The 65,571-nt window shown below is 51.0% G+C and overlaps 1 protein-coding gene across 2 annotated transcripts; it reads left to right on the top strand.

Annotated features, from left to right (window-relative positions):
* The first annotated feature begins 4,961 nt into the window (after positions 1-4,961).
* On the top strand, positions 4,962-30,100 carry psenen (presenilin enhancer, gamma-secretase subunit). 2 transcript variants are annotated; one of them, XM_072494721.1, is made up of 4 exons: positions 4,962-5,184; positions 6,859-6,939; positions 26,889-26,993; positions 28,227-30,100. In XM_072494721.1, the coding sequence occupies exons 2-4, from the start codon at positions 6,879-6,881 to the stop codon at positions 28,364-28,366; spliced, it is 306 nt and encodes a 101-aa protein (XP_072350822.1). In that variant the 5' UTR covers positions 4,962-5,184; positions 6,859-6,878; the 3' UTR covers positions 28,367-30,100. The 2 variants fall into 2 exon arrangements, with proteins under 2 accessions (XP_072350822.1, XP_072350821.1); XM_072494720.1 differs by having other exon boundaries at positions 4,964-5,220.
* Positions 30,101-65,571: the final 35,471 nt, after the last annotated feature.

Below are 65,571 nucleotides of genomic sequence, written 5' to 3'. Positions count from 1 at the left end.
CCCATTCCCTCCCCCCCCCCAGGCTATCCCCATCCCCTCCCTCAGGATATCCCCATCCCTCCCCCCCTCCCTCAGGATATCCCCATCCCCTCCCCCCCCCCTCCCTCCAGGATATCCCCATTCCCTCACCCCCAGGATAACCCCCCCCACTCCGCCCCCCCCCCCCCAGGATATCCCCATCCCCTCCTCCTTCCCCCCCTCCCAGGATATCCCTATCCCCGCCCGCCAGGATATCCCCACGATATCCCCATCCACTCCCCCCCCCCCCAGGATATCCCCATCCCCCCCCCCCCCGAGGATAACCTCATCCCCTCCTCCCCCAGGATATCCCCATCCCCCCCTCCCCCAGGATATCCCTATCCCCTCCCCGCCCAGGATATCCACATCCCCTCCCCAGGACATCCCCATTTCCTCCCCACCCAGGATATCCCCATCCCCTCCCCCCCCTCTAGGATATCCCCATCCCCACCCCACCCCACCCCAGAATATCCCCATCCACTCCCCCCCCCCCCAGGATATCCCCATCCCCACCCCACAATATCCCCATCCCCCCCCCCCAGGATATCCCTATGGCCTCCCCCCCCCCAGGATTTCGCCCCCCCACCCCAGGATATCCCCATCCCCCCCGCCCCCAGGATATCCGCTCCCCCCCAGGATATCCCCATCCCCACCCCCCCCCATGGATATCCCCATCCCCCCCCCGCCAGGATATCCCATCACCCCCCCCCAGGATCTCCGCATCCCCTCCCCCGAGGATATCCCCATCCCCATCCCTCCCCCCCTGGATATCCCCATCCCCTCCCCCCCCCCCACCAGGATATCCCCATCTCCTCTCCCCCCCCCCCCGATATCCCCATCCCCTCCCCCAGGATATCCCATTCCTATCCCCCTCCCCCCAGGATATCCCATTCCCCATCCCCCTCCCCCCAGGATATCCCCATCCGCCCCCCGCCCCAGGATATCCCCACCCCATCCCCCCCAGGATATCCCCATCCACCCCCCCCCCAGGATATCCCCATCCATCCCCCCCCCCCCAGGATATCCCCATCCCCCCCTCAGGATATTCCCATCCCCTCCCCCCCAGGATATCCCCATCCCCTCCCCCCCAGGATATCCCCATCCCCCCCTCAGGATATTCCCATCCCCTCCCCCCCCCAGGATATCCCCATCCCCTCCCCCCCCAGGATTTCCCCATCCCCCCACAGGATGTCCCCATCCCCCTCACCCCCCCCCCAGGATATCCCCCTCCCCACCCCCAGGATATCCCCCCCCCCAGGATATCCCAATCCCCCCCCCCCCCAGGATATCCAATCCCTCTCCCCCCCCCGAGGATGTCCCCATCCACCCCCCCCCCCAGGATATCCCCCCCCCAAGGATATCCCCATCCCCTCCCACCCCCCCAAGGATATCCCCATCCCCTCCACCACCCCCCCCGAGGATATCCCGTTCCCCTCCCCCCCCCCAGGATATACCCCCCCCCCCACACATCCCCATCCCCTCCAGAATATCCCCCCCCCCCCAGGATATCCACATCCCAGGATATCCCCATCCTCTACCCCCCCCCCAGGTTATCCCCATTCCCCCCACCCAGGATATCCCCATCACCTCCCCCCCCCAGGCTCTCCCCATCCCCTGCCCCGCGCAGGATATTCCCTTTCCCCCCCCGCCAGGATATCCCCATCCCCTCCCTCCCCAGGATATCCCCATCCCCTCCCCCAGGATATCCCCATCACGTCCCCCCCCCCCAGGATATCCCCCATCCCCTCCACCCCCCCAGGATATCCCTATCCCCTCCCCCGCAGGGATATCTCCATCCCACCCCCCGATATCCCCATCCCATCCCCCCCCCCCCAATGTCCCCATCCCCTCCCCCCCAGGATATCCGCAACACCTCACCCCCCCCCCCAGCATATCCCCATCCCCTCCCCCCCCCCAGGACAACCCCCATCCCCATTCCAGGATATCCCCCCCCCCCCCCAAGGACATCCCCATCCCCTCCCAGCCCCCAAGGATATCCCCATCCCCTCCACCCCCCGAGGATATCCCGTTCCCCTCCCCCACCCCCAGGATATTCCCATCCCCACCCCCCCCCCAGGATATCCCCTCCCAGGATATCCCTCCCCCCCAGGATATCCACATCCCAGTATATCCCCATCCCCTACCCCCCCCCCCCCAGGTTACCCCATTCCCCCCCAGGATATCCCCATCACCTCCCCCCCCCCAGGCTCCCCATCCCCAGCCCCACGCAGGATATTCCCTCCCCCCCCCCGGCCAGGATATCACCATCCCCTCCCTCCCCAGGATATCCCCATCCCCTCCCCCAGGATATCCCCATCCCCTCACCCCCCCAGGATATCCCCATCCCCTCCACCCCGCCCCCAGGATAACCCCATCCCCTCCCCCGCAGGATATCCCCATCCCCCTCCCCCCCAGGATATCCCCATCCCCCTCCCCCCCAGGATATCCCCACCCCTCCCCCCCCAGGCTATCCCCATCCCATCCCCTCCCTCCCCCAGGATATCCCCATCCCCTCCCCCAGGATATCCCCATCCCCTCCCCACCCCCCCCCCCAGGATATCCCCATCCACTCTGCCCCCCCCCCACCAGGATATCCACATCTCCTCTCCTCCCCCCCCCTCCCCCAAGATATCCACATCTCCTCCTCCTTCCCCCCCCCTCCCCCTAAGATATCCCCATCCCCTCCCCCAGGATATCCCCATCCCCTCCCCACCCCCCCCCAGGATATCCCCATTCCCTCCACCCCCCCAGGATATCCCCATCCCCTCCCCCCGCAGGATATCCCCATCCCCCTCCCCCCCAGGATATCCCCATCCCCCCCCCCCCAGGATATCCCCATCCCATCCCCACCCCCCCTCCAAGATATCCCTATCCCCTCCCCAGGATATCCCCATCCCCTCCCCACCCTCCCAGGATATCCCCATTCCCCCCCCCCAGGATATCCCCATCCATCCCCTCCCCCCCAGGATATCCCCCCCCCCAGGATATCCCCATCCAGGATATCCCCATCCCCTTGCCCCCCCCACAAGGATATCCCCATTCCCTCCCCCCCCCCCCAGGCTATCCCCATCCCCTCCCTCAGGATATCCCCATCCCCTCCCCCCCCTCCCTCAGGATATCCCCATCCCCTCCTCCCCCCCTCCCTCCAGGATATCCCCATTCCCTCACCCCCAGGATAACCCCCCCCACTCCGCCCCCCCCCCAGGATATCCCCATCCCCTCCTCCTTCCCCCCCTCCAGGATATCCCTATCCCCGCCCGCCAGGATTACCCCACGATATCCCCATCCACTCCCCCCCCCCCCAGGATATCCCCATCCCCCCCCCCCCCCGAGGATAACATCATCCCCTCCTCCCCCAGGATATCCCCATCCCCCCCTCCCCCAGGATATGCCCTATCCCCTCCCCGCCCAGGATATCCCCATCCCCTCCCCCAGGACATCCCCATTTCCTCCCCACCCCAGGATATCCCCATCCCCTCCCCCCCCCTTGGATATCCCCATCCCCACCCCACCCCACCCCAGAATATCCCCATCCACTCCCCCCCCCAGGATATCCCCATCCCCCCCCCACAATATCCCCATCCCCCCCCCCAGGATATCCCCATGGCCTCCCCCCCCCCCAGGATTTCGCCCCCCCCACCCCAGGATATCCCCATCCCATCCCCCCCGCCCCCAGGATATCCGCTCCCCCCCAGGATATCCACATCCCCACCCCCCCCATGGATATCCCCATCCCCCCCCCGCCAGGATATCCCCCATCACCCCCCCCCCCAGGATCTCCGCATCCCCTCCCCCCGAGGATATCCCCATCCCCTCCCCCCCCCCCACCAGGATATCCCCATCTCCTCTCCCCCCCCCCCCCGATATCCCCATCCCCTCCCCCAGGATATCCCATTCCTATCCCCCTCCCCCCAGGATATCCCATTCCCATCCCCCTCCCCCCAGGATATCCCCATCCGCCCCCCGCCCCAGGATATCCCCACCCCATCCCCCCCCCCCAGGATATCCTCCCATCCACCCCCCCCCCCCCAGGATATCCCCATCCATCCCCCCCTCAGGATATTCCCATCCCCTCCCCCCCAGGATATCCCCATCCCCTCCCCCCCCCCCAGGATATCCCCATCCCCCCACAGGATGTCCCCATCCCCTCACCCCCCCCCCCAGGATATCCCCCCTCCCCACCCCCAGGATATCCCCCCTCCCCACCCCCAGGATATCCCAACCCCCCCCCCCCCCAGGATATCCCAATCCCCCCCCAGGATATCTCCATCCCCCCCCCCCCCAGGATATCCCTATCCCCTCTCTGCCCCCCCCCCCCAGATTCCCCATCCCCTCTCCCCCACATATCCCCATCCCCTCTACCCCCCGGATATCCCCATCCCTTCTCACCCCCCCCCCGGATATCCCCACCCCCTCCCCCCCCCGGATATCCCCACCCCCTCCCCCCCCCGGATATCCCCACCCCCTCCCCCCCCCGGATATCCCCACCCCCTCACCCCCCCGGATATCCCCCACCCCCTCCCCCCCCCCGGATATCCCCACCCCCTCCCCCCCCCGGATATCCCCACCCCCCATGAAATCCACATCCCCATCGGATATCCCCATCCCCCCCCCCCCCAGGATATCCCCATCCCCTCTCTCTTCCCGCCGCCCCCCGGATATCCTCATCCCCTCTTCCCGCCCCCCAGGAAATCCCCATTCCGCACGCACCCACGATATCACCCATATCCCCCTTCATTCGCCCTCTCCAATGCCCCCTCTCAGCTCCTCCCGCTGCAGCGCCCTCTCCTGCCCAGGCGACACCCAACCCCTCTCCCCATGCCATTGCTCAGGTCCTTCCATTGCAGCGCCCTCTCCTGTCCTGGCGACACCTCGCCTCAGTGCGCGTGCGCTTCAGCGAGCCCCGCCTCATCCACAGTTGTTCTCACGCTGCGGGGGGGGAAGCAGAGGAGTGAAAAATAAGAGCAGGAAATTTCAGCACTGGTCTGACAGACTAAAGGTCCCGCGAGGCTCAGACGATCCAGATTGACTGGAAACTGGGAAGTTTTGAGAATGATTATTTTAATGACTGCGCCTCCCGGCAGGCGCGGTGCAGTCTGGACGTTGTAGTTCGTGCCGTGCCGGCTCCCGGCATTCAGTGCGCAGGAGCCGTGAGAGCTGCAGAGGGTGAGGCAGGAAATCAACCGGGGACAGGACAGAGAGGTACTGGAGTAGAGGGATATAGAGAAGGGTACTGGAGAGGGGGGCACTGGAGAGAGAGTGGGGGTACTGGAGAGAGAGAGAGGGGGGGGGGGGTACTGGAGAGAGAGAGAGAGAGAGAGGAGGGTGCTGGAGAGGAGAGAGAGCGGAGGGTGCTGGAGAGGAGAGAGAGAGGGGGTGCTGGAGAGAGAGAGAGGAGGGTGCTGGAGAGGAGAGAGAGCGGAGGGTGCTGGAGAGGAGAGAGAGAGGAGGGTGCTGGAGAGGAGAGAGAGCGGAGGGTGCTGGAGAGGAGAGAGAGCGGAGGGTGCTGGAGAGGAGAGAGAGAGGAGGGTGCTGGAGAGGAGAGAGAGGAGGGTGCTGGAGAGAGAGGGAGGCGGGTGCTAGAGAAGAGAGGAGGGTGCTGGAGAGAGAGGGGAGGGTGCTGGAGAGAGAGGAGGGTGCTGGAGAGAGAGAGGAGGGTGCTAGAGAGAGGGGACGGTGCTGGAGAGAGCTAGAGGAGGGTGCTAGAGAGAGGAGGGTGCTAGAGAGAGAGAGAGGAGGGTGCTGGAGAGAGAGAAGAGAGGAGGGTGCTGGAGAGAGAGAGAGAGGAGGGTGCTGGAGAGAGAGAGAGAGGAGGGTACTGGAGAGTGAGCACGAGAGAGAGGAGGGTGCTGGAGAGAGAGAGGAGGGTGCTGGAGAGAGAGAGAGGAGGATGCTGGAGAGAGAGAGGAGGGTGCTGGATAGAGGAGGGTGCTGGAGAGAGAGAGAGAGGAGGGTACTGGAGAGTGAGCACGAGAGAGGAGGGTGCTGGAGAGAGAGAGGAGGGTGCTGGAGAGAGAGAGAGGAGGATGCTGGAGAGAGAGAGGAGGGTGCTGGATAGAGGAGGGTGCTGGAGAGAGAGAGGAGGGTGCTGGAGAGGAGAGAGAGGAGGGTGCTGGAGAGAGAGAGAGGAGGGTGCTGGAGAGAGAGAGAGAGGAGGGTGCTGGAGAGAGAGAGAGAGAGAGAGAGGAGGGTGCTGGAGAGAGGAGGGTGCTGGAGAGGAGGGTGCTGGAGAGAGAGAGAGAGGAGGGTGCTGGAGAGAGAGAGAGAGGAGGGTGCTGGAGAGAGGAGGGTGCTGGAGAGAGAGAGACAATGGTGCTGGAGAGGAGAGAGAGAGAGAGAGGAGGGTGCTGGAGAGAGAGAGAGACGATGGTGCTGGAGAGGAGAGAGAGAGAGGAGGGTGCGGGAGAGAGGATGGTGTTGGAGGTAGAGGGTGCTGGAGGAAGAGGAGAGGAGTATTGGAGGGGAGGGAAGGAGGGTATTTATTAGTGGGGTACTAAAATACAGAGTGAGTATGTTAATTGGAGGAGAGAATTTTATTTTTACTGTTTGTAATTTATCCAATTAAGGAGCAATTTAGCATGGCCAATCCACACATCCTGCACATCTGTGTGTTGGGGTGAGACCCACGCAGACATGGGGAGAATGCGCAAACTCCACACACTGACCCTGGGCCGGGATCGAACCCGGGTCCTCGGCGCCATGAGAAAGCAGTTCTAACCACTGTGCCCCCATGTCTAGCGGAGACAATTAAAGGATGATCCCATTCCGGACTCTATCCTTTTGCCACCTTGCTGCTGTTGCTTGCTGACCATCAATCCCTCTCCCCCTTTCTCTCTGCAGGTAGCAATTCAACTGACAAAATGAATCTGGAGAGAGTGAGCAATGAAGATAAACTGAACCTGTGTCGTAAATACTACCTGGGTGAGAAGTATTGCAGTGATTGTGGGTTGAGGGTGTGCAGTCAGTGGGAAAATAACATGCAACAATGACAGCACCTTCCACACCTGCAATCACTGCCATCTAGAAGGACAAGGGCAGCAAATACCCGGGAACCCCACCATCTGGAGGTTCCCGTCTAAGTCACTCATAATGCCTTGAAAATATATCGGCCGCTTCTTCATTGTCACTGGGTCAAAATTCTGGAATACCCTCCCTAACAGCACAGTGGGTGTACCTATACCTCATGGGAATGCTCTCCATTTGCCTGGATACAGGAATAGAATTGAAAAGTGGAAAACAACTTGTATCGAACCTTTGTTAGCCAAGACTTGGAGCGCGGTGTACAGTTAGATACGAACATCTGGATCAGTATCAAGAGGAGGCCATTCAGCCCCTCGAACCTTGCTCCCCCATTCAATGAGGCCATTGGCTGATTTGAAACCCCACGTTCCTGCCGATCGCCCCGATAATCTTTCACTCCCCTCGTTAATCAAGGATCTATCTAGTTCAGCCTGAAAAATATTCATAGCTTCTACTTCCACCGCCTTTTGAGGAAGAGAGTTCCAGAAACTCACGACCCTCTGAGAGAAACAATTTCTCCTCATTTTAAACGGGCGATCCGTTATTTTTTAAACAGTGATCCCGAGTTCTAGATTCTCCCTCAAGAGGAAACATCCTCTCTACATCGACCCTGTCAATACCCCTCAGGATCGTTAAGGTTCCGATCAAGTCGTCTCTCTTCCAAACTCCAGTGGATCCAAACCAAACCTCTTCAACCTTTCCTCATCAGACAACCCGCCCATTCGTGGTGTTATTCTGATAAACCTTCTCTGAACTATTTTCCAATACATTGAATAAGGAGACCAATGCTGTCCACAATACTCCTGATGTTGTCTCCCAATGCCCTGTACAACTGAATCATAACCTCCCTACTTCTATAATCAATTCCCCTCACAGTAAACAATAGCATTCTATTAACTTTCTTAATTACTTACTGTAGCTGGACACCAGTCTTTGGTGATTCATGCACTCGGACACCCAGATCCCTCTGCACCTCCGTGTGCTGCAATCTCACCATTTAGATGATAAGCTTTTTTATTCTTCCTGACAGAATGGACACTTTCCCACATTATGCTCCATTTTACCACTCACTTCACCTTTCTATGCCCATTTGTGGCCTCCTTACTACCTCTTACATTGACACATAGAAAATAGGAACAGGAGGAGGCCATTCGGCCCTTCGAGCCTGCTCCATCATTCATTATGATCTTGGCTGATCATCCAACTCGGTAACCTGTTCCCACTCTTTCCCCTCTCCCCATATCCTTTGATCCCTTTAGCCCCATGAGCTGTATACAATGTTTTGGCCTCAACTACTTCCTGTGGTAACAAATTCCACAGGCTCGCCACTCTGGGTGAAGAAATTTCTCCTCATCTCTGTCCTCAGTGGTCTACCCTGTATCCTTAGACTGTGACCCCTGGTTCTGGACACACCCACTATCGGGAACATCCTTCCTGCATTAACCCTGTCCAGTCCTGTTAGAATTTTATAGGTTTCCATGAGATCCCCTCCTCATTCTTCTGAACTCCAGTGAATACAATCCTAACCAACTCAATCTCTCCTCATCCATCAGTCCCGCCAGCCCAGGAATCAGTCTGGTAAACCCTCTCTGCACCCTCTCAAGAGCACTCCCTCAAGAGCGAGAACATTCTTCCTCCGATAAGGAGACCAAAACTGCACACAATATTCCAGATGTGGTTGCACCAAGGCCCTGTATAATTGCAGCTTCTAATAGCTGCTTCTGTACTCTAAAACCTCTCGCAATGAAGGCCAACACAGAATTTGCCTTCTTTACCACCTGCTGCACCTGCATGCTTACTTTCAGCGACTGGTGTACGAGGACAGCCAGGTCTCATTGTACATTCCCCTCTCACAATTTATCGCCATTCAGATAATAGTCTGCCATCCTGTTTGGTAACCTCACATTGAGCGGTCTTTGCATCCTCCTCATAGCTCACCCTCCCACCCAGCTTTGTGTCATCTGCAAATTTGGAGATATTACACTTAGTTCTCTCACCTGAATCATTAATATACTTTGTGAATAGCTGGGGACCCAGCACCCATCCTTGTGGTCCCCCGCTAGTCACTGCCTGCCATTCGGAAAAAGGACCAGTTAATTCCTACTCTTTGTTCCCTGTCTGCCAACCAGTTTTCAATCCATCTCCGTACACGATCCTCAATCATAAGACCATAAGTGCAATCCCATGCACCACCACTGCAGTTTAGAGGCTATATACAAACCCCACTAAGGTTTTTAGCTCCTTGGTGTTTCTCAGCATGACCCATACAGAATCCACTATTGCGCTAATTTCTTCTGTAACCAGCAATGTAACTCCATTACCATTTCTTTTTGCCTGTCCTTTCCAAATACTGAATACCCCTGCATGGTCAGTTCCCATCCCATGTCACCTTGCAGCCATGTCTCTATAATGCCAACTATGTCACACCTAGTTTTATCAATTTGTGCGATTAATTCATTCACGTTATTGCGAATGCTCCAGGCATTAAAGCACAAGGCCATGAGGCTTGACTTTTTAAACATTACCTGTCCCTTTCCTACTATTTTTCACTGTGGCCCTGTTTGATTCTGGCCCTTGATTTCTCTGCCTATCACTTTTCTTATTCCCATTTCTATCTTTTGTCCTTGTCCCTGTTGTCCCTCCTCTGACTCCTTGCATAGGTTCCCATCTCCTTGCATGGGTTCCCATCCCCTTGCATGGGTTCCCATCCCCTTGCCATTTAGTCCCCAGCAAATACGTCCCCCAAGGAGTATTCACAATTTACTTTCTGCGTATATTCATTGTCAGCAAAACTAGTAGGTGGTGGGGGTTCCCAGGTATCTGCTGCCCTTGTGCTTCTAGGTGGTAATGGTCGTGGGTTTGGAAGAAGCTGCGTAAGCAACCTTGGTGAGTTCCTGCAAATGTTACACACGGCTGCCACTGTGCGTGGTGGTAGAGGGAGTGAATGTTAATGAAAGGAGTGCTAATCAAGCGGGTTGCTTTGTCCTGGATGGTGTCGAGCTTCTCATCCAGACAAGTGGATAGCATTCCATCACTCTGACTTGTGCCTTGTAGATGGTGAACTGGCTTGAGGGGTCAGGAGATGAGTTGTTTGCTGCAAGATTCCCAGTCTCTGATCTTCTTGTTGCTGCCCTCTGCTGCATCAACTGACGTCACAGTCAATTATTAATGCTACTGCAAGTTTGATTTATGCAGTTTTTATTATTTAACTCCGACTTGAGCTATGTGCTGATTTAAACAATTACATAAGCTTGAAGCTCACACCTTGACAGAAATATACTGCCGTGACAGAGAGAACTTGACCAGGCTCGCTCAGGAGGGTGTATGCTGTGAGCTCCCAGACTCCAGTCCTTTCTTGCGAATGTATGGTGGCACGGCAGCTCAGTGGTTAGCACTGTTTTTTCACAGCACCAGGGACGAGGGTTCGATTCCCGGCTCGGGTCACTGCCCATGCGGAGTCTGCACGTTCTCCCTGTGTCTGTGTGGGTTTCCACCGGGTGTTCCGGTTTGCTCTCTCAGTCCAAAGATGTGCAGGTTGGGTGGATTGGCCATGAGAAATTGCCCCGTAATGTCCAAACGTTAGGTGGGGTTACGGGGTGTTGCTACTTCTATTAACAAACCACAAGCTGCGAGTATGTTTCTTGTATTGACCAAATGACCACACAACCAGTATGTTAGTTCAAAGGACAGTTCATTATTAAACACAAGACATCTCTATATGCAATGTAAACGCGGCTACGCATTAAACTACACCTACGAACCAAGATGACCTTTGCAGGCAGCACGGTAGCATTGTGGGCAGCACGGTAGCATTGTGGATAGCACAATTGCTTCACAGCTCCAGGGTCCCAGGTTTGATTCCGGCTTGGGTCACTGTCTGTGCGGAGTCTGCACATCCTCCCCTTGTGCGCGTGGGTTTCCTCCGGGTGCTCCGGTTTCCTCCCACAGTCCAAAGATGGGCCGGTTAGGTGGATTGGCCATGATAGATTGCCCTTAGTGTTCAAAATTGCCCTTAGTGTTGGGTGGGGTTACTGGGTTATGGGGATCGGGTGGAGGTGTTGACCGTGGGTAGGGTGCTCTTTCCAAGAGCCGGTGCAGTCTCGATGGGCCGAATGGCCTCCTTCTGCACTCTAAATTCTATGTATGTTAAACTTCTGGATGACAGGCTCTGTGCAGGTAGATAAGGCCTTTATCTGAATCCCCACGTGTGTCGGCTGGAAGTCGTCAGGTTCGTCTCGGCTGCGGCCCGTCTCTCAGGTTGCGATCGCAGGTCTTGAACTTGGCTGGTCGTTATGCTGCAGTTGGTGTGGGCACAGGCCGGTCCCAGAAGAGAACGATCCTTAGTTGCGCAGGGCCTCTTATCCGTCTCCTTTTTCGTGCCCTTTTGGGCGGTGCTAACTCAGGATCCAATGGATCGATAGGGTCTTGATCACCCTAATCGATTCTGGCCAATTAGGGGCGGGTACCTTCATGGCTGGGCGGGTCCTAGTTACCATTGTCCCAGGTACGTATGCCTTTACAAATAAGGGGAAGCGGCGCCGGGGAGTCTGCTACTGTTGCTATTCCTTAATTTGAGTCTATTGTCCTGGGGAAATCATTGATTGACCTTTAACTGTTGCAAGTTTCAGTTCGGTCTGGTTTTCCTTTACACAATACACAGGGCTGTGTACTGTCTGTCCCAACTTGACTACAATTCCCATTATCCTTTGTGGGAAGCCATTTTAGATGGCCACAGGGGATAGGGTGGAAGTGTAGGCTTAGGTAGGGTGCTCTTTCCAAAGGCCGGTGCAGACTTGATGGGCCGAAAGGCCTCCTGCACTGTAAGTTCTATGATTCTATGTTGATCCCCAGGGTTATCGCCGTTGAAATCTCAAAGTTACTGTTTTATATAAGGTTTAAGTTAAACAATCCTGTAGTTTCTAAGCATCATTCGACTTTGAGAGAGCCGTGTTCTCTCTGTTTCAAAACAAGTTTTATCACCAAAATGTCCCATTGCAAGCCATCGTTCTGTCTGTTCCCATGAAATTCATTCTTCAGCAAGGCAGTTTTACACACAGACAAATCTGTTGGCCTCTTTTACCATCGTACTTCACGGCACATGGTTGACCATCTCTTGCAGCCACGGTATTTATATGGCTAATATGGTTCAGTTTCTGGTCAATGGTAACCCTCAGGACATTGATAGTGGAGGATTCAGCAGTGGTAATTGTTATATTTCTTTGTCGCCACAAAGAGAAACGGTATGGAGGTGCCCACACTCTGGATTCTCGTAAAACCCGATGATAGGTTTATTAGGGTAGCACAGTGGGTAGCACTGTTGCTTCACAGTTCCAAGGTCCCAGGTTCGATTCCCGGCTTGGGTCACTGTCTGTGGAGTCTGCATGTTCTCCCTGTGTCTGCCTGGGTTTCCTCCGGGTGCTCCGGTTTCCTCCCATAAGTCCCGAAAGACGTGCTGTTAGGTAATTTGCATATTCTGAATTCTCCCTCTCTGTACCCGAACAGGCGCTGGAATGTGGCGACTAGGGGCTTTTCACAGTAACTTCATTGCAGTGTTAATGTAAGCCGACTTGTGGCAAAGATTATTATTATTAAGGGTGTCACTCGATACAATAAAGATGGTGATAGGGCAAGCAGGGTAGGGGAGCCAGAAAGGACAAAGAACGAGGGCACATGTGAGGGCAACCACAACAGCAAAGCCAGAATACGCACTGCCGATCCCAAAGGGCAGCTCGGCAGAGCTCGGCAGCACACGGGGCTAACACAGTGGCTTCACAGTGGCTTCACAGTGCCAGGGTCCCAGGTTCGACTCCCTTCTGGGTCACTGTTTTGCAGAGTCTGCACGTTCTCCCCGTGTCTGCCTGGGTTTCCTCCGGGTGCTCCGGTTTCCTCCCACAGTCCAAAGACGTGCAGGTTAGGTGGATTGGCCATGATAAATTGCCCTTCATGTCCAAAAAAGGTTGGATGGGGTTATTGGATTATGTGGATAGGGTGGAAGTGAGGGCTTAAGTGGGTCGGTGCAGACTCGATGGGCCGAATGGCCTCCTTCTGCATTGTATGTTCTATGTTCAAACACGCCCCCCCGGTATGTTCTAGTACCGGGGGCAACAGAGATATAAGTAAAATAGTACGGTTGTGGCAACCGACTTCTGTGGGCTCAAAAACAGGGGCCTCCATCCCCGTACACAGATTTCCTGACTGTATGAAGGTTTGTTTGTCCTTCATTATCTTCTTTTGTATTCCAATTTTATAGATTCCCATTCTTTTCTTTTGTATCCATGGCAAATGTTACTGTAAATAATTGTGAAACCAATAAAAACATTTTTTTTTGAATGGTGATCTGCCCAAATCCCACGCAAACACTGTGCTGACATCGCTACACATCATGTCCTGCAGAACCAGCAGGAATGTATGGTCCCAAATGACCATAGGCTGCTTTCCCCTTTGAGGGGGAGAGCTGACTGGTGGTGATTTAATCTGAGGATCTCCACACTTCAGGCGAGGGACAAGGCTGAGAAGACGGGCTTCATGAATAACCTCAACCGGTACGGAATTGAACCCGCGCTGCTGGCCTCGCTCTGCATCACAACCCAACTGTCCAGCCAACAGAGCTAGACCGCCCCCCCCCCCCCCCCCCCCAGCAACATTTATACAACAGACCCCCTGATAAACATATATACAATTCAATAAGACAGCCTCTTTGGTGGATGTCTATTCCTTTTTGGCAGAATTCACCGTTCTTGAACTCTGCGACCTGAAAAGTGTCCTCATTCCTTTCTGTAGATGGTACTTCTTGAGTAGTTATTTCAGTACCTGTCACTATCGGCACTGAAAAGCCCTCAGAAGCAGAACCTGAACTCGTCACTAATTCTCTTCCAAAGTATAACTCGCTAGATCTTCTAAAGGTAGAACCTCTTGAGCAGTTTTTGCAAACCCACTTTGTGCAACAAATATATGATCAGCATGATGTCGGCAAACTCTTTCATCATACGTCAGTACAGTGTATGATTCTTCACTTGAATCATAGCTGGTATCCACTTCTTATTGGTGGTATAGCTCCTAGCTTAAAGCTCTCCCTGGTCGAATACTCGCTTTTTAGAGATTTTCTCCCTCCTAACAGTTTATGCTTGTTATTGTCGTTTGACAATCTCTGAAGTATCGGGTGGAATTAACAAATCAAACTGTATTCGTAGTTTCCTCTTGAACAGCAGCATTGCCGGTGAACTTTGCGTGGTAGCATGTACAGTGTTCCGGTAAGATATTCAAAATTTGTTTACTCTTGTTGATAATGTTCCCTGGTCCTTTGATGCTTTGAGAGAATGCTTTAATGATTGAACAAAACATTCGGCCAATCCAGAAATATAGCCTTTCTGGTGAAAGAGACCGAAGGATCTTGCTTCTGTGCTGCCGGGGGTCAAACTGAAACTCCCTGCGACTCTGAAAATCATTCCACTGGGATAGGATCCAATCACCACCTGTTAACGCGCGGAGTATGACCTTTTGGGCCAATTCATTGGCCACCAGCCAATCAATCAAACCGAGTCCCTCCTCATCTCCGTCTCTGGTGCTGACAACTCTTGTTCAAACCAGCAGAGACTAGCAACTAGCAGAGTTTTCTCTCCTGTGACTCCTGAATTCTGCTACTTGACTGAACGACACATGTCCATTAATCATGTATGGATCAAAAATAGTAACATCAAAATAAAAGAAACGGGAAATAAGGGAATAAACAGGAAGGATCCTTACAATCAACTCAAGTGTGATATAGGCTTGGGGGTCTGGATTTTTCCTATGAATGTCTGACATTGTTCCTTTTTGGACCAATTACATCATCTTTCCCATCATTGGTTCAGTTCTTGAGTACCTTTGAACTTGAGATGAAGTCACGGGTACACCATCCATGAGCGAGGAATACAAAATATTGACAACATTTTATTCGGGGTCATGCTTGACATGTAACATCAATCATGAAGAAGCATTTGCATGCTGCTCGGACTTGTGATACTGGATATCTTTGCAATCTGCAGGGCGGCATGTGGTGTAGTGGTTAGCATTGGGACTACGGCATTGAGGTCCTGGGTTCGAATCCCGGCCCTGGGTCACTGTCCGTGTGGAGTTTGCACATTCTCCCCGTGTCTGCGTGGGTTTCACCCCCACAACCCAAAGTTGTGCAAGTTAGGTGGATTGGCCACACTAAATTGCCCCTTAATTGGGAAAAAAAAAAGAATTGGGTACTCTAAATTTAAAAAAAAAACATCTTTGCAATCTGCTAGCTGCCAAAGAAGGTATACCTTTATGCGGCCCAAAGATTGTAGTCAAGGGTCGATGATCTCTTAAAAGGGTAAAATGACCCCCGTAACTGAAAATGATGCTCAAAGCTTCTTTTTCTAGTTGGGAGTAATTCATTTTTGCACTGTAAGCTCGAGATGCAGCACGGTAGCATTGTGGATAGCACAATTGCTTCACAGCTCCAGGGTCCCAGGTTCGATTCCGGCTTGGGTCACTGTCTGTGCGGAGTCTGCACATCCTCCCCGTGTGTGCGTGGGTTTCCTCCGGGTGCTCCGGTTTCCTCCCACAGTCCAAAGATGTGCAGGTTAGGTGGATTGGCCATGATAAATTGCCCTTAGTGTCCAAAATTGCCCTTCGTGTTGGGTGGGGTTACTGGGTTATGGGGATAGGGTGGAGGTGTCGACCTTGGGTGGGGTGGGGTGCTCTTTCCAAGAGCTGGTGCAGACTCGATGGGCCGAATGGCCTCCTTCTGCACTGTAAATTCTATGAAATCTATGCAAATGCTATCAATCGTTCCTCCCCTGAAGGCATAATGTGCGAGACTTTAACCAGAACAGGAATTAGCAGCTTCTTCCCAGAGGTGGAGGACAAGTGTGAACGGTGCCAGGGAGGCCCGGCCACCCACATCCCCATATTCTGGTCTTGCCCCAGGCTTGTCAGGTACTGGATGACCCTCTTTGAGGCCAAGTCCAAGGGGGTGAGGGCGGAGCCTTGCCCACTAGTGCGGTTTTCGGGGTATCGGAGCATCCCGAGCTCTTTATGGGGAGCGGGGCAGACGCCCTAGTCTTTGCCTTCCCGATCGGCCGCCAAAGACTCCTGCTTGGCTGGTGATTGGCAGCACCACCCAAGGACACGGACTGGCTGTCTGATCTAGCAGAGTTTCTCAAATTGGAGAAAATAAAGTATACCATCCGGGGATCAGAGGTGGGCTTGTACAACACATGGCGACTATTCACCAGCCTGTTCCAAGACCTGTTTGTGACTAGCAACCAATAAGCGAGGGGAGGGGAGGAAACAAAACAGACAACGGAAGAAAGAGAGGAAGAGGGTGGATTGGGAGGAGGGGGTGGGGAGAGACAGCATGAGGGGAACACAGGAAAGGGGAGCCCGAAGGGACAAAAGGCAAGAGTGCAAGCAGAAGCGATCATAACGACAAGACCAAACCGTGCCAGGCTAGCGCCGAACAAACCCCACTCCCTCCCGGTATGGTTCAGTGCCAGGGTACAATCATGACGAGAGGTAAACCTACGCGGCGGGATATCCAAACAGGAGCCCTCACATTTGTACATAGACTGCATCTTGGCGCTCTAAATATCCTTTAACTTTTTTTGTTTGTTATGTTGATATTATCCGCTCTGTTATAATATAAATGAAACTCAGTTAAAAATACGAGAAAAAAATAATAATGTGTGAGACGACTGCAGTTTCAGATGTAATTACAAAACAAAGTCTTCTGTATCAAAAGAGACTTTTGTTACGCAGGTGAGTCGTGGCTTTGATTTGGCAGCCACTGTTGATATGCCTGTGAAAGATCAATGTTATTGAATTTCTGCTCTCCAGAAAGTCCAGCAAACAAGTCCTCAATGAGCGGCAAAATTGTGTTAATGGGAGCTTTTAAAATCTCCACAAATATTCACTGAGCCATCCTGTTTTTTTTTTTAAATATTTTATTGAAAATTTTTGGTCAACCAACACAGTACATTGTGCATCCTTTACACAATATTATAACAACACAAATAACAATGACCTATTTTATAAACAAAAAATGAATAAATAATAAATAACAAAAATGAAAACTAACCCTAATTGGCAACTGCCTTATCACAAGTAACACTCTCCAAAAATATAATTTAACAGTCCAATATATAATTATCTGTAGCAACGACCTCTACATATTATACAGTATATATTAACAACCCTGAGAGTCCTTCTGGTTCCTCCTCCCCCCCCACCCCCCCACCCCCGGATCCTGGGCTGCTGCTGCTGCCTTCTTTTTTCCATTCCATCTATCTTTCTGAGGAGCCATCCTGTTTTAATACAGGAAAGATTGGTGTCGCCCAATCACTTGGAGCACCAGGTTCACTGATTCCTAATCTTTCCAGTTCTTCAGCTTTAGGCCTGATGACATATGGCATGGTTCTAGCTTTGAGACATTTGGGTGTGCTGTCATGATTTTTACATGTAGCTCAACTTCAGTCATGGAGCCTAATGAACCATAGGAAATAGGAGCAGGAGGAGGCCTTTCTGCCCCCTCGAGCCTGCTCCACCATTCATTGTGATCATTTTGATTATAAATTGTGTTACAACACCCTGGACGAGTAATAATAATCTTTTTTTATTGTCACAAGTAGGCTCCAATGAAGTTACTGTGAAAAGCCCTTAGTCGCCACATTCCGGCGCCTGTTTGGGGAGGCCGGTACGGGAATTGAACCTGCGCTGCTGGCTTTGTTCTGCATTACAAGCCAGCTGTTTATCCCACTGTGCTAAACCAGCCCCTGCATGGTCTATTGTTGTATTCCAGCCCCACAGACCTCAGAGTCCCAACATAAATGAATTAACCAATAATTTGTGTATTTTTATAAGAACTAGGAGCAGAAGTAGGCCATCTGGCCCCTTGAGCTTGCTCCACCATTCAATAAGACCATGGCTGATCTTTTTGTAGTCTCAGCTCCACTTACCCGCCCGCTCACCATAATCATTAATTCCTTTACTGTTCAAAAATCTATCTATCTTTGCCTTAAAAACATTCAATAAGGTAGCCTCAACTGCTTCACAGAGCATGGAATTCCACAGATTCACAACCCTTTGGATTAAAAAGTTCCTCTTCAACTCAGTCCTAAATCTGCTCCCCCTTACTTTGTCCCCTAGTTCTAGTTTCACCCGCATGTGGAAATGACCTCCCTGCATCTAACTTATCTATTCCCTTCATAATTTTATGTGTTTCTATAAGATCCCCCCCCCCCCTCATTTTTCTTCATTTCCTGAGATCTTTAACCCTTGACTGCACCCACTCTCCACCCAGGCGCACACCAGACAAATATATGATGGGGGTAAGGAATAGATTGGAAATAACTGTCTGGCTTCGATTAGAACTGGCAAGGCTATAGAATTCTCTTTGAGGAGTCACTTCCACTTGACTGACCTCTGTCTCACACTGTTGATCCCCCTCAGGCCTGTGTAGTTCTAGCTTGCATCCACCAGATCGACTATCAGCCTCACTGAGTTAAAACTACAGTTCTCAGCATGAGGGTTTTAAGTGGGTTTTTAAACCGCCCCTCTCCTTGTGCTGAACCCTCAGGAAGAATCCAGCGGGGGAGAGAGCATTTGGAGCGCTGGCTTCACAGTTCTTAATCAGGATAGGAATGTCTACTTACCTACAGCTCCTCTCATAGGTCACTTCCACAGGCTAGCTTGAAGCATTTAAATTGCCAGGCATTTCCAACAGAGTTTTACACTTCCAGCGACCTGGCTGCCATCATTTAAGCCAGAAGTTACTTTCCCAGGCTGGCTGGAAGCATTCAAATTGTCAGGCAAAAAGAACAAAGAAAGGTACAGCACAGGCCCTTCAGCCCAACAAGCCTGTGCCGATCATGATACCTAACTACTAAAAAAAACCTTCTGCCCTTACTTGGTCCATATCCCTCTATTTCCTCCCTATTCTTGTATCCATCCAGATGCCTTTTAAATGTTGCTAATATGCCTGCTTCCACCACATCCTCTGGCAGCGCGTTCCAGGCACCCACCACTATCTGTGTGAAAAACTTAACCCGTACATCTCCCTTAAACTTTTCCCTCTCACCTTGAAGCTGTGCCCCCTTGTAATTGACACTTCCACCCTTGGAAAAAGCCTCTGACTATCCACCCTGTCTATGCCTCTCATAATTTTGTGGACCTCTATCAGGTTTCCCCTCAGCCTCCGTCTTCCCAGTGAAAACAATCCTAGTTTATTCAACCTCTCCTCATAGCCAACACCCTCAAGACCAGGCAACATCCTGGTGAACCTTCTTTGCCCTCTCTCCAAAACTTCCACCTCCTGCTAATAATGTGGTGACCAGACCTGTACACAATACTCCAAATGCAGCCCAACCAAGGTTTTATATAGCTGCAAAATAATTTCCCAACTCCTGTACTCAATTCCCTGGCTGATACATGTAAGCATGCCATATGCCGCTTTCATCACCTTGGCCACCTGTGTTGCCACTTTTAGGGAATTGTGGACCTGCATGCCCAGATCCCTCTGTATGTTAATGTTCCTAAGGGTTCTGCCATTTATAGTATAATTCCTACCTAGATTTGATCCTCCAAAATGCATCACCTCACAATTTAAACTTCATCTGCCATTTCCGTGCCCAAGTCTCCAATCTATCTACATCCTGTTGTATCCTCTGACAATCCTCGGCAATATCAGCAACTCCGCCAATCTTCGTGTCATCCGCAAACTTACTGATCAGACCACCCACATTTTCCTCCAGATCATTTATCTATATTACAGCAACAGAAGTCCCAGCACCAATCCCTGCGGAACACCACTTGCTTCAGATCTCCATTCAGAAAAACACCTTTCCACCGCTACTCTCTGTCTTCTACAACCAAACCAGTTCTGTTTCCATCTAACCAACCCACCCTGAATCCCATGTGATTTTAGTTTTTGTACCAGATTGCCATTTAACCTTGTCAAATGCCTTAATAAACTCCATATAAACTACATCCACAGCCCTTCCCTCATCAATTTTCTTTGTCACCACTTAAAAAACCTCAATCAAGTTGGTGAGACATGCCCTTCCCCGTACAAAACCATGCTGCCTGTCACTAACTATGGACTAGACTATTTTTCATCCAAATGTACATCCTGTCCCTCAGTATCTTTTCAAAAACTTCCCCACCACTGATTTCAGGCTCACCGACCTATAATTTGCTGGATTGTCCCTGCTTCCTTTCTTAAACAAGGGAATAACTTTGGCTATTCTCCAGTCCTCTAGAACCTAGCCTGTGGATATATAATGTGAAGATATACGTGAAGGCCCCAGCTATTTCTTCCTTTGCCTCCCACAGTAACCTGGGATAGATCCCATTGTCTACCTTAATGCCATTTAGGATACTCAACACTTCCTCCTTTGATTATATTGACATTCTCAAGAAAGTTCACACACTTATCCCTGACCTCAACATTCGTCATATCCTTCTCCCTGGTGAATACTGATACAAAGTACTCATTAAGGATTTCACCCACTTCCTGTGATTCCACGCATAACCTCCCTCCATTGGCCTTATGTGGGCTACTTTTTCTCTTGCTACCCTCTTGCTCCTAATATATGCATAAAAAGTCTTGGAATTCTCCTTGACCTGTGGTCAAAGAGGATGTGAAGATATCTGTTAAGGCCTTAGCTATTTCTCCCCTTGCCTCCCGCAGTAACCCGGGATAGATCCCATTGTCTATCTTAATGCCATTTAGGATACTCAACACTTCCTCCTTTTGATATATTGACATTCTCAAGAGCATTCACATACCTATCCCTGATCTCAACATTTGTCATACCCTTCTCCCTGGTGAATACTGCTACAAAGTACTCAAGGATTTCACCCACTTCCTATGATTCCACGCACAACTTCCCTCCATTGTCCTTGAGTGGGCTACTCTCTCTTGCTACCCCCTTGCTCCTAATATATGCATTAAAAAGTCTTGGGATTCGCCTTGACCACATTTGCTAAAGACATTTCATGGCCCCTTTTAGCCCTCCTAATTCCATGTTTAAGTTCCTTCCTACTTTTACTGTATTCGTCAAGGGCTTTGTAGTTTATAAATGCCCAGACCTACCGTATGCTTCCTTTTGACTAAGCTTCCAATTACCCTTGTCATCCATGGTTCACGAATCCTGCCATTTTTATCTGTTATTTTTGCAGGGACATGCCTGTCCTGCACTTCAATCAACTGGTCTTTAAAAGCCTCCCACGTGTCAGACATGTCAAATAGCCGCTCCCAGCCCACATTCCCCAGTTCCTGTCTAATTTGGATGTAATTGGCCCTCGCCCAATTAAGCACCCTCACCCGAGGGCCACTCTAGTCCTTATCCATGACTACTCGAAAAGTCTAAAATGCTCCTCCACTGAAACATCAATCACCTGGCCTGGCTCATTCCCCAAATCAAGACTAGTATGGCCCCCCTCTCTGGTTGGATTGTCACCATACTGTATCAAAAAGCCCTCCTGGACACATCTAATAAATTGCTCTCCATCCGAGTCCCTGGCTGTTTGGGATTCCCAGTCAATATGGGGGAAGTTAAAATCGCCCATCACAATTGCCCCTGCTTTTTTCACACCTTTTCAGTATCCGACTAACAACTGCTCCTCTGCCTCCTGCAGGCTGTTGGGTGGTCTATAGTACATCCCAAATTTGTGATTGCACCCTTATTCCTGAGCTCCACCCATAATGCCTCGCTACAAGATCCCTCCAATGTGTCCTCAATAATCAGCAATGCAACTCCCCCACCTCATTTGTTTCCCTTTCTGTCTCGTCTAAAACAACGATATCCCGGAACGTTAACCTGTCAGTCCTGTCCCTCCTTCCACCATGTCTCCATAATTGCAATTACATCATAGTTCCATGCCATAATCCAGGTTCTCAGTTCTTCTGTTTTACCTGTCAGCTGATAGAGAGTGTCTTGCTGTGTGTGCTTTCCAAGTCTGCACAGAACTGAGACAATGAATCTTCCAGCAATTCCCTTGACCAGGTTAACCAATCCCAAACGACGCCTGAATCGCAGAGGGACCGATTGGCTGCTTGCCAAGTCTGTCAAAATGACATCACAGGCTATGCCACAGAGCATCAAGGAAGACCTGGGCCAGTACATTAGACCAGGGGTGTTTTCAGTTTAGCAGCAGTTTAAAACAAAATCTGTAATGTTGCGGGGACAGGGATTGAATAGAGAAACACAAAACAGGCAAGGATTTGGCCACTTCCTTACAATTGTCTCAGGTACTAGCGATACAGCTCCGTCCATATCCACTTCCATTTTAATTTCATGATCATCAAAGTTTGGATATGCACAAAAACATTGTTGATCTCGCTGCATTGACAAGACATCAAGCTTCATTTCTTGCAATAGTTTGGTTGCACTGTCTTTCGAGATCTTGAGCTTCATCCACTAATTTGTAGACACAACTAAATTGTTTGCCTGTATTGTTCTTCTTGCACCTCCTTGGTGTAGGAAAGGTTTTCTTGAGCCCAACAAGCTTTGGCAATGTGGTTTTTACCACAGTTCTTGCATATATTTGATTTATTACAGTATTCCATTGCTGAGTGTCCAACCTGTGTACAATGCTGGCATGATGGCACCTTTGCAGCCCTGTTCCTTGAGGTATCCAGTTTGTGGATCTTCACCCCAGCCCCTATCCTGTGAAGCTTCTCTTGTTAGCTCCATAGATGTGACAACTTATACAGCAGCCTTTAGAGTTAAATCACTTACAGTAAGCAGCTGCCTCTTAATTACTTCACTGTGTAAGCCACAAACCAGCCTGCCTCGAAGAGTCAACATCTAGCTAATCTTCTTAAAGATGCTACAATCTGTAAAATGGTTCCATCATCTTCTGGTTTAGCACAGTGGGCTAAACAGTTGGCTTGTAATGCAGAACGTGGCCAGCAGTGCGGGTTCAATTCGCGTACCGACCTCCCCGAGCAGGCGCCGGAATGTGGCGACGAGGGGCTTTTCACAGTAACTTCATTGAAGCCTACTTGTGACAATAAACGATTATTATTATTGATTATGGAGGTGGAATTGAAACTTTCTGCAATCAATATTGGTCGAGGACAGAAATGTCCGTTTAAGATTTTTATTAATTGACTGAAGGGCTCTTCTCCTGGTTTTGCTCGGTGTACAAGATTCTGGAGCACGATAAATGTTTTCCGCCCAACTAAGCTGAGAAATCGGACAATCGCATGTTTGACTCCGATTAGGAACAATCACATGTTTGAACCGGCTAGATTGGATGTCAGGTTTAGGGGTTGGGAGGACAAGCAGGTGGCAGTAAGGGGGATTTATTCCTGTAGGGCCGGGCACGGTAGCAGAGTGGTTGCTTCACAGCGCCAGGGTCCCATGTTCGATTCCCGGCTTGGTCACTGTGCGGCATCTGCACGTTCTCCCGTGTTTGCATGGGTTTCCTCCGGGTGCTCCGGTTTCCTCCCACAAGTCCCGAAAAATGTGCTTGTTAAGCAATTGGACATTCTGAATTCTCCCTCCGTGAACCTGAATGTGGGGACGAGGGGATTTTCACAGTAACTTCATTGCAGTTTTAATGTAAGCCTACTTGTGACAATAATGATTATTATTATTAGCTAGTCTGTAGGAGTTAGCGGAGAAGTACGGGTTTGCTCAGTCAGAGGAATTCAGATACCTGTAGGTTTGGAATTTTACTAGGAGGATTCTTCTGACCTTCCCGATTTTGCCGCCATCATCATTGGTGGAGAGGCTACTGTAGTTGGCGGGGGCGGAGGAGTGGAAATACTTAATTTATGGGAGGATTCTGGCAGACGACATAGCGATGCTGGAGGGGATTAAGGCCAAGTGGGAGGAAGAGCTTTGGGTGGGGGGAATGGAGGAGAGGGTGTGGTGTGAACCCCTGCGGAGGGTGAATTCCAACTCGTGTGCAAGGCTTGGACTCATACAATTAAAGGTGGTACGTCGGCACATTTAACAAGGGCTAGGATGAGTCGAGTGTTTGAGGGGGTAGAGATTCGGTGTGGGAAGGGCCCAGTGAATCACAGGCATATGTTCTGGGCATGTCCTAAGCTGGTGAAAGTTTGGGGTTCCTTCTTCAGCACCATGTCCGCGATCTTGCAAAGGGAATTGGAGCCTGCTCCCTAGAAGCCATTTTCGGACCTGCCGGAGCTGGAGACTGGCTTGGGGGCAGATGTTTTAACCTTCGCCTCGCTGATTGCATGCAGGAGGGTTCTGTTAGAGTGGAGGTCAGCTTCTCCGCTCAGGGCGGCTAGGCGATCTCATGGAGTTTTTGTACCTTGAGAAAATTAAATACACGTTGGGAGATGGGAGGTTTTACACAAGGTGGTAGCCACAATACCACTATGTCACCACCTCCCAATATCCCTAATGTTAGGCAACCCTAACTTTGCTGTCATGTATTTTAAAGAACTGGTCACCGTCAAAAACTGGGGGGGGGGGGTCTGTTTTTGCGTTGCTTATTTGGTTTGTATTTGGATATTTTAAAAATGTGCAATAAAAATATTTTACATAAAAAATACTAGGTTGAGAAATGTAGCCTTTACATCCTCCGCTGTCTGATTAGCTGTTAAAAACAATTGGAATCTTTCCTCGTATGAATTCCATGTTTCATAATCCTCATCAAATGTGTCCATGGCACTTGTTTTTCCTGCCATTTTTGCATTCTGGCACTAACAATCCCTTGAACAAGCAACTGGGAATGCTTTTCCCATTTATGCCTGAATGTTCCGACTTTTCTACCGAGTAGTGGCCCGCACAGAGTCTGCAGACTTCAAAACCCCATGTAGCTTCGCCACATGCATGGCGGCCCCTGCATCCCAGAACCCAAAAGTGATATGGAGACTAGAACTGTGCACAGTGCTCCCAGTGTTGCCTAACATTAGGGATATTGGGAGGTGGTGACATTGTCACTGGATTAGTCATCCAAAGACCCAGAGTAATTCTCTGGGGGTGCGGGTTCAATGTCAATAAAACACTGGAATTAAAAGTCTAATGATGAGCATGAAACCATTGTCAATTGTAAAAATCCATCAAGTTCACTAATTTGCTTTAGGGAAGGAAATCTGCCATCCTTACCTGGTCTGGTCGACATGTGACTCCAGACCCACAGCAATGTGGATGTCTCCAACTGCTTCTCTGAAATGTCTGAGTGAGAGTGGAATCGAGCCGCTACGAAAACAATGATAAGGAATGAAACCTGGACGGACCACCCAACATAGACCCAGACACTGGAAACGACAAATCCAGCCCTGTCGACCCGGCAAAGTCCTCACTAACAGCTGGGGGGCTTGTGCCAAAATTGGGAGAGCTGTCTCTCAAGATTAGTCAAGCAACAACCTGACATAGTCATACTCACAGAATCATATGTTACAGACTATGTCCCATTATCACTATTCCTGGGTATGTCCTGTCTCACCGGCAGGACAGACCCATCAGAGGTGCCAGCACAGTGGTATACAGTCGGGAGGGAGTTGCCCTGGGAGTTCTCGACATCACCTCTGGACCCCATGAAGTCTCATGGGTTCAGGTTAAACATGGGCAAGAAAACCTCCTTGCTGATTACCACATACTGTCCACCATCAGCTGGCAAATCAGCACTCCTTCATGTTGAACACCACTTGGAGGAAGCATTGAGGGTGGCAAGGGCGCAGAAAATGCTCTGCGTGGGGGACTTCAATGTCCATCACCAAGAATGGCTCGGTAGTACCATCACAGACCGAGCTGGCCGGGTCCTACAGGATATAGCTACTAGACTGGGTATGCAACAGATGGTGAGGGAACCACCAAGAGGGGAACAAACATAGGTGACCTCCTCACCAACCTGTCTGCCGCAGATGCATCTGTCCATGACAGTATTGGTAAGAGTGATCACCACACAGTCCTTGTGAAGGCAAAAGCCTGGCTTCACATTGAGAATACACTCCCATGGCGTTGTATGGCACTGCTATAGTGCTAAATAGGATAGAAGCAGAACAGATCTACCAACTCAAGACTGAGGCGCTGTGGGCCGTCAGCAGTAGCAGATTTGTATTCAACCACAATCTGTAACCGGGAGCGGGCAGAATGGGGAATTCACTCCCATGAGGAGCGGGGTAAACGGGGAGCTCGCTCCCACGAGGAGTGGGGAGAATAGGGAGCTCGCTCCCACGAGGAGCGGTAGGAATGGAGCACTCGTTTCCACGAGGAGTGGGGAGAATAGGGAGCTTGTTCCCACGAGGAGCGGTAGGAATGGGGAGCTCGTTCCCACGCGGAGTGGGGAGAATAGGGCGCTTGTTCCCACGAGGAGCGGTAGGAATGGGGAGCTCGTTCCCACGAGGAGTGGGGAGAATAGGGCGCTTGTTCCCACGAGGAGCGGGTAGAACGGGGAGCTCATTCTCACGAGGAGTGCGGAGAACAGGGAGCTTGTTCCCATGAGGAGTGCGGAGAATGGGGAGCTCACTCCCGTGAGAAGAATGTGCGACCTGCTCCACAATTGTGTGGAGAATGTGGGACTCACTCCCACAAGGAATGGGGAGCATGTGGGACTCCCACAAGGAATGGTTGAGGTGAATAGTAATAATAACAATCTTTTTATTGTTGCAAGTCGGCTTACATTAGCACTGCAATAAAGTTAGTGTGAAAATCCCCGAGTCGCCACATTCTGGCGCTTATTCTAGTGTTGATCTAGTGAAGTTAAGGGGGAAGCTGGATAAACACATGAGGGTGGGTGGAGTAGAACGAGATGGTGATGGTGTGGGGAGATGAAGAGGAGGGTGAGAGGAGGCTCATGTGTGGCAGGAGACGGGCCAAATGGCATATCCTTGTTGATTGATTTGTCCTCATTTATTACAGGTGGTTTTGCGTTGTTGCCGTTCTTGTGGCTGGTGAATGTGGTCTGGTTTTTCCGAGAAGCTTTCATGAAACCTCAGTTCAGTGAACAGCCACAGATTAAGAAATGTGAGTATGACGGGCATGCGCTGGACTCTCTGATCCTGCCATCTCCTATTGAAGCCTGGAAATAGGCTGACACCATCATTGCAAGCTGGACATGACTATTCCAAGCTCTCGTGTCCGGTCTCGCAACTTCCAGCCTGCCCAAGGCTCAGCCCAGTCAGAAATCTGCTGCCCTTTCCCCGCTAACACTGGTTCCGTTCCAGCTGATATGGGTTCCATTCCAGCTTTGAGTGACTGTGAGGAGTTTGCACTTTCTCCCTGTGTCTGCTTAGGTTTTCTCCAGGTGTCCCGGATTCCTCCCACAGTTCAAAGATGTGCAGATTAGGTTGATTGGCTATGCTAGATTGCCCCATTGTGTCTCATCAAGCCCAAACATTCACTGATGGACATTGGCCTTCAAATTCTCAGCCGTGACTTCAAATATCGACTGTCCACACCCGATGTCTGCAACCTTCTCCAGCCGTTACAAACCTTTTCTCTGTAACCTCCTCCAGTCCCTACAACCTTCCCTATCTCAACCACCTCCTGCCCCTACAACCTTCCCCATCTCCATAACCACCTCCAGCCCCCACAACTCTCCGTATCTCTGTAACCTCCTCCAGCCTCTGCAACTCTCCCCGTCTCTGTAACGTCCTCCAGCCCCTACAATCCTCCCTCTCTCTGTAACCTCCTCCGGCCCCTCCACCCCTCCCTATCTCTAACCTCCTCCAGCCCCGACAACCCTCCCTATCCCAACAACCCTCTGAGATCTCTGTGCTCATCTAATTCCGGCCTCTTGAGCATCCCTCTGATTCCCATTGCTCTGCCATTGGCGGCCGTGCCTTCAGCTGTCTGGGGGCCCTAAGCTCTGGAATTCCTCCGTTAAACCTCTCTGCCTCTCTTTCTTGCGTTCTCTTTAAAAATAACCTTTAACTCAGCTTCCGGTTACCTGTTCTTGATACACCTGTTTATGAAATGAAATGAAAATCGCTTAGTGTCACAAGTAGGCTTCAATGAAGTTACTGTGAAAAGCCCCTAGTCTCCACATTCCGGTGCCTGTTCGGGGAGGCTGGAACGGGAATTGAACCGTGCTGCTGGCCTGCCTTGGTTTGCGTTAAAAGCCAGCTATTTAGCCCAATGTGCTAAACCAGCCCGTGCTCGGTGTGACATTTTCACCCCTCCGAAGCACCTGGGGATACTTCACGACTTTGAAGGTGCTATATAAATGCAATTTGTTGTTGTAATTTCTGCCCACAGATGTGAAATGGTCGGGGGTTGGTCTATTGCTGTGGATTGCTGTCCTCACCACCTGGATCAGCATTTATCAGACATTTCGACCCATCTGGGGAGCTGTTGGTGATTATATATCTTTTACCATTCCCTTGGGAATTCCCTGAGGAGGCAATGGAGCAGTTCAGATGGACGTTCTGGGGACAGCCGGCTGATTGGGATTGTGTCTTCACCATATCCCCAACTCCCTGCCCTGTGGGACCAACCTCCTCACTGTTTTAATACAGGATCCATTCTGTCTCCCTCTCTCTCTCCCGCCCCCTCTGTCTCTCTCTTTCTGTCTGTCTCTTAATCCGTCTGTCCCTCGCTCTCTCAGTCTGTCCCTCGCTCTCTCCGTCTGTCCCTCGCTCTCTCCGTCTGTCCCTCGCTCTCTCCGTCTGTCCCTCGCTCTCTCCGTCTGTCCCTCGCTCTCTCCGCCTGTCCCTCGCTCTCTCCGCCTGTCCCTCGCTCTCTCCGCCTGTCCCTCGCTCTCTCCGCCTGTCCCTCGCTCTCTCCGCCTGTCCCTCGCTCTCTCCGCCTGTCCCTCGCTCTCTCCGCCTGTCCCTCGCTCTCTCCGCCTGTCCCTCGCTCTCTCCGCCTGTCCCTCGCTCTCTCCGCCTGTCCCTCGCTCTCTCCGCCTGTCCCTCGCTCTCTCCGCCTGTCCCTCGCTCTCTCCGCCTGTCCCTCGCTCTCTCCCTCTGTCCCTCGCTCTCTCCCTCTGTCCCTCGCTCTCTCCCTCTGTCCCTCGCTCTCTCCCTCTGTCCCTCGCTCTCTCCCTCTGTCCCTCGCTCTCTCCCTCTGTCCCTCGCTCTCTCCCTCTGTCCCTCGCTCTCTCCCTCTGTCCCTCGCTCTCTCCCTCTGTCCCTCGCCCTCTCCCTCTGTCCCTCGCTCCCTCCCTCTGTCCCTCGCTCCCTCCCTCTGTCCCTCGCTCCCTCCCTCTGTCCCTCGCTCCCTCCCTCTATCCCCCGCTCCCTCCCTCTATCCCCCGCTCCCTCCGCCTGTCCCCCCCTCTCCCTCCGCCTGTCCCCCCTCTCCCTCCGCCTGTCCCCCCTCTCCCTCCGCCTGTCCCCCCTCTCCCTCCGCCTGTCCCCCTCTCCCTCCGCCTGTCCCCCTCTCCCTCCGCCTGTCCCCCTCTCCCTCCGCCTGTCCCCCTCTCCCTCCGCCTGTCCCCCTCTCCCTCCGCCTGTCCCCCCCTCTCCCTCCGCCTGTCCCCCCCTCTCCCTCCGCCTGTCCCCCCCTCTCCCTCCGCCTGTCCCCCCTCTCCCTCCGCCTGTCCCCCCTCTCCCTCAGCCTGTCCCCCTCTCCCTCCGCCTGTCCCCCCTCTCCCTCCGCCTGTCCCCCCTCTCCCTCCGCCTGTCCCCCCTCTCCCTCCGCCTGTCCCCCCCTCTCCCTCCGCCTGCCCCCCTCTCCCTCCGCCTGTCCCCCCCTCTCCCTCCGCCTGTTCCCCCCCCTCTCCCTCCGCCTGTTCCCCCCCCTCTCCCTCCGCCTTCCCCCCTCTCCCTCTCTCCATCTGTCCCTCCATCTGGCTCTCTGTCTCTCTTTTTCTCTTTATGTCTCTCTCTGTGACTGTCCGACTTTTTCCTCACCCCCTTCGTGCCTCTGTTTCTCTCACCCGTAACGCTCAACAACTCAAATCTCCTTCGCATCAATTGATTTAAACAATCTATTTGGATGAATGACCTCAAGGAATTGTTAACCTATTACTTTTTGCCATGGTGCTGGTTACCACTGAGGAGGATCTCTGGGAACTGAAGGAGTTGCGCCCGCCATTGATTGTTGTTCAAATTTCTATGAGAGATTCCTGTGTGGAATTGAAATCACTGTTTACAGTTGTGTCCTGAATAAATTGGTCATTATTTACAGCTCTGCCTCTCGCATCTGTCCTTCCAAAATAGTGCACACACTTCCCATCGTCATGTGGGGGAATCACAGACCCACGTCCCATCACCGTGTGGGGGAATCACAGACACAGACCCACGTCCCATCACCGTGTGGGGGAATCACAGACACAGACCCACGTCCCATCACCGTGTGGGGGAATCACAGACACAGACCCACGTCCCATCATCGTCTGGGGGGAATCACAGACCCACGTCACATCACCATGTGGGGGGAATCACAGACACAGACCCACATCCCATCACCATGTGGGGGAATCACAGACACAGACCCACGTCCCATCACCTTGTGGGGGAATCACAGACCCACGTCCCATCATCGTCTGGGGGGAATCACAGACACAGACCCACGTCCCATCATCGTCTGGGGGGAATCACAGACCCACGTCACATCACCATGTGGGGGGAATCACAGACACAGACCCACATCCCATCACCATGTGGGGGAATCACAGACACAGACCCACGTCCCATTACCGTGTGGGGGAATCACAGACCCACGTCCCATCACCGTGTGGGTGAATCACAGGCACAAGTCCCATCACTGTGTGGGGGAATCACAGACCCACGTCCCATCACTGTGTGGGGGAATCACAGACACAGACCCACGTCCCATCACCTTGTGGGGGAATCACAGACCCACGTCCCATCACCTTGTGGGGGAATCACAGACCCACGTCCCATCACCGTGTGGGGGAATCACAGACCCCTGTCACATCACCATGTGGGGGAATCACAGACCCACGTCACATCACCATGTGGGGGGAATCACAGACACAGACCCACATCCCATCACCATGTGGGGGAATCACAGACACAGACCCACGTCCCATTACCGTGTGGGTGAATCACAGACACAGACCCACGTCCCATCACCGTGTGGGGGAATCACAGACCCACGTCACATCACCATGTGGGGGGAATCACAGACACAGACCCACATCCCATCACCATGTGGGGGAATCACAGACACAGACCCACGTCACATCACCGTGTGGGTGAATCACAGACACAGACCCACGTCCCATCACCATGTCGGGGAATCACAGACACAGACCCACGTACCATCACCGTGTGGGGGGAATCACAGACCCACATCCCATCACCATGTGGGGGGAATCACAGACACAGACCCACGTCCCATCACCATGTGGGGGGAATCACAGACACAGACCCACGTACCATCACCGTGTGGGGGAATCACAGACCCACGCCACATCACCGTGTGGGTGAATCACAGACACAGACCCACGTCCCATCACCATGTCGGGGAATCACAGACACAGACCCACGTCCCACCACCGTGTGGGGGAATCACAGACCCACATCACATCACCGTGTGGGGGAATCACAGACACAGACCCACGTCCCATCACCATGTCGGGGAATCACAGACACAGACCCACGTACCATCACCGTGTGGGGGAATCACAGACCCACGTCCCATCACCGTGTGGGGGAATCACAGACCCACGTCCCATCACCGTGTGGGGGAATCACAGACACAGACCCACGTCCCAGGGGCAGCACGGTAGCATTGTGGATAGCACAAATGCTTCACAGCTCCAGGGTCCCAGGTTCGATTCCGGCTTGGGTCACTGTCTGTGCGGAGTCTGCACATCCTCCCCGTGTGTGCGTGGGTTTCCTCCGGGTGTTCCGGTTTCCTCCCACAGTCCAAAGATGTGCGGGTTAGGTGGATTGGCCATGCTAAATTGCCCATAGTGTCCAAAATTGCCCTTAGTGTAGGGTGGGGTTACTGGGTTATGGGGATAGGGTGGCGGTGTGGACCTTGGGTAGGGTGCTCTTTCCAAGAGCCGGTGCAGACTCGATGGGCCGAATGGCCTCCTTCTGCACTGTAAATTCTATGATATGATTCTATGATTCCATCACCTTGTGGGGGAATCACAGACCCATGTCCCATCACCGTGTGGGGGAATCACAGACACAGACCCACGTCCCATCACCGTGTGGGGGAATCACAGACCCACGTCCCATCACCTTGTGGGGGAATCACAGACCCATGTCCCATCACCGTGTGGGGGAATCACAGACACAGACCCACGTCCCATCACCGTGTGGGGGAATCACAGACCCACGTCCCATCACCGTGTGGGGGAATCACAGACACAGACCCACATCCCATCACCGTGTGGGGGAATCACAGACACAGACCCACGTCCCATCACCGTGTGGGGGAATCACAGACCCTTGTCCCATCACCGTGTGGGGGAATCACAGACACAGACCCACGTCCCATCACCATGTGGGGGAATCACAGACCCACGTTCCATCACCGTGTGGGGGAATCACAGACACAGATCCACGTCACATCACCGTGTGGTGGAATCACAGACATAGACCCCTGTCCCATCACCGTGTGGGGGAATCACAGACACAGGTACATGTCCCATCACCGTGTGGGGGAATCACAGATACAGACCCACGTCCCATCACCGTGTGGGGGAATCACAGACACAGACCCGAGTCCCATCACCGTGTGGGGGAATCACAGACACAGATCCACGTCCCATCACCGTGTGGGAGAAATCACAGACACAGATCCACGTCCCATCACCGTGTGGGGGAATCACAGACACAGACCCGAGTCCCATCACCGTGTGGGGGAATCACAGACACAGATCCACGTCCCATCACCGTGTGGGGGAATCACAGACACAGACCCGAGTCCCATCACCGTGTGGGGGAATCACAGACACAGACCCGAGTCCCATCACCGTGTGGGGGAATCACAGACACAGATCCACATCCCATCACCGTGTGTGGGAATCACAGACACAGGTACATGTCCCATCACTGTGTGGGGGAATCACAGATACAGACCCACGTCCCATCACCGTGTGTGGGAATCACAGACACAGGTACATGTCCCATCACTGTGTGGGGGAATCACAGATACAGACCCACGTCCCATCACCGTGTGTGGGAATCACAGACACAGGTACATGTCCCATCACCGTGTGGGGGAATCACAGACACAGACCCGAGTCCCATCACCGTGTGGGGGAATGACAGACACAGACCCACGTCCCATCACCGTGTGTGGGAATCACAGACACAGGTACATGTCCCATCACCGTGTGGGGGAATCACAGACACAGACCCGAGACCCATCACCGTGTGGGGGAATCACAGACACAGACCCACATCCCATCACCGTGTGGGGGAATCACAGACACAGACCCGAGTCCCATCACCGTGTGGGGGAATCACAGACACAGACCCACATCCCATCACCGTGTGGGGGAATCACAGACCCACATCCCATCACCGTGTGGGGGAGTCACAGACCCATGTCCCATCACCGTGTGGGGGGGTTCATAGGCACTGACCCACATCCTATCACCGTATGGGAGAATCACAGACGCTGACCCACATCCTGTCACCATGCAACGCAGGCATGGCTTTATTTCTCTGGCCATTCTCTTGTTGACAAATTAAACACAGGAAGAAGTCTTACAACACCAGGTTAAAGTGCAGCAGGTTTGTTATCGAATCACTAGCTTTCGGAGCGCTGCTCCTTCCTCAGGTGAATCTAGTGATTCGAAACAAACCTGTTGGACTTTAACCTGGTGTTGTAAGACTTCTTACTGTTGTTATGGGCGAGGCGTTTTCAGAACCTCAAAATGTATCATGGAATTCAACCAGCCTCTCCCTTTAATGGATTTGTTGCTTTTCCGAGCACGCGGCTTTTTCCCTAGGTGTGGGATTACAATTATGGACACGTGGGTTTTTAAACACAAAATACTGTTGATTCCATTAACTCAACTTAACATCTTAAATAAACATTGGATCTCTTAACACCCCTTACTTCAAAGATAACTCCGAAAATATTGCAACAGTAAATAGTTCCTTAAAATGTTCCTTCAAACTTCCAAGAGACTTAACACCTTTAAACAAAATCACATTGGGTTAAAGGCTTCACTATTATAAGTTTAAATCATCAAATGATCCAGAGATGGTCTTTCATGGCAGAGATCACAGCTCACTGCAAACACAGACACTCCCAAGCTGTTTTAAAACAAACTAAAAACCTGCAAAACTAAACTGCAAAATGGCTAACCTGACCTTAGCTCCACCCACTCTCTGACATTACTGTTTTCTTAAAGGTACATTGCTTAAACATCCATGTCTTAAAAGTACTCTCATGACACCTCCCCCCAAGAAAGAGAAATAGCCCATCAACTTCAAGATGGTTTCATTTTTCACTTTTGCACCATCCACTAAGAAATGGACACAGTGAACATTTTCGTTTTTAAAAAAAACAACACATGCAAACGGGTATAATAATATAGTCCGTTTTTCTTCTTCCTCCAACCAAAATCCTTCTCGGTTGACAGTCTCTTTGAACAAAGTCTCTGCACGATCCATCTATCCCTCTACTCCTCGGCATTTCTCTTTAGAATCAGATACTTTAGTTCAATCTGACCACAGAGACCCTTGCAATTCTCCAATACAGGAGCATTGGTGATCACAGCTTTCAGGCTGTCAAATGCCTGTTGAAAGTCTGCTGTCCATTGACATTTTTTAGGTTTCTTTAGCAATTCCATCAGTTGAGTAATCACGCCACAAAGCTTTTGCACAAAGGTTCGATCAAATTCATTCATGCTAAGAAATCGCATTATTTCCCTTCGTCTTGAGGGTATCGGAAACTCCACAAGGAAAGTGATTCGGGCTTCTCCAAATTCACTTTCGGCGAGGTTCATCACCAAACCCGCCTCCTGAAGTCGATCGAAGAACTCCATATGATGCTTTAAATGTTCTTTCCATGTCTGGAAGTTGGAAATAACAGCAGATTGTCTCACTTTCTCCATGCAATCCTTCAATGGTGGGACAGGATAAGAGTCCGTTCTTGTAACTGCATTCACCTTTCGATAGTCCACACACAACCGTTGGGTACCGTCTGGTTTAGGTACCATCACTATGGGTGAGCTCCATTGGCTGCAACCCACTTCAATTATGCCATTCTTCAGCATACTCTCAATCTCTCTGTTAACCTGTGCCAATTTTAAAGGATTAAGTCTATATGGATGTTGTTTGATAGGAACAGCATTTTCCACATCTACATCATGTATAGCCATTTTAGTACTTCCCAATTTATCTCTACAAACTTGCCCATGTGATATCAATAACTTTCGGGTCAGTTCGTTTTTCCTCTGGAATGTAACTTAACAATTCATCCCAATTTTTAAGAACATCCTCATTTTCCAATTTAATTTGAGGTATGTCAAATTCACAGTCATCTGGATTTGGTTCGTCACTTTGAGTTGGAATCATTAAAACCTCCTTTTTCTCTCCTTTCCTTTCAAAGTACCCTTTAAGCATATTCACATGACACACCCAGTGAGTCTTCCTTCTATCTGGTGTTTTTACCACATAATTCACCTCACTTAATTTCCTTTCAATCTGATACGATCCACAAAACCTAGCTTTTAAAGGCTCCCCTACCACTGGTAACAACACTAAAACTTTACTCCCACTGGCAAAACTACAAACTTTGGATTTCTTGTCCGCTACTCGTTTCATCACATTTTGTGCAACTTTCAAATGTTGTCTCGCCAATCCACCTGCTCTATTTAATCGTTCCCGAAAATTTGACACATAATCCAATAGTGTAATTTCCGATTTCTCACCCACCAATTTTTCCTTAATTTAAGTGGTCCTCTTACCTCATGACCAAAAATTAGTTCAAAAGGACTAAATTTGGTAGACTCATTAGGTGCATCTCTAATTACAAACAATACGAATGGAATTCCTTTATCCCAATCCTCTGGATAATCTTGACAATACGCCCTCAACATTGTCTTTAATGTCTGATGCCACCTTTCTACCGCTCCCTGCGATTCTGGATGGTCCGCAGTTGATTTAAATTGTTTTATTCCTAAGCTATCCATAACTTCTTTGAATAACTTTGAAGTAAAATTTGTTCCTTGATCCGATTGAATTTCTGTGGCTAGTCCATATCTAGTAAAGAATTTAAGTAACTCCTCCACAATCCTTTTAGCTGTAATATTACGTACTGGAATGGCCTCCGGAAACCTAGTAGACACATCCATTACAGTCAAAAGATATTGATTCCCACTTTTTGTTTTAGGAAGCGGTCCTACACAATCGATTAGGACCCTTGTAAAAGGTTCCTCAAATGCTGGAATGTGTATTAAGGGCACTGGTTTTATCACTGCTTGAGGTTTCCCTATCACTTGACATGTGTGACATGATTGAAAAAATTTAACTTCATCTTTATGTTGTCCAGCAAATAAAAACATTTCTGGACTTCAGCTTGAGTTTTCCTTATTCCCAAATGACCTCTCACTGGTACCTCATGTGCAACTCGCAACACCTCCTTTCTATACCCTACCGGCAATACTACTTGATGAACTTCTGCCCACTTTTCATCCACCTGCATATGTACAGGTCTCCATTTTCTCATCAAGACATCATTTTTACGGTAATAACACTCTGGTATACTCTCAGATTCCTCTTCCGTATATGCTTTCTGATATATCCATTTTATTTCTACATCCTTTTGTTGTAACTCCGCCAATTTTCCTGAACTAAAAATATCCGCCTCATCCTCCACCTGTTCTTGTTTTTTTTCAACCATCTGATCAAAATTTGTTTCTGGTAATTGCACTTCAACTTCATCTTCACTCTTTGATTTCTCTTCTTGTCTTAACCTGCGACTTTGCGACCTTGTTACTACACAATCCGGAAAAATCCCAGGATATTCGTCCTTCAACACTTCAGTTGACGGATTTTCCAATGGCATATCAACTACAGTCGGCATCACTCCCACCTGCGATCCAGCTATATCATTACCCAAGATAAACTGTATTCCTGGACAAGATAGTTTATCTATTACTCCTACTACCACTTCACCACTCTTCACTGGACTTTCCAACCTTACCTTATATAATGGAACGCAACTCCTCTCACCCTGAATTCCACATATCACCACCTTTTCTGGCAACATTCTTCCCAAACTACATAATTCCTCATCTCTTACCATTAAAGATTGACTAGCCCCTGTATCTCTTAAAATTGTGACTTCTTTACCTGCTCCTCCTGATACACATGAGTAAACTTTACCCATACAAGTAAATTCTTTAAAGACATCTGGCACCTTCTTAACAATTACTTCTTGAACAGGCTGTACAATCGTTTGCACCTCCTTCGCTTCCCTTGGGCTTTCCTTTACCACTCTAACAAACCCCACTGTCTTATCCTGTTTTACCACATCAGCCTTCCCAGTGCTTTTCTTCAAACACCAACACTGTGACTTTACATGGCTTAGTTTATTACAGTGAAAACATTTGAAACTTTTCATTTCTTTTCCACCCTCCTGGATTTCTTTTTTAATCTGAGGTAAACTCTCTTTATTGTCTCCCATCAGACCACCTTTACCTTTACCACTTGAGTATTTCTCATGTCCCCAGTTTCTATCCCTCACCGGCTGAAACTGATGTCGGAAACCAATCTTTGATTTATGAACTAATTCATAATCATCAGCCATTTCCGCTGCTAATCTCGCAGTTTTAACCCACTGTTCTTCCACATGAGTTCTCACTACATCAGGAATTGAATTTTTAAACTCCTCCAAAAGTAAAATTTCGCTGAGAGCTTCATACGTTTGGTTCATACGTTTGACCAAATTCTTTCCTTAAATTTCTAAACCTTTGTCTGTAAGCTTCAGGCACTAGCTCATATGCACTTAAGATGGATTTCTTCGGGACTTCCGGGTGCGGCGATGACCAGCTAAGTCGCACGTTTCGGCAGCTCCCGGTGGAAAGGACTTTTGGGCTCTTAATAGGAGCCCCAACGGCAATTTTAACGGCTAAAAACACTGTGCGGTAAACCAGAAGGGAATCCCCCCTGGACACGGTTGGAAAAAGGAGAGGAAAGTGGCTGGATTGCGGTGGATCCTCTAGAGCAGCGGCCAGGAAGGCAGGCACAAAGCAAGATGGCGTCGGAAGGAGGCAGTTTAATATGGGGCCCTGACCAACAAGAGTTCCTGCGGCGTTGCGTGGAAGAACTTAAAAAGGAGATGAAGAAGGAGCTGTTGGCCCCGATATTACAGGCGATTGAAGGGCTAAAGGAGGAGCAAAAGACCCAGGAGCAGGAGCTTCGGGTCGTGAAGGCAAAGGCTGCTGAGAATGAGGACGACATACAGGGCCTGGTGGTGAAGACAGAGATGCACTAGGCACAACACAAAAGGTGTGTGGAAAGGCTGGAGGTGCTGGAGAATAATGCGAGGAGGAAGAATTTAAGGATTCTTGGTCTTCCCGAAGGTGCAGAAGGGGCGGACGTCGGGGCATATGTGAGCACGATGCTGCACTCGTTAATGGGATCGGAGGCCCCGACGGGCCCATTGGAGGTGGAGGGAGCCTATCGAGTTATGGCGCGAAGACCGAGGGCTGGATAAATTCCTCGAGCCATAGTGGTGAGATTTCTCCGATATAAGGACAGAGAGATGGCCCTCAGATGGGCAAAGAAAACTCAGAGCAGTAGGTGGGAGAATGCGGTGATCCGCGTATTTCAAGATTGGAGTGCGGAGGTGGCGAGAAGGAGGGCAAGCTTTAATCGGGCCAAGGCGGTGCTGCACAAAAGGAAGGTTAAATTTGGAATGCTGCAGCCGGCAAGACTGTGGGTCACACATCAAGGGAAACACCACTACTTTGAAACGACAGAAGTGGCGTGGACATGTATTGTCGAGGAGAAACTGGAATAAGCGGGCTAGAAAAAGAACGTTTGGGACAAAGTGGTGGGGCGAATATGTGGGGTGAAGAGGGGAAAAGGGGGACGAGATGATTTCCCAAGTTGTTAATCCTGCGACCCTGTAACTTTTCTCTCTTCCCCATGTCGTGGGGGAGGGAGGATGAGGAGCTGGGGGCGCCGGCCATTGGGGGCGGGGCCAAATGGGAAGCGGGGGCTTTGTTCCCGCGCTATGGTAATCATGGCGGGAACAGGGAAGCAGGAAGGAGGGGGCCTCGCACAGTGGGAGCCGAGGTCATGGGGGGAATGCCGAGGTCGGCCAGAGTTTGCTAACTTCTGGGAGCAACATGGGGGGTGCAATTATGCTAGTGAGGGATCTAGCGGGGGGGTGGGGGGGGTTAACTGGGTTGCTGCTGCTGGGGAGAAGGGGGAGCTGGTATGGGGTGGGGTGGTCGGGGCGGGAGGGCGCCGTTGGGGGGAGATACGGCTACGTGGGAACCGGTGAGGAGCTGGATTGAAAAAGGAGATGGCTAGTCGACAAGGGGGGGGTGGGGGGGGGGGGGGGGGGGCGGGTAAAGAGCCCCCCAACCCGGTTGATCACGTGGAATGTGAGAGGGCTGAACGGGCCGATAAAGAGGGCACGGGTACTCGCACACCTAAAGAAACTTAAGGCAGATGTGGTTATGCTGCAGGAGACGCATCTGAAACTGATAGACCAGGTCAGACTACGCAAAGGATGGGTGGGGCAGGTGTTTCATTCGGGGCTAGATGCAAAAAACAGGGGGGTGCTATACTAGTGGGGAAGCGGGTAATGTTTGAGGCAAAGACCATAGTGGCGGATAGTGGGGGCAGATACGTGATGGTGTGTGGCAAATTGCAAGGGGAGGCGGTGGTCTTAGTGAACGTATATGCCCCGAACTGGGATGATGCCAACTTTATGAGGCGTATGTTAGGACGTATCCCGGACCTAGAGGTGGGGAAGTTGGTAATGGGTGGAGATTTTAATACGGTGCTGGACCCAGGGCTGGACAGATCGAGGTCCAGGACCGGAAGGAGGCTGGCTGCAGCTAGGGTGCTTAAGGACTTTATGGAGCAGATGGGAGGAGTAGACCCCTGGAGATTTAGTAGACCTAGGAGTAAGGAGATTTCTTTTTTCTCCTATGTCCACAAAGTTTATTCACGGATAGACTTTTTTGTTTTGGGAAGGGCACTGATCCCGAAGGTGACGGGGACGAAGTACACGGCTATAGCTATTTCGGATCACGCTCCACATTGGGTGGACCTGGAGATAGGGGAGGAAAAAGAACAGCGTCCACCGTGGAGAATGGACATGGGATTATTGGCAGATGAGGGGGTGTGTTTAAGGGTGAGGGGGTGTATTGAAAGGTACTTGGAATTCAATGATAATGGGGAGGTTCAGGTGGAAGTGGTCTGGGAGGCGCTGAAGGCAGTGGTTAGAGGGGAGCTGATATCCATTAGGGCACATAAAGGAAAGCAGGAGGGTAGGGAAAGGGAGCGGTTGTTGAAAGAACTTCTGAGGGTGGACAGACAATATGCGGAGGCACCGGAGGAGGGACTGTACAGGGAAAGGCAAAGGCTACATGTAGAATTTGACTTGTTGACTACGGGTAATGCAGAGGCACAATGGAGGAAGGCACAGGGTGTACAGTATGAATATGGGGAGAAGGCGAGCAGGTTGCTGGCCCACCAACTGAGAAAAAGGGGAGCAGCGAGGGAGATGGGGGGGGGTGAGAGATGAGGAGGGAGAGATGGAGCGGGGAGCGGAGAGAGTGAATGGAGTGTTTAAGGCATTTTATGAAAGATTATATGAAGCTCAGCCCCCGGATGGGAAGGAGAGAATGATGTGCTTTCTGGATCAGCTGGAATTTCCTAAGGTGGAGGAGCAGGAGAGGGCGGGACTGGGAGCACAGAGTGAGACGGAGGAAGTAGTGAAAGGGATTGGGAGCATGCAGGCGGGGAAGGCCCCGGGACCAGACGGATTCCCAGTTGAATTCTATAGGAAATATATGGACTTGCTGACCCCGCTACTGATGAGAACCTTTAATGAGGCAAGGGAAAGGGGGCAGCTGCCTCCGACTATGTCAGAGGCAACGATATCGCTCCTCCTAAAGAAGGAAAAAGACCCGCTGCAATGCGGGTCCTATAGGCCTATTTCCCTCCTGAATGTGGACGCTAAGATTCTGGCCAAATTAATGGCAACGAGGATAGAGGATTGTGTCCCGGGGGTGGTTCATGAGGACCAAACTGGGTTTGTGAAGGGGAGACAGCTGAATACAAATATACGGAGGCTGCTAAGGGTAATGATGATGCCCCCACCAGAGGGGGAAGTGGAGATAGTGGTGGCGATGGATGCCGAGAAAGCATTTGCTAGAGTGGAGTGGGATTATTTGTGGGAGGTGCTGAGGAGATTTGGCTTTGGAGATGGGTATATCAGATGGGTACAGTTGCTGTATAGGGCCCCGATGGCGAGCGTGGTCACGAATGGACGGGGGTCTGATTATTTTCGGCTCCATAGAGGGACGAGGCAGGGATGTCCTCTGTCCCCGTTATTGTTTGCACTGGCGATTGAGCCCCTGGCCATAGCATTGAGGGGTTCCAGGAAGTGGAGGGGAATACTCAGGGGAGGAGAAGAACACCGGGTATCTCTGTATGCGGATGCTTTGTTGCTATATGTGGCAGACCCGGCGGAGGGGATGCCAGAGATAATGCGGATACTTGGGGAGTTTGGGGATTTTTCAGTGTATAAACTGAACATGGGGAAAAGTGAGTTGTTTGTGGTGCATCCAGGGGAGCAGAGCAGAGAGATAGAGGATTTACCGTTGAGGAAGGTAACAAGGGACTTTCGGTACTTGGGGATCCAGATAGCCAAGAATTGGGGTACATTACGTAGGCTTAATTTAACGCGGTTGGTGGAACAGATGGAGGAGGACTTTAAGAGATGGGACATGGTGTCCCTGTCACTGGCAGGTAGGGTGCAGGCGGTTAAAATGGTGGTCCTCCCGAGATTCCTTTTTGTGTTTCAGTGCCTCCCGGTGGTGGTCACGAAGGCTTTTTTCAAAAGAATCGAGAAGAATATTATGAGTTTTGTGTGGGCCGGGAAGACCCCGAGAGTGAGGAGGGGATTTTTGCAGTGTAGTAGGGACAGGGGGGGGCTGGCACTACCGAGCCTAAGTGAGTACTACTGGGCCGCCAATATTTCAATGGTGTGTAAGTGGATGGGAGAAGAGGAGGGGGCGGCGTGGAAGAGATTGGAGAGGGCGTCCTGCAGGGGGACTAGCCTACAAGCTATGGTGACGGCACCGTTGCCGTTCTCACCGAAGAAATACACCACAAGCCCGGTGGTGGTGGCTACATTGAAAATCTGGGGGCAGTGGAGATGGCATAGGGGAAAGACGGGAGCCTCTGTGCGGTCCCCGATAAGAAATAACCATAGGTTTGTTCCGGGGAGAATGGATGGGGGATTTGGAGCATGGCAAAGAGCAGGGGTAGCACAATTGAGAGATCTGTTAGTAGATGGGACGTTTGCGAGTCTGGGAGCGCTGACGGAAAAATATGGGTTGCCCCAAGGGAATGCATTTCGGTATATGCAACTGAGGGCTTTTGCGAGGCAACAGGTGAGGGAATTCCCGCAGCTCCCGACGCAGGAGGTGCAGGAGAGAGTGATCTCAGAGTCATGGGTGGGGGATGGTAAGGTGTCGGACATATATAGGGAAATGAGGGACGAGGGGGAGATCATGGTAGATGAGCTGAAAGGGAAATGGGAAGAAGAGCTGGGGGAGGAGATTGAGGAGGGGCTGTGGGCTGATGCTCTAGGTAGAGTAAACTCATCGTCCTCGTGTGCCAGGCTAAGCCGGATACAATTTAAGGTGTTACACAGGGCGCATATGACTGGAGCACGGCTCAGTAAATTTTTGGGGGTAGAGGATAGGTGTGCGAGATGCTCGAGAAGCCCAGCGAATCACACCCACATGTTCTGGTCATGCCCGGCACTACAGGGGTTTTGGGTGGGGGTGGCAAAGGTGCTTTCGAAGGTGGTGGGGGTCCAGGTCGAATCAAGCTGGGGGTTGGCTATATTTGGGTTTGCAGAAGAGCCGGGAGTGCAGGAGGCGAGAGAGGCTGATGTTTTGGCCTTTGCGTCCCTAGTAGCCCGGCGCAGGATATTGTTAATGTGGAAGGAAGCCAAACCCCCGGGTGTGGAGACCTAGATAAACGACATGGCAGGGTTTATAAAGTTAGAACGGATTAAGTTCGTACTAAGGGGTTCGGCTCAAGGGTTCACCAGGCGGTGGCAACCGTTCGTCGACTACCTCACAGAAAGATAGAGGGAATGGAAAAGAAGAAGACAACAGCAGCAACCCAGGGGGGAGGGGGGGGGGGGGGGCGGGGAGGAATCGGACGGACTCTCAGGGATGTTATTGTATATGTATAGGCATTTGTTATAGGTAATTGTATATTGGACTGTTGGATTGTATCTTTGGAGAGTATTTATCTTTGACAAGGCAGTTGCCATTTAGTTTGGTTTTTGTTTCTGTTCATATATTATTTATTTATTTGTTTAAAACTGGTCACTGTTATTTATATTGCTTTATTGTTGTTTAAAAGAAACACTACGTACTGTTATGTTTGGCCAAAAAATCTTGAATAAAATATATATTTTTTTAAAAGATGGATTTCTTCACCTCCTCATACGTTCCAGATACCTCCTCCGGTAGTGATGCAAACACTTCAGTAGCTCTACCTACCAGCTTTGTTTGAATCAGTAACACCCACATGTCCTGTGGCCATTTCATTTGTTCAGCTACCTTCTCAAATGAAATGAAAAAGGCTTCCACCTCCTTCTCGTCAAATCTTGGCAATGATTGGACATATTTAAACAGATTCCCACCAAGCATTCGACTTTGACGCTCTTTCTCACTATTCTCATCACTATCCTCCAACTGTATGTTTCCCTTTACATCTGCCAATTCTAACTGATTGTCATGTTTCATGACCATTTTCTGAAGTTCAAACTCCCTCTCTTTATCTTTTTCCCTGATCTGTATCTCCCTTTCTTTTTCTTTTTGTTCTGCTAGGGCTATTCTTTCTTTTCTCTTTTCTTCTCTCCTTTTCTTTTTCCTCTCTCGTCTCTTTCTATTTCTTTTTCCTCTCTCTTTTTCTCTTTCTTTTTCCTCTCTCTCGCTCTTTCTCTTTTTCCTCTCTCTCTCCTTCTCTTTATTTTTCCTCTCTCTCACTCTCGTATGCCAGCCACATTAATTCTTTCTCATGTTCCATTTGTTTAATTTGTAACTGAATTTTTGCCATTTCCAATGAGTCAAACTCTATCTCAGGCAACTTTAAATGCTTAACCACCGCCATAATTACCTCATATTTTCGCATTTTGTCAGGTAATGTTAACTGCAATGTTCTTGCCAAATCTAACAGTCTGCTTTTTGTTTCTGTCCGTAAGGTACTACGTGTAACATTCTCCACCCCCAAAAACTTCAGAGCCTCTGAAAGAGCCATTGTCCACAACACTTTCCCCACTTAAACTAAAATACCACACAGGAAAAGCAACAATCCTTCACTGTCTTTAAGTTCACAAAAGCCAATCCAATAGATAGACTTTTATTCCCCTCGAGCCCCCAATTGTTATGGGCGAGGAGTTTTCAGAACCCCAAAATGTATCATGGAGTTCAACAAACCTCTCCCTTTAATGGATTTGTTGCTTTTCCTAGCACACGGCTTTTTCCCTAGGTGTGGGATTACAATTATGGACACGTGGGTTTTTAAACACAAAACACTTTTTATTCCATGAACTCAACTTAACATCTTAAATAAACATTGGATCTCTTAACACCCCTTCCTTCAAAGATAACTCAGAAAATATTGCAACAGTAAATAATTCCTTAAAATATTCCTTCAAACTTCCAAGAGACTTAACACCTTTAAACAAAATCACATCAGGTTAAAGGCTTCACTATTATAAGTTTAAATCACCCAAATGATCCAGAGATGGTCTTTTATGGCAGACATCACAGCTCACTGCAAACACAGACACACACAAGCTGTTTTAAAAAGTGAAACTAAAAACCTGCAAAACTAAACAGCAAAATGACCTGACCCCAGCCCCACCCACTCTCTGACATCACTGTTTTCTTAAAGGTACATTGCTTAAACATCCATGTCTTAAAAGTACTCTCACATGGCGCTGCTCACCCCAGTCCAACGCCGGCATCGCCACATCATGGCTATAAATTAAACATTTGGACTTCCCATGGAATGTATAGTATCATTACATATAACAGCAAGAAAGTGGGTGTCTTCATCATCATTTCACATTATTTTCATATTTGTACCTGGACGCTCGAGTACTACGGGCCTCAAGGTAACATGATCTTAGTTCAGTCTTGAAAGCTTTGTATCTTTGTAATGCAGTTCTTCCTCCACACGCGAGGACAAATCTTTCTTTATAAATTTCCTGAAATATGATTTAAATTTCTGTTGACAAAACCCAAATTCGTGATATTGGTAATATATTGTTGCAATCCCTGGAGAGAGGGTTGAGTTTCTGGGTTTCCTTTAAATGAACCGTAGGGATAATAACTTCCTGGTTCCTCATTGTTAATGGGAACAGATCGTCGGTTAGGTACTATTGGTTCCAGTAATATTGGGCTTCTTGATAATTGGATGATGTTAGAATGAAAGGAGTTTAGATCGCTTCTGAACACTTCGTCTGTCGATGTGTCTGAGCAAAATCTTGCAAAAGGTGAACCTGGTTGGTATGGGAACAAAACATTCTCCATCTTTCCGATGAGATTGGGATGAACTGTTTTATCACATGAAGATATCTCTAAACAGGTTCTACCTTCAATTCTGGTATCAGTACTTTATTCAAGATATGTCTTGGTTGTTAGAGGACCACTGTTAAGAATGGATCAAATTTCTACTTCGGGTTAGTGTCAATTTATAAGTAATAGGATTTTTATAATTATTTATCAGTTTCCATGAGATATTCAAGAATAGAATCGATTTTGGAATTCTTGGGCTTTATTTCAGTTTCTGTGAGATATGCGAGAACGGAAGTGAGGACAGCGGGGACATTGGTGTGAGATCCCCCTCTATGAAGGTTGGGAATTGCAACATCATTGATCTTCGCCATGGCATCCTCGTACGTAAGAAGTGCAAAATCTGAAGGTACCTCCGGAAGGTTTTGCCAATCCTCGCTGTGAGATCATCTGCTCGGCTGTCAATCAAAACAGATACAGGTGGAGAAGGTGAACCGGTGGCGGCAGGCTCACCTTTCACAACCGACCTCATCTCCAGACAAGGGAGTGAGGAATTTAATTAAAATAATCTTTATTATTGTCGCAAGTAGGCTTACATTAACAATGCAATGAAGTTACTGCGAAAATCCCCTTGTCGCCACATTCCATCGCCTGTTCGGATGCACTGAGGGATAATTCAGAATGCCCAATTCACCTAACAAGCACATCTCTCGGGACTTGTGGGAGGAAACCGGAGCACCCAGAGGAAACCCACGCAGACACGGGGAGAACGTGCAGACTTCGCACAGGCAGTGACCCAAGCCGGGAATAGAACCTGGGACCCTGGAAATGTGAAGCAACAGTGCTAACCACTGACTGTGACGTCAGATACTGTGACAATGGTGTCAGAGATTGTCCGAGTATGAGGACCATTTTTATGACTATAAAGGCATGAAGAAGTGTTAACAACAGGCGTTCGCGGCAGGAAAGGACCAAAAAGATGCCGATGAATGACTTGCTCAGCAAAGGCTGCGGCCACACCAGATGCAAACTGAAGTTGTCGCCAAGAAGCGTAGCTGCACGGACTTGGATCAGGTAGTAGATAACCATGAAAATACTTGAGTCCTGTTAGGGATTGTAACGTGATGCACTATCAATGACCACTAAAGAGAGGTTGGAGTCCAACTGAAGGCTTTAATAAGCTAGATGTTTCCCCCAGCAGCTCAGGTACAGAATGAAGACTGCTGGGGCGGCACGGGCTCTTATACCCCGCCTAGCAGGGCGGAGCTACCATACATCCGAACCAATAGAAAGCATACAGTTTCCACCAATGGTGCTCCAGCCTATCAGGTATCGTAATACCTAAAATACCACATTCACCCCCTGTTAAAAAAGAGTCCGGCGGGGGTGGTGACCTGATACTACAAACATGGCAACGTGGTAGAATTAGTTATGGAGGTACTGTAATACCTCCGGACAGTGTTTTGTAACTATTTACAATTCTGATAGCTATGTACATTTGAGGATTTACATTTACAGTTTACAGTTTACAATTTAAAATGGAGCAATCAATTTACAGTTTCCAATTTAAAATGAAGCAATCAGTCGATCGGGGGCCCTGTTCGTCCTCTGTGATCGACGGAGCTTCGGTGGTGACTCCGGTGGAGGCTCGGGCGTCTGTGACTCCGGGAGCGTGGCTTCGATCTCCATGGCAGCTTCGGCACCCCTAGACAGCGCTGGTGGGGAAAGCGGTTGACCTGGAAAGGGAGCGCCTGCGGGGAGCGTCGGTGGGTGGGAGGGGCCTAGACGGGGCCGGCGGAAGGACCGATCCTCCTGTAAGGTGCCTCGGTGGAGGGGAGTGTGGGACTGGTGGCTAGGGTGTGCGTGGGGCTCCGGCGAGCACCAGGTCTCGTAGGGAGACTGTATCTTGTCGGCCGTCGGGGTATGCCACGTAGGCGTACTGGGGTTAGCATGGAGCAGATGGACCCTCTCAACCAACAGGTGCGACTTGTGCGCTCGCACGTGTTTTCGGAGCAGGATGGGTCCGGGTGCTGCCAGCCAGGTCGGGAGCGAGGTCCCAGAGGAGGACTTCCTAGGGAAGACAAGGAGACGTTCGTGAGGTGTCTGGTTGGTGGTCGTACAAAGCAGTGACCGGATGGAGTGGAGGGCATCCGGGAGGACTTCCTGCCAGCGGGAGACTGGGAGGTTCCTGGACCGTAGGGCCAGTAGGACGGTCTTCCAGACCGTTCCGTTCTCCCTCTACCTGTCCGTTACCCCGGGGGTTGTAACTGGTTGTCCTGCTCAAGGCGATGCCCTTGCTGAGCAGGAATTGACGCAGTTCGTCGCTCATAAAAGAGGACCCCCTATCACTATGTATGTAAGCGGGGAACCCGAACAGTGTATAGATCATTTGGAGGGCTTTGATGACGGTGGTTGCGGTCATGACGGGGCAGAGGATGGCGAATGGGAACCGGGAGTACCCATCAATCACGTTCAGGAAGTACGTGTTGCGGTCGGTGGAGGGGAGGGGGCCTTTGAAGTCCATGCTGAGGCGTTCAAAGGGACGGGAAGCCTTTATCGGGTGCGCTTTCTCTGGCCGGTAGAAGTGCGGTTCGCACGCCGCACAGATTTGGCAGTCCCTGTTGGTTGTCCTGACCTCCTCGATGGAGTAGGGCACGTTGCGGGTCTTGACAAAATGGAAAAAGCGAGTGACCCCCGGGTGGCAGAGGTCCTCGTGGAGGGATCGGAGGCGATCCACTTGTGCGGTGGCACATGTGCCGTGGGACAGAGCGTTAGGAGGCTCATTTAGCTTCCCGGGACGATGGTTGAGGGTGGCCGCCAGAGCTATGTCAGACGCATCGCTTTCGACCTGGAGGGGGAGGGACTCTTCGATGGCGTGCATCGTGGCCTTTGCAATGTCTGCTTTGATGCGGCTGAAGGCCTGGCAGGCCCCTATCGACAGGGGAAAAGCTATGGATTGGATCAGGGGACGGGCCTTGTCCGCATAGTTGGGGCCCCACTGGGCGTAGTAGCTGAAAATCCCGAGGCAGCGCTTCAGGCCTTGGGGCAGTGAGGGAGGGGGAACTCCATAAGGGGGCGCATGCGTTCAGGGTCGGGACCTATAACTCCATTTCGCACTACGTAGCCGAGGATGGTTAGGCGGCCGGTGCTAAACACGCATTTATCCTTGTTGTATGTAAGGGTAAGGATTTTTGCGGTCTGGAGAAATTTTCGGAGGTTGGTGTCGTGGTCCTGCTGGTCATGGCCGCAGATGGTGACATTATCGAGATACGGGAATTTTGCCCGTAAACCGTACCGGTCAACCATTCGGTCCATCTCTCGCTGGAAGACCAAGACCCCGTTAGTGACACCAAAGGGAACCCTTAAGAAGTGGTAGAGCCGCCCATCTGCCTCGAAGGCAGTGTATTTGCTGTCACTAGTGCGGATGGGAAGCTGGTGGTAGGCGGACTTGAGATCCACCGTGGAGAAGACCTTATAATGCGCGATCCTGTTTACCAGGTCGGATATGCGGGCGAGAGGGTACGCGTCCAGCTGCGTAAACCTGTTGATGGTCTGACTGTAGTCGATGACCATCCTATGCTTCTCCCCGGTCTTTACCATGACTACTTGAGCCCTCCAGGGGTTGTTGCTCGCTTCAATGACCCCTTCCCTCAGCAGCCTTTGGACCTCTGACCTAATAAAGATCCAGTCCTGGGCATTGTACCGTCTGCTCCTGGTGGCGACGGGTTTGCAATCCGGGGTGAGGTTCGCAAACAGGGAAGGCGGGTCGACCTTAAGGGTCGTGACCCCGCAGACGGTAAGGGGGGGTATAGGGCCGGCGAATTTGAAGGTTAGACTTTGGAGGTTACACTGGAAGTCTGAACCCAGGAGTGAAGCCGCGTAGAGGTGGGGAAGGACGTAGAGACGTAAATTTTTGAACTCCCTTCCCTGGACTGTGAGGTTTGCTACACAAAGCCCCTTTATCTCCACTGAGTGTGAACCGGAGGCCAGGGAGATTTTTTGATTAACAGGGTGGATGAGGAGAGAACAGCGCCTTACCGTGTCGGGGTGTATGAAGCTCTCCATGCTCCCAAAGTCGATTAGGCAGGACATCTCGTGCCCGTTGATGAAACAGTCATTGTAGCAGTTGAGAGTGTTCGAGGCCGGGACTGATCCAGGGTCACCGAGGCTAATCGCAGCAGTTGAGAGTTCTCTTCGGCCAGTGTGTGGTCAGCCGAGCTGGGGTCCTGGGGGTTCATCCAAGATGGCGGCTCCCATTGGTCGCACATGGCTGGGGGTGCACAAAATGGCGGCGCCCATCCTTCCAACGTGGCGTCCGCGGAACAAGATGGCAGCGCCCGGGGTCCGCACGTGGCCCTGGAATAGGAAGATTGCGGCGACCGCTGGGCGCACGGGGACCGTGGAGAAGTTTGTGGTTGCGATCCGCATTCGTCGCCGGAGACCGCGGCAACCGCACGGGCCTGACATACCCCCACGAAATGGGCCTTTTTGCCGCATCCCTTGCAGGTGGATGCGCGGGCCGGGCAGCGCTGGCGGGGGTGCTTGGCCTGCCCGCAAATGTAGCAGCAGGGCCCCCCGGGGTTGCCAGTCCGCCTTGCATCGCAGGCTTGTGGGGGGATGGGGGAAGTCTCGGGGTCGGCCGTCGAGGGGTTCCACGCTGCCCAGGGGGCTGCCACTCAGTCGGGAATGTAAGCGTGGGCGTTCCTGGAGGCCACGTCCAGGGAGCCTGCAAGGGCCCGTGCCTCCCTTAGGCCCAGAGTGTCTTTTTCTAACAGTCGCTGGCGGACTTGTGAGGATAGCATACCTGCCACAAAAGCGTCCCGGACTAAGAGTTCAGTGTGTTCACTCGCCGAAACTTGCGGGCAGCTGCAGCTTCTCCCCAACACCAGGAGTGCACGGTAGAATTCTTCCAGCGATTTCCCCAGGGGTTTGTCGCCTTGTTGCAAGCAGGTGCCGGGCGTAGACCTGGTTTACCGGGCGAATATAGTGTCCTTTTAGCAGCTCTATTGCTGCATCGAAGTCATCCGCTTCCTCAATGAGGGTGTAAATCTCCGGGCTCACCCTTGAGTGCAGGACTTGCAGTTTCTGCTCTCCCATGGATGTGTTTTCGGCCGTCCCAAGATACCCTTTAAAGCACGCCAGCCAGTGCTTGAAGGTTGCCGCTGAGTTCGCTGCATGGGGGCTGAGTTGCAGACACTCTGATTCGGAGCTCCATCCTTCTTAAACAAAAACTAGCTTATTAAATTGATGCACGATCAATGACCACTAAAGTGAGGTTGTAGTCCAACTGAAGGCTTTAATAAGCTAGATGTTTCCCCCAGCAGCTCAGGTACAGAATGAAGGCTGCTGGGGCGGCACGGGCTCTTATACCCTGCCTAGCAGGGTGGAGCAATCATACATCCTAACCAATAGAAAGCGTACAGTTTCCACCAATGGTGCTCCAGCCTATCAGGTACTGTGATACCTATAATACCACAACATGGTAGCAGACTGCCGATGACATGGTGTTTGATCCATGTAATTCAAAAGGACTGCCATGTTCCCTAGGTGTAATAAAAGTAGGACGTAAGAGACCTCGTTGATTACAATGTGGGCACAATAACAATTGCCATTGAAGCACAAAGAGATCCTTCTTCATGAAGGTCAATAATCCTATAGGAATTTCTATCATCACATTGATGAGACATCATTTGGAAAATGTCATATGCTATTGGGGCTATACAAAAATGAAAACACGGATGGATTTCTGGGTTGGGAGAGTCAGTTGATTGACATTTTGTATACATATCCTCATATCTAGAAAGACAAGTAGGCAAACAAAATGATTCCCGTTGATCATCGGTGCCCTTTCCTGTATCAATAAGGATTTGCATGTGCTCTGCTCAATCCTTAAGGTGGACTGCAAACACTGAGGACATGGCGAGGATTTATCCGCGGAGACAGGAAATGAGTAAAATCAAACAAACCGTGCCACCGATAGGCAGTGTGTAATGTAGAATAATGTTAAAGGATCCGAAGAATCCTGAAAAATAGGAAATAACATCACTAGTGATGTGTGTCATTCCTTGAAAGATGGAACTCATTTTGAGCAAAACATCTTGAGCAGCCAAACCAAGAGCACGTATCCAGTCCGGAGCATGGACAGGATCAAAGATCTGAACTTGTGATAATAAATGGCATGCTCAGTTACTTCATAGTTAGTGAAAGTGACTATAAGGTGGGTATGATAAAAGTGTGTTAGGAGAGCGGTCAATTTAGAAATCCGAATGGTGCATGGAAAGTGATTTGCCGGGGGATATGGAGACTGTTGCTCCTTGTCTGTAGTAGGTTTTAAGGCCATAGCCACAGCAAGTTACATCCTCGTGCAGCGTCAACATCCATGTTCCTGGAACAAGTTGACAGTCGTTACAATACTCAGAGGTGTGTATCGCTACTGATCCATTGCCCAGAATGTGAATTTGAGAGAGTTTTTCCAAGATGGGTGTAGCAACCACTGAACAGGATGCATTCCTAAAATCATGGTGTTTTTGCCAATCAAAGCATAGGCATAGGGCTGTCCCTATACACATGTCAGCGGAAAAATATTCTAACAGCTGTAAAGAAGTTCTATTAAATCCAGCCTGACCAATTTAAGCGTACAGAGTGTGAACTCGTACATGCGCTTTTAAATTTCATGTGGATGCAATTTGAGTTGAACACGGTATGAAGTTGAAAATAACATTGGCCCGGTTGTATACTTGGCATGGACACTATTAAAAACATTCTCCATACTCTATATTGGAACCACCACAGGATATCGACTCTGTCAGGTTTATGCTGTTCAATTTGGTTCACTCTGAGCAGCATGACTCTGGAAGTGGATTTCTGCAGCGCCTTTAACTACTGAACAGTCGAGAGAAATTTACAAACGGCAAAAACAAGAGCATTGGAAGCTCTAATTGGTGTAAGGTATTTTTAATTACTTCAGCCATATAATTAGCCTTAACGAGATCATTATTTGCCAATGTTTGATCTCGAAGTACTACAAGTGAGTCCGTGGTCAGACTCGCCATTATGGTGACTTAAGAAGACATGTTTTGTAGATTCAAAATGGTCTCACTTAACCAGTGGGAGAAGATTCCTAAGACTTGTACTCCTGAATAGGTAGCCGAGGTTATACGTTTAGTGCTTTTTAACTGTACACTCATCAGTCTCCGTCTCTGACGGGCGGATTGTGATACCAAACACGTTGTATTTCTTTTCTTTGACATGGGGGTGACAAAGTTCTGCCAAATGTCATTTCTCATCCTGACCCTAAGGGGTGGTGGAGCCTCAAGTAGAGAAATCAGAGAAGGTTTCTGCGTACTGTCGGTTGGTGCGGTACTACTTCCACAGTTAGGATAGCTGCGTAAGCATCCTCGCAGTCTATCAGTTTAATTTACTTTAAGATTTCTATGGATTAGTTTAGGGGGTAATATGAGAAGAATTTTAAATAAATCTACCCTCTTGACTGAGGGATTCTGTTTAAAATGCCATCCTATGGAGTAGACAGCTTAAATGGTGTGACTAGAATGATTAGCAGGTTTCCAATCATAAATGGAACAGTTATTAGATGCCCATACCATGCGTCGAGCATCTTCGCCAGTCACATCCAGGTCTGTTACAGTGACACATATGGAGTGTCCCTCGCTAGAATGGTTTACAGAATACTGAATATCGATTAGAGGGTCTAGTCAGGTCAGAATTATTAGTGTAACAATGACTCTCATAAATGGTTTTGTTTACCCCAAATACTATATCACATAGGCCACATGTCTGTTTCAGTCCCAACATGTGGAACAGAGACATGAGAGCGGTTCCATTCTGTTGATGCATCTCAACTGGATCTGTGAGCCAGGAGGAATAACATTCTTTTTTAAGTTTTCCCATCAAATTAGCATCATTTGTTTCCTGATCGCCGTGATATAGGCATTGTGAAATTTTTTCTTTCTGTGCTTTATCTGGGTCTCTCGATTGGTGGTACCACATATCATATAGTAAAGAGGAACAAACTATAGTGACGTTGCCAGGACTTTAGAGTACGTTTGGTTTTTTTATATTTAAATTCTGACGGTATTACTCCAAACATTACCTGATTCCGGGCTGGGATTGACCAATCATATACCAAGTTGTGATATTAGAGACTGATGGGATGATCATATTATCATGTGAGTGTTCCTTTAAGAAATGTTTAGTCTCTGATCATGTGACTTGTAGCACATTGGGCTGTCAGGTGAGAGGTTTTTTTTTTAAGGTTTCAGTTTCAGTTTGGTTGCTTTGAACTGCAGAAAGAGAAAAAAGTGTTTTTCTCTACTTTCATTTTAAAAGCTGTTCCAGTAAAAAGCCCATTGGTTGTGGCTAACTGCCTTGGTAACTTTACAGATATTGTTGTTTTCCGAAAATAATTTTAATCTGCTGGCTGGACCTGGATCAGAATTTCAGGAAAAAGACAAGTCCCATTCAAGTGAGAATGCAATGTGCTGGGCCACGCCCTTAAAAAGGGTTTTTGGTTTATTGGATTTTGTTATTGAATTGGAACAGCTAAGGGGGTATTCATTAAGTGTTATACATAGATTACTGTAGCTGTGGGATGTCTTTATGTTTGTAATTGATAAAAAATTCTTGCTGTGTTTATATGTATGTTAACTACATTCTTAGAATAAACCTTGTTTTGATTAAAGTGTCTCGGAAGTCTGATGAATCACACCTGCAGTGAAGGCTTTTGTGCTCATCCTGGCCAAATTCAACATAAAGGTTCTAGGTCAGGTGAACTTCATAATACACTTTGGCGTTTCTAAGCCCTGGCCCATAACAATGTCCTATGACATAGCCTTTATAGTCACCTAGTACAGGTGCACATTGAGAGAATTTAAAGTGAGAGCCAAGAGAAGTCTCTATCTTTTGAATTCCTGTCCATTCTATGAAATAACAATGTTTATACTGATCCAAAGGTGTTCCTTAGGATCTGTAAGAGATGGGTCAATCATGTCATAGACTATTTCTGGAGAAGATACTTTAATTCCTTCATTATGAAAATCTGTCCTTCATGGAAAATTATTTGATGATTATCAATTTTCCTGAATTGACAATTATATTTAGCAGAATTACAACCTTTCCTGGTGAAAGATAGGTTGGCTCTCGGACTGGTGTCCATAAATTTCCGGCGGAAATGCAAAATATTGTATAGTTCAGTCTATGAGGTGCGGAACTCACAACTCTATGAATAGTTTGGCCGGAAGATAATTGTGCAGGGGCCTGAGGTTCTTCACCTACCAAAATGTTTTGTTGGAGGGTTTCATTCCCTATCACGATTACTACTGTCCATATAATTAAAGCTATGATGACAATGATTAAAAGTAATATTAGTGTACAACGTCGACAAAACCTTGACATCCTTTCTTATTGAGCCATCTTCCTAGGGTACGGCATGTCTTATCCCTCTCATCAGTTACTTGTGATGGGTTTAAATTCTCAAGAATCATTTCCACAGAAGTATGTTCTGTGATAACTGAGCTATCCGTCCGTCATCGGGGCGGACTGGCTGCAGTTGTTATGAATGCTCGTAAGGGTTGATCTTTGATCTGATTAATTGTGACAAGCTCCTGACCCGTCCTCTTGAGACTACCTTTGGATTGTTTTGTTTCTTTTGTTGATCCTATATTGCTCCTTGCTATCAATTTAACTTCATTCCTTACTAACAATGCAACCCCGCCCCCTTTGCCTATCTGCCTGTCCTTTCGATTGGACTCATATCCTTGGATACTTAGATCTCATCCCTGATCCCCTTGCGGCCACGTCTCTCTGATGTCCACAACATCGTACCGGCCAATTTCAATGTGCGCAACAAGCTCATTTACCTTGTTCTGTATACTGCGCGCATTTAGATACAACACCCTCAATCCTGCATTGACCACCTCCCTTTTCACACTCTGCTCAGTCACTGTACCCTGTACTGTGGTCCTTTTTGATTTTGGACTATGGCTTCCCTGCCTTACACTTTTCCCCCTTAATGCTTTTTGTTTCTGGCCCCGTTTTACTTCCCTCTGACTTCCTGCATCGGCTCTCATCCCCCTGCCACGTTAATTTAAACCCTCCCCAACAGCATTAGCAAACACCCCACCTAGGACATCGGTTCCAGCCATGTGATAAGAAAAAAACATTTCTTAAAGGGACACTCCCATGACATCTCACTACCTAAAGATGTTCAAGGGAGGTGGATTGGCCAAGCTAAATTGCCCCTTAATTGGAAAAAAAATTGGGTACTTTAAATTTATTTGAAATAAATAATTTGCAGGGAGATAATTTGAAGAATTTATGGGCTGTCAATTCTCTAGGATCTTCCTTAAGCAATGTATTTGTTTGAGGAGTCTTCATGATCCAAGGGGGCATCTAAAATTTTTGCAGCTTGTAGTGACTTATAGAACATAGAACATAGAACATACAACAATACAGCGCAGTACAGGCCCTTCGGCCCACGATGTTGCACCGAAACAAAAGCCATCTAACCTACACTATGCCACTATGACTTTTGAAAGACCTTTCTGTGAAAGTGGTTTTATTCCACTTTGAATTAAAACACTTTGTATATTAAATTCTACTGCTCATACACGTCCTTATTCCAAATTGAATTCTGTGGACTGTGTGATATCCAACACAGAATCACAGACGCATATCCATATCCCATCACCGTGTGGGGGAATCACAGACACAGGTCCACGTCCCATCACCGTGTGGGGAATCACATACCCACGTCCCATCACCGTGTGGGGGAATCACAGACCCCCGTCCCATCACCGTGTGGGGGAATCACAGACACAGACGCACATCCCATCACCGTGTGGGGGAATCACAGACCCCCGTCCCATCACCGTGTGGGGGAATCACAGACCCACGTCCCATCACCGTGTGGGGGAATCACAGACACAGACCCACGTCCCATCACCGTGTGGGGGAATCACAGACCCCCGTCCCATCACCGTGTGGGGGAATCACAGAACCACGTCCCATCACCGTGTGGGGGAATCACAGACCCACGTCCCATCACCGTGTGGGGGAATCACAGACATCGACCCGTGTCCCATCACCGTGTGGGGGAATCACATATCCACGTCCCATCACCGTGTGGGGGAATCACAGACACAGACCCACGTCCCATCACCGTGTGGGGGAATCACAGACACAGACCCACGTCCCATCACCGTGTGGGGGAATCACAGACACAGACCCACGTCCCATCAACGTCTGGGGAATCACAGACACAGACACACGTCCCATCACCGTGTGGGGGGAATCACAGACCCACGTCCCATTACCGTGTGGGGGAATCACAGACACAGACCCACGTCCCATCACCGTGTGGGGGAATCACAGACACAGACCCACGTCCCATCACCGTGGGGGGAATCACAGACCCACGTTCCATTACTGTGTGGGGGAATCACATACCCACGTCCCATCACCGTGTGGGGGAATCACAGACCTTCACCCCATCACCGTCTGGGGAATCACAGACACAGACACACGTCCCATCACCGTGTGGGGGTATCACAGGCCCACATCCCATCACCGTGTGGGGGAATCAGAGACACAGACCCATTTCCCATCACCGTGTGGGGGAATCACAGACCCATGTCCCATCACCGTGTGGGGGAATCACAGACCCACGTCCCATCACCGTGTGGGGGAATCACAGACACACGTCCCGTCACCATATGGGGGAATCACAGACACAGACCCAAGTCCCATCACCATGTGGGGAAATCACAGACCCACGTCCCATCACCGTGTGGGGGAATCACAGACACAGACCCACGTCCCATTACCGTGTGGGGGAATCACAGACCCACGTCCCATCACCGTGTGGGGGAATCACAGACACAGACCCACGTCCCATCACCGTGTGGGGGAATCACAGACATCGACCCGTGTCCCATCACCGTGTGGGGGAATCACATATCCACGTCCCATCACCGTGTGGGGGAATCACAGACACAGACCCACGTCCCATCACCGTGTGGGGGAATCACAGACACAGACCCACGTCCCATCACCGTGTGGGGGAATCACAGACACAGACCCACGTCCCATCAACGTCTGGGGAATCACAGACACAGACACACGTCCCATCACCGTGTGGGGGGAATCACAGACCCACGTCCCATTACCGTGTGGGGGAATCACAGACACAGACCCACGTCCCATCACCGTGTGGGGGAATCACAGACACAGACCCACGTCCCATCACCGTGGGGGGAATCACAGACCCACGTTCCATTACTGTGTGGGGGAATCACATACCCACGTCCCATCACCGTGTGGGGGAATCACAGACCTTCACCCCATCACCGTCTGGGGAATCACAGACACAGACACACGTCCCATCACCGTGTGGGGGTATCACAGACCCACATCCCATCACCGTGTGGGGGAATCAGAGACACAGACCCATTTCCCATCACCGTGTGGGGGAATCACAGACCCATGTCCCATCACCGTGTGGGGGAATCACAGACCCACGTCCCATCACCGTGTGGGGGAATCACAGACACACGTCCCGTCACCATATGGGGGAATCACAGACCCAAGTCCCATCACCATGTGGGGAAATCACAGACCCACGTCCCATCACCGTGTGGGGGAATCACAGACACAGACCCACGTCCCATTACCGTGTGGGGGAATCACAGACCCACGTCCCATCACCGTGTGGGGGAATCACAGACACAGACCCACATCCCATCACCGTGTGGGGGGAATTACAGACACAGAAGATGGCGGCGTCCATGAATCGCACGCGGCCGGGTGTGGACAAAATGGCCACCCCCATGACTCGCGCGTGGCTGGGGAGTCACAAGATGGCGGCGCCCATCCTCCCCTCGTGGTGGCCGGCACCCAAAATGGCGGCGCCCGCGGGTCACACAGTGGGGCACTGGGGGGGGGGGGGTTGGGTTGCGTTTGGGATGCGCTGGGCTCGTTCTTCTCCGGGATTGCGGCGAGCCCCCGGGACCGGCACACAGCCGCGTAATGGCCCTTCTTGGCCGCAGCTTTTGCAAATAGCTGTGTGGGCCGGGCAGCGCTGCCGGGGGTGTTTCGCTTGCCCGCAGAAATAGCAGCGGGCCCCCCCGGGATGATCTGGCGCTTTAACCGCGCAAGCCTGTGATGGAGGAATGGGGGGGGGTTTTGTCGCGATGGGGGTCCACGGAGCCCAAGGGGCTGGCGCGCGGTCGGGGCCGTAGGCGCGGGCGTTTTGCGAGGCCACATCTAGGGAAGCTGCAATGGCCCGTGCCTCTGAGAGTCCTAGCGACTCTTTTTCTAAAAGTCTTTGGCGGATTTGGGGAGAGTTCATACCTGCCACAAACGCATTGCGGATTAGCATGTCCGTGTGTTCAATCACGTTCACCGGCGGGCAGCTGCAGCCCCGTCCCAAAATTAGCAGCGCGGCGTAGAACTCCTCTAACGATTCTCCGGGACTTTGCCGTCTCGTTGCGAGTTGGTAGGGTGCGTAGACCTGGTTCACGGGGCGAACGTAGATGCTCTTCAGTAATGCGAGCGCCGTTGGCAAATCCTCTGTGTCTTCTATGAGAGGGTAAATTTCCGGGCTTACCCTCGAATGCAGGACCAGCATTTTCTGGTCTTCTGTCATCCGGCCGGGGGCCGTTCGGAGGTAGCCTTCGAAACAGGCTTGCCAGTGTTTAAAAGCTGCTGCCGAGTTCGCTGCGTGGGGGCTGATCCGCAGGCATTCCGGGGCGATCCGGAGCTCCATAGTCCTTTAAGCTCGCTTAATAAATTATGGCGCACAATGACTTACGAGAGAGACAAGTAGAGATGAAGTCGATGAGGCTTTATTAAGCGAGACTTGTCCCCAGCAGTTCAGCAACAGAATGGAGCGGCGGGGAGAAGCTCGGGTTCTTATACTCCGCCTTCAGGGCGGAGCCAGGAGTCAACAGCCAATCAGGACCCGGGATCTGTCAGCCAATAGCATCATGGCTTCACAGTCCCACATGACCCCTAATACATACTACCACACAGACCCACGACCCATCACCGTGTGGGGGAATCACAGACACAGACCCACGTCCCATCACCGTGTGGGGGAATCGCAGACCCACGTCCCGTCACCGTGTGGAGGAATCACAGACCCACGTCCCATCACCGTGTGGGGGAATCACAGACCCACGTCCCATCACCGTGTGGGGGAATCACAGACCCACGTCCCATCACCGTGTGGGGGAATCACAGACACAGACCCGAGTCCCATCACCGTGTGGGGGAATCACAGACACAGACCCACGTCCCATCACCGTGTGGGGGAATCGCAGACCCACGTCCCATCACCGTGTGGGGGAATCACAGACCCACGTCCCATCACCGTGTGGGGGAATCACAGACACAGACCCACGTCCCATCACCGTGTGGGGGAATCACAGACCCACGTCCCATCACCGTGTGGGGGAATCACAGACCCACGTCCCATCACCGTGTGGGGGAATCACAGACACAGACCCGAGTCCCATCACCGTGTGGGGGAATCACAGACACAGACCCACGTCCCATCACCGTGTGGGGGAATCACAGACACACATCCCAGCACCGTGTGGGGGAATCGCAGACCCACGTCCCATCACCGTGTGGGGGAATCACAGACCCACGTCCCGTCACCGTGTGGAGGAATCACAGACCCACGTCCCATCACCGTGTGGGGGAATCACAGACCCACGTCCCATCACCGTGTGGGGGAATCACAGACCCACGTCCCATCACCGTGTGGGGGAATCACAGACACAGACCCACGTCCCATCACCGTGTGGGGGAATCACAGACCCACGTCCCATCACCGTGTGGGGGAATCACAGACCCACGTCCCATCACCGTGTGGGGGAATCACAGACACAGACCCGAGTCCCATCACCGTGTGGGGGAATCACAGACCCACGTCCCATCACCGTGTGGGGGAATCACAGACCCACGTCCCATCACCGTGTGGGGGAATCACAGACACAGACCCACGTCCCATCACCGTGTGGGGGAATCACAGACACAGACCCACGTCCCATCACCGTGTGGGGGAATCACAGACTCACGTCCCATCACCGTGTGGGGGAATCACAGACACACGTCCCATCACCGTGGGGGGGAATCACAGACCCACGTCCCATCACCGTGTGGGGGAATCACAGACCCACGTCCCATCACCATGTGGGGGAATCACGGACCCACGTCCCATCACCGTGTGGGGGAATCACAGACCCACGTCCCGTCACCGTGTGGAGGAATCACAGACCCACGTCCCATCACCGTGTGGGGGAATCACAGACCCACGTCCCATCACCGTGGGGGGGAATCACAGACCCACGTCCCATCACCGTGTGGGGGAATCACAGACCCACGTCCCATCACCGTGTGGGGGAATCACAGACCCACGTCCCATCACCGTGTGGGGGAATCACAGACACAGACCCGAGTCCCATCACCGTGTGGGGGAATCACAGACCCACGTCCCATCACCGTGTGGGGGAATCACAGACCCACGTCCCATCACCGTGTGGGGGAATCACAGACACAGACCCACGTCCCATCACCGTGTGGGGGAATCACAGACACAGACCCACGTCCCATCACCGTGTGGGGGAATCACAGACTCACGTCCCATCACCGTGTGGGGGAATCACAGACACACGTCCCATCACCGTGGGGGGGAATCACAGACCCACGTCCCATCACCGTGTCGGGGAATCACAGACCCACGTCCCATCACCATGTGGGGGAATCACAGACCCACGTCCCATCACCGTGTCGGGGAATCACAGACCCACGTCCCATCACCGTGTGGGGGAATCACAGACCCACGTCCCATCACCGTGGGGGGGAATCACAGACCCACGTCCCATCACCGTGTGGGGGAATCACATATCCACGTCCAATCACCGTGTGGGGGAATCACAGACCCACGTCCCATCACCGTGTGGGGGAATCACAGACCCACGTCCCATCACCGTGTGGGGGAATCACATATCCACGTCCAATCACCGTGTGGGGGAATCACAGACCCACGTCCCATCACCGTGTGGGGGAATCACAGACCCACATCCCATCACCCTGTGGGGGAATCACAGACTCACGTCCCATCACCGTGTGGGGGAATCACAGACCCACATCCCATCACCCTGTGGGGGAATCACAGACTCACGTCCCATCACCGTGTGGGGGAATCACAGACCCACGTCCCATCACCGTGTGGGGGAATCACAGACACAGACCCACGTCCCATCACCGTGTGGGGGAATCACAGACTCACGTCCCATCACCGTGTGGGGGAATCACAGACCCACGTCCCATCACCGTGTGGGGGAATCACATATCCACGTCCCATCACCGTGTGGGGGAATCACAGACTCACGACCCATCACCGTGTGGGGGAATCACAGACTCACGTCCCATCATCGTGTGGGGGAATCGTAGACACGGTAGGACTGGGTAAAATCGGTGGTTTCATCCCAAAAGGACATTCCTGAATCAAATTTTTATTAGCCCGGAATGTCACAACCACTGAGACAAGCTTTCAATTCCACCAGCAACTGTTTTTTTTCCCCATGTCCCAGCATTAGCCTGGGGTCTCTGGACTACAAGACCAGTGGCCAAACCACCATACCACTGTCTCTCTCTCTCTCTCTCTCTCTACCTCCTTCCACACACCCCTGCCCTTCCCCGCCCCCCCCCCCCTCCCCCCCCTCCACCACCCCCCAACAGCAGTGTGGAGAGAGCTTTATTCTGTATCAAACCCCATACTGGTCCTGTTCTGGGCGTGTTTGATGGGGGACAGTGTAGAGGGAGCTTTACTCTGTATCTAACACCGTGCTGTACCTGTCCTGGGAGTGTTTGATGGGGACAGTGTAGAGGGAGATTTACTCTGTATCTAACCCCGTGCTGTCCCTGTCCTGGGAGTGTTTGATGGGGACAGTATAGAGGGAGCTTTACTCTGTATCAAACCCCGTACTGTACCTGTCCTGGGAGTGTTTGATGGGGGACAGTGTAGAGGGAGCTTTACTCTGTACCAAATCCCGTACTGTTCCTGTTCTGGGCGTGTTTGATGGGGGACAGTGTAGAGGGAGCTTTACTCTGTATCTAACCCCGTCCTGTACCTGTCCTGGGAGTGTTTGATGGGGACAGTGTAGAGGGAGCTTCAGTCTGTAACGAACCCCGTGCTGTACCTGCCCTGGGAGTGTTTGATGGGGACAATGTAGAGGGAGCTTTACTCTGTATCTAACCCCGTGCTGTACCTGTCCTGGAGTGTTTGATGGGGACCGTGTAGAGGGAACTTTACTCTGTATCTAACCCCGTGCTGTACCTGTCCTGGAGTGTTTGATGGGGACAGTGTAGAGGGAACTTTACTCTGTATCGAACCCCGTGCTGTACCTGTCCTGGGAGTGTTTGATGGGGACCGTGTAGAGGGAACTTTACTCTGTATCTCACCCCGTGCTGTACCTTTCCTGGGAGTGTTTGATGGGGACAGTGTAGAGGGAGCTTTACTCTGTATCTAACCCTGTGCTGTACCTGTCCTGGGTGTGTTTGATGGGGACCGTGTCGAGGGAACTTTACTCTGTATCTAACCCCGTACCGTACCTGTCCTGGGAGTGTTTGATGCGGACAGTGTAGAGGAAGCTTTACTCTGTATCTAACCCCGTGCTGTACCTGTCCTGGAGTGTTTGATGGGGACCGTGTAGAGGGAACTTTACTCTGTATCTAACCCCGTGCTGTACCTGTCCTGGAGTGTTTGATGGGGACCGTGTAGAGGGAACTTTACTCTGTATCTAACTCCTGATCTGTCTGTCGATAATGATGAACTTGCCATTCCTACTCTTGTTGTTGTTGGTACTGCCCCCCCCAGACCATGGGCTGGATTGTCCACCACGCCGCACTTCTGTTTCAGCCCGCCGGCGGGATGCTCCGTTCCGCTGCCCGGTCAATGGGGATTCCCATTGGGGGGCAGCCCCACGCCATCGGGAAACCCCCAGGCTGCTGGCAAAATGGAGCATCCCGCCGGTGGAGAATCCAGCACCATATGTTTGAAATATGTAATTGTTTTGGGATGACCTGTGATGTCCTTCAGAAAAGAAGCATGAAACTTGCGACTTTCCCTCTCTCTCTCTCTCCCCTTTGTCTCCTCACTGATATCCCACAGTTTTTCTCAGTCATTTAACACCTTGTTTTGAACTGTGGTCACTTGCGTAATTTGGGAAAAGTTGAGTCTTAGCCCGAGACCGGGAAGTGGAATGGATTCTGTGGCGAGGGTGTGGATTTGTGGTAAGGGCAGAACGCAGAGGTTTCAGTCTTCGCAATATTTATTTTTAAAAATTCCAATTAATGGCCAATGAAGCAGCGCCAATCCAGCACATCTTTGGGTTGTGGGGGGGAGACCCACGCAGACCCAGGGAGAATGTGCAAACTCCACACGGACAGTGACCCGGGGCCAGAAGCGAGCCGGTGTCCTTGGTGGCGTGAGACAACAGTGCTAACCACTGCGCCACCCTGCCTTCGCAATTTTTTTTCAAAAATTATTTTATTCCAAACTTATTCAAAAAATACAGAAACATAAATAATCTGGGGAACACTTGCCCCAACTAATTATTCCCTCTTTCACCCCCCCCCCCCCGCCCCAAAGACGAACAATTCCTCAACCATGGCCACAAACAATCCCCACCGTGCCTCAAAGCCCTCCGCTGAACCCCTCAATTCAAACATCATTTTCCCACACTGGAGGAATTTGCACAGATCCCATAGCCAGGCCGCCACCCCTGACGGTGTATCATAGAATCATAGAATTTACAGTGCAGAAGGAGGCCATTCGGCCAATCGAGTCTGCACCGGCTCTTGGAAAGAGCACCCTACCCAAGGTCAACACCTCCACCCCATCCCCATAACCCAGTAACCCCACCCAACACTAAGGGCGATTTTGGACACTAAGGGCAATTTATCACGGCCAATCCACCTAACCTGCACATCTTTGGACTGTGGGAGGAAACCGGAGCCCCCGGAGGAAACCCACGCACACACGGGGAGGATGTGCAGACTCCGCACAGACAGTGACCCAAGCCGGAATCGAACCTGGGACCCTGGAGCTGTGAAGCAATTGTGCTATCCACAATGCTACCGTGCTGCCGACCGCCATTCCAGCAAAATTCTTTGCCGGACAACCAGAGGGTGAAAGCCATGACGCTGGCCTTCCTCCCTTCCATCTGCTCCGGCATTTCCGATGTCCCAAAAATTGGCACCATTGGGTCTGGCCCGACCTCCACCCCCACTATCTTTGTCAGCGTCCCGCCCAGTATTTTTCCAACTTCTCACGCCCCCAGAACATGTGTGTGTGATTTGCTGGCCCCCGCCCACACTTCTCACACTTGTCTGCCACTCCCTGGAAGAAGAGCCCACTCATCCTCGCCTGAGTCATGTGCACCCTGTGTACCACCTTAAACTGTATCAAGCTCATTCTTGCACACAAGGAGGTCGAATTCACCCGATGCATCGCCTCACTCCATGCTCCCCAACCTATCTCCTCCCCCAGTCCTTCCTCCCATTTCTCCGGAACAGCAACCATTCCAATAGGGCATACTTCAGCAGCCTGGGAAACCCTTTCCACACCTTCCGTGCAAAGTCCCCGACTTGTAAACACCTTTTGTTTTCCAATGAAGGGTCAATTTAGCACGTCGAATTAACCTACCCTGCACATCGTTTGGGGGTTGTGTAGGTGAGACCGTGCAAACACAGGGTGAATGTGCAAACCCCACATGGACAGTAACCCGGGGCCGGGTTCAAACCTGGGTCCTCGACGCTGCGAGCCAACAGTGCTAACCATTGCACCACCATGCTGCCCTCTACTTGTAAATACTTCCCTTCAGGAGCTCTACC

Source organism: Scyliorhinus torazame, unplaced genomic scaffold, assembly GCF_047496885.1.
Source record: "Scyliorhinus torazame isolate Kashiwa2021f unplaced genomic scaffold, sScyTor2.1 scaffold_904, whole genome shotgun sequence".
Classification (NCBI taxonomy): domain Eukaryota; kingdom Metazoa; phylum Chordata; class Chondrichthyes; order Carcharhiniformes; family Scyliorhinidae; genus Scyliorhinus; species Scyliorhinus torazame.
Note: the sequence above shows the minus strand (reverse complement) of the source record. Positions and strands in the feature narration are given on the sequence as shown.

Coding starts and splice junctions, on each gene's coding strand:
- psenen (XM_072494721.1), top strand. CDS start 6,879: ATGAATCTGGAGAGAGTGAGCAATGAAGATAAACTGAACCTGTGTCGT. Junction 6,940..26,888: donor GTGTCGTAAATACTACCTGG/GTGAGAAGTATT, acceptor CATTTATTACAG/GTGGTTTTGCGTTGTTGCCG. Junction 26,994..28,226: donor ACAGCCACAGATTAAGAAAT/GTGAGTATGACG, acceptor TTCTGCCCACAG/ATGTGAAATGGTCGGGGGTT.